Source organism: Rattus rattus, chromosome X (genome assembly GCF_011064425.1).
Source record: "Rattus rattus isolate New Zealand chromosome X, Rrattus_CSIRO_v1, whole genome shotgun sequence".
NCBI lineage: Eukaryota > Metazoa > Chordata > Mammalia > Rodentia > Muridae > Rattus > Rattus rattus.
The window spans coordinates 114,366,228-114,438,316 of NC_046172.1; the positions used below are offsets into that span (position 1 = coordinate 114,366,228).

General features: G+C 40.5%; 1 protein-coding gene across 1 annotated transcript; it reads left to right on the top strand.

The window, feature by feature from the left end:
• The first annotated feature begins 40,824 nt into the window (after positions 1-40,824).
• Positions 40,825-42,219, top strand: Ccdc160 (coiled-coil domain containing 160). Its single transcript, XM_032889994.1, has one exon. It carries the CDS (start codon positions 40,838-40,840, stop codon positions 41,807-41,809), a length of 972 nt encoding a protein of 323 aa, XP_032745885.1. The 5' UTR covers positions 40,825-40,837; the 3' UTR covers positions 41,810-42,219.
• Positions 42,220-72,089: the final 29,870 nt, after the last annotated feature.

A 72,089-nucleotide genomic window follows, 5' to 3' on the forward strand; every position in this document is an offset into this window, starting at 1 on the left:
TTGTCCTTCTGCCCAAGTAAATTGTAGATTCTCTGATGGTGGAGAGAACTTCAGCTCTGATTTGAAGAGATCCTTTTCAGCCTATTTTGGCACTTCTATTGTTGGCCTTTGGCTACAGTGAATATTTGAATTGAGGGACATGAGAAACATCAACTCTTCTCTACTTTGCAAGCTCTATTGCAACACTAAATGTTTACTCCAGAATGTTTACCCCAACATTAAATGTTTACCCCAGAACCATAAGCAAACTACTAGCTAACATTAGAAATTCTTTAACTCTGTCTAAGAATATGTAAGGAGATCAAGTAATGCCCTCCTAGTAAATAAAGTCAACTCTAGGGGATTTCTCTGCAAAGACTTAGCTAGATCACAGAAGAGGTCTTTGGAATGAGTTGGGGAAGAAAAGCTTAAAGGTTTGAACTGCCTTTTAGGGAGAGGTTTTTGCATCTCAAAGAGGGGGAGAGGCTGGGAATCTGTTTTTTCTACTGAGGCCCAGGAATTTGTTTTTTCCCTTCCCACTGACTACTCCAATATCCTTCCTCTCTAAAACCAGGCAGTGGGGACCTGGTGTGAGACTCTGGGCATCTCAGCTTGAGCCTGTAGTCTGTCACTAACTAGCTGAATGGCATTTAAGCAAATCACTTAGATTACCTCTGAGGTCTCTTCCCACCCCATAAATCATTGCTCTTTATCTCACTGCCCCTCTTTACTGTTCCCTCTGCCCCCACCTCTTCTCCCCCCAGCTTCCTTTTAACTGGCAATAATGATGGTAATGAATTAGTTACCTCTGCAGAGATAGCTTAGATGACCTGTTAAGGATTAACAGAGACTGGCTTTTTATCTGTGTGGGGAACTTTTTTTTTTTTTTTAAATTTCTGCGCATTTACTTTACTGGTTTTTTAAGGTATAGATAGCTCCTCATACATCGGAATGCTTATTTAAGTATTCAACAATCTTCATTAGACATAAGTAAAAGCACACTGCATTTGACCTCACAGCGTAAGGACCATCAGGAATTAATGTGGGAATAATCCACACCGACTTCTATACTGGAAAATAATTCACAAAAGCAAGCCTGGGTGCCCAAGTCCCAGGTTTCATATCAGCCAGCTTTCCTGAAAGTCAGCAGGAAGATTCGGTAAATCTCTTACACCTATGTCCAAAGGGGATTGCAGTTTTGCCACATGACAAAGTCACACGGAGAATAAACCAATGATCTCCCATTTTCTCTTTACATTCTTTCAGGGTCACTTCAAGTCCCAAGTCCCACAGGAAACCTTCCTTGTTTGATCTAGCACAAGATGGCCTGTGCTTTTTCTGAGTGATGGAAGCTTTTGTCTCTACTTGAATTGTGTTTTCTTGTATTGGGAAGAAGGTGAAGAGACGGCCATCCGGATGCTGCAGCTCAGCTGTGTCCAAAGCACACCCAATGCATGCATTACCTTGTTTGATGTTGAAAACTGAGAGGGGGAAGGGCAAGGTGTCACTCTTATTCATATTGGCTAAAAATCTGCGACTTGCAGAGGTTTAGTGAGTGACTGACGTATCCCTCTCTCCCTTGCTCACTCTTTTCCCACCGAGCAATCTCCAGGAAGCCATAATTGCTTCACATCCAAGAAGCCCATTCTTCCAAATGGTCACCAACAATGATTTTCAGGGCTGCTTTTCTCTGATGCCTTTGGTGATTCCATCACTTTCCCATTCATAGGCAAAATAACCACAGGAACTCACTCACTGAAACTCAACAGAGTTCCCAGCTGAGACTCCCTAAGCCAGCAAAAGTGGGGTTAGTAATCTGCAACATTGATGAGTGCTTACAGTTTTATTCAGGTTTTGCCCTGAATACTTTATATATGGATGTGATGTGACAGCCCTGCTACATAACTCACTATTAGTGCTGTCTTTCTGTTTCAGATGAAGAATGGAGCTGTAAGGGGAAAGATATGAACACCCTCGGCAGTAGTTCAGGGATCTTAACTCTCACCTTGAAGGAGATTCTGCAAAAGCTGATGACATTTAGGCTTAATAGTCAAAGTCCAGTGCTGCTATGAGTAATAAAATATGAGTTTCTTCACAGCTTTGGAGGAAAGCTCAGGGCCCAGGTATGTGACAGGAAGGGAACTAAAATAGGAATAGAGTCACGTGGTGCTTTCCCTTCCTGTGAGAGATTATCAGAAAAGAGTGTTTGAGGACAGGGACAATGAGTTTCTTTGAATTTTATTACAGTATTGTTCACTAGAAAGATAATGTATGTCATTTCGTTTTATTTTATTTTTTGAGACAGGGCCTCACTGTGTAGCTCTGGCTGGCCTAGAACTCACTATATAGACCAGGCTGACTTTGAACTCACACAAATCTGCTTGCCTGTGCATTTTGAGTGCTGGGATTAAAAGTGCGCACCATCAAGTCTCGACACATGAATTTCGGTGTTTCAAATGGCCTCTTGAAAGGTTAAAAATATGGGTCTGGAGAGATGGATCAGCAGTTAAGTGCACTGGTTGCTCTTATGGAGGATCCTAGTTCAGTTCCCAGTACCTACATGAAAGCTTTCAACTGTCTGTCACTGCAGTTCCAGAAGAACCAATTTGTCTGACTTCCTAAAGCACCAAGCACACAAGTAGTGCACAGACAAAACACCATACCCATTAGATAGATAGATAGATATAAAGGTAAATGGGTAAACAGACAGACAAATATGTGGATAGATAAAATTTTAAAAGTAAAAATAATCAGCTGGGAATGTAGCTCTGTGGTAGAACACGTGTCGGGTATGAATGCCCTGGATTAGAGCCCAAACATTATGATAGATAGATAGATAGATAGATAGATAGATAGATAGATAGATAGATAGAACAAGTGAATTAGTTCAATACAGTATTTTCTTTAACGCGATATGTTTAAGGTCTATAGGTAGTACCTTTAGGGGTATAATGAGCCTTCAGAATCTGCCATTTAATATTTAAATCATACCTCATTGCAGACTAAACACATTGCAAGTACTGGGCAGTGGAGGTGGCTAGCGAGCACCTTACTGGACAGGACTTCCTTCAACAGCTCCTCCTTCCCCTCTCTTTATTATCCAGCGACATCCACTTGATGGCTATTAGCTCTTACCGCTGCTTTCTCTGGGTTTGCAAATCATTAACCATCTCTGTTAATAAAGGGTTCATTCCATGTTCATGTCATAATAATAGCTAGTATTTATTGAATGTGTACGAAGTGTCATACACAATTCTAAGTCACACACATGCACACGTGTGCACACACACAGGCACACAAGGAGATCCTCAGAACACCTCTATGAGCTGTTTTCTCATTTTACAGTCGAGGAAACAGGTCATTTAACTGAGCAAAGAGCGTTGGTCTAGTTTCTGCTGTTATAATGAATTATCGGCAGCTGTGTAATTTATCAGAGAGAGAGGAGGGAGAGGGAGGAAAAGGGAGGAGAGCATAGTCCCTTGTTCTGAAGCCAAAGAACATGGTATTCCCTTATCTTTCTGCTCAGCCTCATAAAGCTTCAGATCTTGACAGAAAATGGAAGGGGCACATGTGTGAGAAAGACCCAGGGGAGGTGCCACATTCACTTTACCACAACCTTCTCTAGTAACTGCACCATTCCCAGGAGAGATAACTGAGTCTCAACAGAGCTAATCCATCCTCATGGAAAAGACATGAATCCATTCACTAGGCCACTTAAAAGCCTCACAGCCTCTCAAGGTCATTACTCTGGAGACTAGGTCTCCAACACATGAATTTCAGAGCCAAGCTATCTCAGAACTATAGCTCCAAAGCCATGGAGGACGATCATGCAGAAGAAACATAATTCTACCCCACAAACAAAACTGTCCCCTCTACCCATCTTGTGCTCTATTCCCACCTGGCTAGAAAGAACTGGCTAGCATTCTGTGACTTAATGACAAAGGTTCAAACTTGGCTTTGGCTACTTCAAGTCCTCCAGATCTGTGAGAAATTTAGCCACAACTGCTTTCCTTTTCTGTGGTGGTTGCCTGTAGCAACTACTACATGCCACAAAAATAGGCCTCGTGTATATCTGTCTATCTGTGCGGAGTTGTTTCTCCATATCTGTGAACTAGTAAGATCAACCAAACTACAAAGTGCAAACCCAGAAGGTTTGTAAAGAGCACGTTTAATCAAAACCTCAGCACAGCATGTTTAAGTGAATTCTTCGAGGTTATGCAGCTAAACTAGAACTTGGGTCATCAGACTTGAACTAACTCAATATTTAATCAACTTTCTGGAGATATGATCTCACTATGTAGCCGATACTGACCCAGAATTTGTGACCCTCTTACTAACTCAGCCTTTTGAGTGATAGGATCATAGATTCGTTCTGCCATGTTTGGCTCTGAACACTTACTTGTTTTGCTTTTTCTTTGTTTTGGATAGGATCTCTGTCTGTAGCTCAGGTTGCCCTATACTCACCGTGTAACCGAAATTATTCTTGAGCCTAAGCTGATTCTCCTGCCTCAGTCTTTGAAGTGCTGAGACTGCAGATGTGATCCCTGTTGCAGGATTCTTTTCATTTCATACTGCTTCCTACTTGAAATTTAGGAGATGCATTTGTGTATCATCTTGTACCCTACTAATTCTATTAGGTAGGGTTTTTTTCCCTTTTTTCCAGTGGTGGACCTATGGTCTTTAGGCAAGCCCTCTACTACTGAGCTGTAACAGCCCTTACTAATACACATTTTATGAGATGTTTATCTTCCAGCTGAAATGCCTCTCTAATGGTGTTAGCCTTATTTTCAAAATATACTTGTGATTTTCACAAATTGAAACTTGGAAAATTCAGAGTTTAAGAAAATTCCCGGGGTTGGGGATTTGGCTCAGTGGTAGAGCGCTTGCCTAGGAAGCGCAAGGTCCTGGGTTCGGTCCCCAGCCCCAAAAAAAGAAAAAAAAAGAATTAAAAAAAAAGAAAAGAAAAGAAAAGAAAATTCCCCCCTGCTTTAGCTTGTCATCCCTGATTGTCACATTTTGACATCTGAAGTTCTTTGATGGTTAATAAAAAACTTCTCTGCTGCCCTCATTTTGATCCCCAAATGAATAGGTAATATCAAAAGTTGGAATTCTTCAATTACTAGTACAAAAAGACCATATTTAGCCCCTTTTGTTTCACAAGTGGAGTCTATAGAATAATGCTAAAATGTACCAACTGAACAAAGAGTGCTTACCAACTCGGCCTTGAGCTGTAGAGCAGGTCTCGATTTGTGCCCAAGAAGACAGCAGTAACTTGTCATGAGGTTTCTTTCATCATCAAACTGCTTTCACCTCAACCCCAGATCTTTCTGTTTCAAAGTGGAGAGCTTGACTAGGATTTAAACATTGGAATTCTAACTTAAGCACAAAACACACTTAAACAACAAAACCCACTTAATTCCTCATTTAAAAAAAAAAACATGGCTTTTCTTTATTATGTTTCGAAGAGAAGATAGCTGTGAAACTCGAGCCTGGACACAACCTCACAGCACCCGGACTTTCTCAGAGTGCTCAGAAAATTGTTCTGATAACCATGACATGAGCTGCTCTAATGATTTTTTTGCCAGTCTACATGATTTATTCTAAGATGTCTCAAAGAAAATCAAAATAAATAAATCCCAAGTAGGAAGGGGATGGTTTCACCCAATGTGGAATTTTTCAAAAAGTTATAAACCAGTCTGAGTGAGGAAATGAGACTTACATAGTGACAGTCTAAATCTCAGGATCTGCTCCCAAAACTCTAAAAAGAAAACTCATGAATTTTTGCATTATTTAAAGACTCATAAAGAATACTTTATAGAGATCATGGGAAATTTATTTTGTCCTTGCTTCCCACGTTCTTAGTGCCCACCTAATGAACAATGTATGAAAGGGGGAAAGTTTGTAGATATTTGAGACTCCTTGTTTTTTGTTTGTTTGTTTGTTTATTTGTTGTATTTTTTGCTCTTTGATGTTTCTAGGTAGTCCATTATAAAGGCAGAGTTTCCGAATACGTGAATAATGACAGCAATAAGTAATACAGCGTGCTATGGAAAATGCTCTACTTTTAAAACCACAGGTTAGTTCCTGGAAGTCAGCCTGTCAGAGAAAGGATGTGGTCTATATCTACAACTTTAAATAGCTTGTAGAACAAAGGAAGAGAGAGATCTGTTGACTTCTGCCTCCAAGACCCTAGGAGCCTCGAGGGTTGAAATTGGAACAATACTTAAATTGTCCTGTCCGAAAGCCTGGCAAATACTGAATTCAACACATCTGAAAGGGCTTCATTAATGACTTTTGGGGAATCAGGTGAGCAAGGATTTGATGCCTTAGGACAATGACATGATAAAGAAACTAACTGGTGGGTTCAGAATCAATCCATATGCCTGCTTAGTTTAGGTTGTCCCACAGAGGTTATCGGCGTCACTTTGGAAATTCGCTCTTAGATCTATCTCATTTCTCCCTATTGTGAAATAAGTCACTGTAATTTACCTGTCTGGAATTTTTTCTGCAACTGGAGAGCTCTGCCGTCTAATAGGTGTCAGAGAATAAACTCATCTCTGGCTTAGGGGAAGCAGCTCTTTTGAAAATGCCTTGTGATCAGACTCTAGGTCACCACCAGGGTGTTGAGAAACACAAGTTAGTAGATGTTCGTTCGTTTTCCTTAGTGTTTTGGTGGTGGTGGTGGTGGTGGTGGTGGTGGTGGTGGTGGTGGTGGTGGTGGTGGTGGTGGTGGTTGATTTATCTTGGTCTTAGACATTTTGTGAGATTAAAAACTCATGGTTTAGAAGGCCATTCTCTTTATCTTTGCAGGTTTTTTTTTTTCATGAAAATTCCTGGATTGTCTGTGAAACGTGGCCTTTTTTAGATCATGGATCCTGGTGTTTCTCAGAGAGGCTTATTTTGCAGACAACAGTAGTCCTTCAGTACTCTGCATTTCACAAATTCCAGGGCCCAAGAAAAGTGTTAAGGAATCTGAAATTCTGGGTGTTAAAAAGTTCTCAAAAGGGACTCTTGATTGATAACCTACAGCATATTTCTTCAGGGTGATGTACCAACATGGGGAGGGGGGAACCTCAACTCAGTTAAAGAACTTGGAGGCTATGTTCCTACTAGGAGAGTTCATCCTTATCTGTGTGGTAACTGTGGCTTGCAGCATCCACATGGCTGCCTTTGTAAATATGGGACAAAGAAGGAAATGATCGTTCCCATCTGTCACAAACGGAGTGTTCTGCATGAGTGAAGTTCTACCACCCCAGACGGCATTTTGCCCTTTTGTAAACAATAAATGACATATAAGTCATGATAGATGGTATTTTAAATGATAATCCAATCTTTTAGGGAATGGAATAGCTATTTTTACATTTATTTATTTATTTATTTACTTACTAATAGCTTAAAACATGCTATTTCCTTGTTATAACACAATTAATGAAAGAGAACTGAGAGTAAGTCAGGGCCTCAATCTCCTTTGTCCCTCAAGACCAGCCTCCAAACTAGTCAGTGAAGGCAGAACATTGTCCTCCTGGCAGAAACATTTCCTAACCTCTACTGGGAAGTGATGCTTGAAAGATATTGATTGATTGGCTGGGGAGATGGCTTAGCAGTTAAGAGCACTGACTGCTCCTCCACAGGTCCTGAGTTCAATTCCCAGCAACCACTACCTCATAACCATCTATAATGGGATCTGATGCCTTCTTCAAGTGTATCTGAAGAGAGCAACAGTGTACTCACATACATAAAATAAGTAAGTCTATTTTAAAAAAATGAGTACTTATTGTTCTTGTAGAGGATCCAAGCTCAGTTCTCAGCACCCACGAGGTGACCCTATAACCTCATCTGTAACCCCAGCTCCTCCAGCACCAGGAGAGCTGTTGTGTTCTTCTGACCTCCTTGGGCACTAGGTGTATACATTGTACACTGACATACATGCAGGCAAAACACCCATTCAAACAAGATGAATTCAAGAAAAGTTTGAAAAACTAAAAATAAACCGTTAAAAGGAAACCAAGTCTATGGAACACATTGCTTTATGACAACCCATCAGAAAATGCTCATTACTGTTAAAGATTCCTGTCCAAAGAATCTTGGTTCTCGGAGATAATGAATATCTTCTCTCCTCAACCACAGTAGGAACATAAACTGTGCCTTTAGTTAAGAATTCTAAAGCTAGGCAGGATGGTCCAGGATTGTAATCTCAGCATTGGAGGCAGAGGCAGGAGTTCTAGGTCAGCCTGGGCTACAGTATAAATGATACCCTGTCTCAAGTAATTAGAAAAATGGAGACTGTGAATATAGATTGGTGGTAGAGTCAGTTGGCCTAGCATGGTGAGGCAGCTGTGTTGCAGTCTTCATACCACAAAATAAAATTCAGCATTTTTCTTGAACATTTTGTTACGGGTATTTATAGCCAATAGAAACCCTGTGACTTAATGCCATTTAGTTTTAAGTAAACAAAGAGGAACTGTTTGAAGCTGGTGGTCATTAAATGCATATAAAATTATCATGGCAATTATATCCAAAATATACAAAGAACTCAAAAAGTTAGACCGCAGGGAGACAAATAACCCTATTAAAAAATGGGGTTCAGAGCTAAACAAAGAATTCACAGCTGAGGAATGCTGAATGGCTGAGAAACACCTAAAGAAATGTTCAACATCTTTAGTCATCAGGAAATGCAAATCAAAACAACCCTGAGATTTCACCTCACACCAGTGAGAATGGCTAAGATCAAAAACTCAGGTGACAGCAAATGCTGGCGAGGATGCGGAGAAAGAGGAACACTCCTCCATTGTTGGTGGGATTGCAGACTGGTACAACCATTCTGGAAATCAGTCTGGAGGTTCCTCAGAAAATTGGACATTGAACTGCCTGAGGATCCAGCTATACCTCTCTTGGGCATATACCCAAAAGATGCCCCAACATATAAAAAAGACACGTGCTCCACTATGTTCATCGCAGCCTTATTTATAATAGCCAGAAGCTGGAAAGAACCCAGATGCCCTTCAACAGAGGAATGGATACAGAAAATGTGGTACATCTACACAATGGAATATTACTCAGCTATCAAAAAACAACGACTTTTATGAAATTAAGTAGGCAAATGGTTGGAACTGGAAAATATCATCCTGAGTGAGCTAACCCAATCACAGAAAGACATACATGGTATGCACTCACTGATAAGTGGCTATTAGCCCAAATGCTTGAATTACCCTAGATGCCTAGAACAAATGAAACTCAAGACGGATGATCAAAATCTGAATGCTTCACTCCTTCTTTAAAAGGGGAACAAGAATATCCTTGGCAGGGAATAAGGAGGCAAAGATTTAAACAGAGACAGAAGGAACACCCATTCAGAGCCTGCCCCACATGTGGCCCATACATATACAGCCACCCAATTAGACAAGATGGATGAAGCAAAGAAGTGCAGACCGACAGGAGCCGGATATAGATCGATCCTGAGAGACACAGCCAGAATACAGCAAATACAGAGGCGAATGCCAGCAGCAAACCACTGAACTGAGAATAAGACCCCCGTTGAAGGAATCAGAGAAAGAACTGGAAGAGCTTGAAGGGGCTTGAGACCCCATATGTACAACAATGCCAAGCAACCAGAGCTTCCAGGGAGTAAGCCACTACCTAAAGACTATACATGGACTGAACCTGGACTCTGACCTCATAGGTAGCAATGAATATCCTAGTAAGAGCACCAGTGGAAGGGGAAGCCCTGGGTCCTGCTAAGACTGAACCCCCAGTGAACTAGAGGGAGGGCGGCAATGGGGGAGGGTGGGGAGGCAACACCCATAAGGAAGGGGGGAGGAAGGGGATGTTTGCCCGAAACCGGAAAGGGAATAACACTCAAATGTATATAAGAAATACTCAAGTTAATAAAAAAAAATTATCATGGCAAATTGTTAAGAAAAGTTATATTGCTGGGAGATGATGCCCCCTTAATCCCAGCACTTAAGGAAACAGACAGGCAGATGTCTTGTGTGTTGGAGGCTAGCCTGGTCTACATAGTGAGTTCTAGGCCAGTCAGAACTACATGGTAAGATCAATCCCCTTACTAGGCTTAGTGATTAAGAATATTTGTTGCTCTTGCAAAGGATCCAAGTTCTCTCCCAGTACCCACATGGTGGCTCACAACCACCCATAATTCCTGTTCCAAGGAATCCAGTGCCCTCTTCTGGCCCCTGTGGACACCGGGCATACACACAGTATATGTACATATATGCAGACAGCATTCAAACACATAAAAATAAAGTAAATCTTTTAAAGTTATTTAAAATTTACATATCACATTAGAAAGATCCACTCCATGTGATAGATACTATATAAAAAAAACAGCAACAACGGTATTTGGACTTTTCACCTTTTATAAAATTAATAATTATTTCCTCTTAGGGGCTGGGGATTTAGCTCAGCGGTAGAGCGCTTACCTAGGAAGCGCAAGGCCCTGGGTTCGGTCTCCAGCTCCGAAAAAAAAGAACCAAAAAAAAAATAATAATTATTTCCTCTTAATATTCAAAGGATTATCAGTTATAAATAATCATGCTAACCAGCTTGGGTGTCTTAATGTTTTCCAGGCCTGTAGCCTCCTCACATGTAGTCATGGGCCCTTTATCTAAGGCATCAATAAAGTGGCTTTCTCAGGATTACTTGACTTGGACTTTTTTCATCTCCAACCTTCACTTTTGCCCTTCTTGTTATCTGGGATGTTATCCTCATCTGATAAGCTTTTCTAAAGCTTATCCATTCTTCAAGTCCCCCTGTAAAACACCACTTTTCATCCCTCCAACTGATGTGACCTCTCTCCTCCTCTAAATTTTAACTATACTATGATTAAGTATGCTTGCCTCCCTCACTGGACTGTGACTTCTTAGTTCAATGAGCACAGCATTCATCTACCCTGGGTCCTATGCTTGGTACAGAGCTAATGCTCCAGACATGAGTTTGGAGAGGAGGTGAGCCATCCATTTTCTAGCTATAAAGGTAAGATTTCAATGATCCCCATTTGTACTCACATGCAAGAGCAGAAGCATGGCCCATGTGCCTTCACGTTAAATTTCCACAGATACTTCACACGCATCCATTGAGTTGGCATGTATGGGCACTTTGGATTGTTACTACAGTTTAAGAGGATTTTGTCCTGTGATGTTACACCCATATGAGCTAGGAGAGAAAGAAATTGTTACACAGCTCCATGAAATCTAGTTCCAGTCAAATATAAATAGTATTAGCACTTAACAAGATAACATCTTTTCAGATATCAGATGGGCAAAGACTGAAAGAGCTTCAGAAGTTGCTGTCATGGTGGAAAACCTCAAGGTCTCATTTATTTCAAGCGGGAATGTAAAAATGGCAGGATTTATGTGAGGAGTGATTTATTAATTTGGTAATAGTTTTCAAAATATAAAACAGAGCGGAAATGTACACTTTGAGGGATTTCTTCTCCAGGGACACTCCTTTAAATCTGGACAAAAGGAGGCCAAGCCTCTCCTAAGGGAGCTGCAATAACAGTTAAATGTGACCTAGAGGATCTCCAAGAGACTTGACCAAAGCACCAGTTTGCATAAACACAAAGGTGAAAGGAGAGCCACGCAATGCCATCAGTGAAACTCGATGTGTGTGAAACTGGAGGACAAAAAATACAATTTCAACACCAAAAATTTTGCAAGGAACAAAAGGAGTCTAGATTAAGACATGTCAGCTACATATAGTGTGTTAACCTTGCCTGAAATATGATGTTTAACAAACTTATTGTTTAATAAATCTGAGTATAACAAATATGATTTAAGCAATAGTCCAGAAAGCAGAATGCTGGCAGGATATAACTGAGGTCAAGAAATCATTTTTGGTTTGGGAGTCTGTACATGTTTAGAGATAAGTTCTTCCTGTGTAGCCCTGGATGATTGTAAACTTAGAGACACACTTGTCTCTGCCTCCCTAGTGTTAGGATTAAAGACATGGACCATCAAGACTAGACTATGAAATCCTTTTTAAACTTTAAAGTATAGTAATGGTATATGGTGTGATTTCTTAAAATAAACTTATTTTTATCATTTTTATTTGTGTGTATGTGTGTATTACAGGTATGTTGGTGGGGAGTACGTATGTATGTGTGAGAGAATGCCCTTGAAAGCCAAAAACCGGTGTCAGGCCCCATGGACCTGGGCATAACGTCCCTTGTGAGCCACTGGACTTGTATGCTGGAAACTAAACTTGATACTTCTCGGAAGTCAATAAGAATTCTTAACTGCTGAGCTATCTCTCTAGCCTCGTGACTTTTTAAAAAGGGGTTCTTTTCTTTGGGGGGGTATACTATGAAAGATTTGTGGAAGAAGCTTGCCTCAGAATAATGAAGCAAAGGCAACGCAGCTATATGGAAGGAACAATCCTGCCTGTGAGGTAGCTGCTGGCTCCTAACATCAGGAGTCCGCGATACGTTCTTCACTTCTGTCTTCTACAACTCCCTGTAAAAGGGCAAAGAGGAAGTTGATAGTGTTTCTTGTAGTAAAAAAAAAAAGTAGAAATGATCTACCTATCTTAACTAGGAATTGGTACATACCTGTATCATAGAAACTATTGTTTTGTCAAAAACTGAAACTATAATGTACCTCTACATGTAATAAATGTGTACAAAAATATTAGCTCCTATCTATCCATTGCTGTTTAACAATCTCCATGGCATCACAAGAGAAAATGATGTAGGAGACATGAATAATATTCTCATTTATGTAAAGAAGGAAGTCTTATATACATATTCCTCTTTCCACAAGTTATTTTTTTTAAAGATTTATTTATTTATCTTGTATGTGACTACACTGTAGCTGTCTTCAGACACACCAGAAGAGGGCATTGGATCCCATTACAGATGGTTGTGAGCCACCATGTGGTTGCTGGGATTTGAACTCAGGATTTCTGGAAGAGCAGTCAGTGCTCTTAACCGCTGAGCCATCTCTCCAGCCCCACAAGTTATTTTTAATATTTATTTTTATTTTATGTATATCATTTTTGTTTGCATGTTACCACACCATGTGCATGTACGTAATGCCCTTATAGATCAGAAGAGAATGTTGTATCCCCTAGAACTGGAGTGACCCTCAGTTGTAAGTCACCCCATGTGTGCTGGGAATTAAACCTGGCTCTCCGCAAGAACAGGGATGCTGTTAAACACAGAGTCATCTCTCCAGCCCCTCTGTAAGCTATTTCTAAACATATTCTTAAGACATTGAGAATTAAACACGAGTGTTTGCTCCAGAAGAACCGAAGTATGTCTGTGGTAGGGAGTGAAGCCACTTTTTCAATATAGAAAGATGCTTTGGGAGCTTGGGACATAGCTTAATCAGAGAACCCTTGCTTACACCTCATGCGGTTCACCTGGGTTCAATCTCCAAAACCACCAAAATATTAATTTTTAGGTACTTTCAAGAAGCACAGGATACCTCCGTGGGTAAAGGCAGCACCAAATATGACCATTTGAATCCTATTCCTGGAAGTAACATGGTGGAAAGAAAGAACTATGTCCCTAAAGTTGTGACCTCTGCAAATGTACCCTGGTCTCTGCCCCTCAAGCAAATCCAAAGAAAAATTTAAATAATATGCTCTCTACCACACATAGTGGTGGCCCATTCCTTTAAACCCGACATACAGAAGGAAGAGGCTGGTGGATCTCTGTGAGTTTGAGGCCAGCCTGATTTACATAGTGAGTTCCAAGCTAGGTGGGGCTACATTATGAGACCCTGTCTCAAAAGAAATTACTTTCCATTTGATTAACACCTTAAAATAAAATATCCTAGCCAAGTAATGAACAACTGAACTTCTCGAATGAACCTCCCTTAATACTGAATATAGATTTTTTTCTTTTGCTGAATGGGAATTATTGGAGGCTTCAGACATTTTAAAATTATATGCAAATTGACAAGGATTAGTGACCTCACTCCTTTGGATCACACACAGAAGCATTTCTCTTTGCAGCTCCCCCAGGACTTATGTTTATAACTCTAAACACACATTTTCAAGATGATCTGAAACATCTAAGTCAAACCTCTCAATATCTTCTTTTTTAATGGATAGTATCATTTTTAGAGTAGGCCTTTTATGGTCTTAATTACGTTTTGCTGAGGATTATAGACACTGTAAAGGGAACTTGCAGTCTTCACAGTTCTCCCTACAGAAAGTGGTGGGATACCCGGGCCAGGAATCAGCTTCACAGTAGGATAGATACTGAAAGCCTACAAGTAGATCAGGAGGTGGTGACCATAGACTTTTATTTCATTTCTCACCACCACTGAGACACTCTGCTTTTGCTTTCGTATGACCTCCCTTCCAAAAGCACTCTGAGAGCATTCCATTGACTTTTCCTCCATGAGCACAGTTGCTAACAACAATACTGTCATGTAAGAAGAGAAGTCCTCCACATCCTTTCTGTTTAGGACGTAAAAAGATTAGGGGATTTTTTTTCAATGAATGTGTTCCACATGGACAACTCCATTCTTTCTGCAGCAGGAGCAATGCAGCGTGAGGAAAGCAGTATACCCCTGGTAAGAAGGCAAACTGCTTTCTTTCCACAGGAGATAATTGTTGGGGTTTTGTAATAGTTGTTAGAGATGGAGCAAATTGTGCAAAAGTTAGGTGGATGCAAGCCATTTTCCTGACTTGGGGACTTTACCACACAGTATGTTGTTTCTTCCTCTCAGGGATTCCGAGAGGGTTGCAGATTGGGAGCAGCTGTGTGGGGCAGAACGAAATGGTGGCGAGCCTCAGATTTCTGAGTTGACTAGATATGTGTGGTGATGCCTTTAGTAGGGATGAGGAAGGTTGTAGGAGCTGCAGATGAAGGGAAAAGTAAGAAAGAGTTGGTGTGTTGCATTTTTCACAGGATAATTGGGGGGTCAGCAGGTCTTGACAGGTCACGTGGTGCACAGCAGGTCATAAACTCTTAGCCAGAGAAAGAAACAAACCATCCTTTCTATCCCCCTGAAAACTTAATTCTCACCATATGTTTGACTGCCCACGGCACATTACAGATCATTGACCAATTTTTTTTCTTAAACGACAGAAAACTGAATTTCCAAAGTCCCGCTCTTTAGAGATTTAGCACTTATACTGGCAACACAAAAGTTTTGAATTGTTGTTTTGAAATACAAGTAACATGAAAGTGTATTTCATTTACTCTACTAGACAAGTTCTCCTCAAGTGGCACATGTGCACAGGCATAAACACTTTTCAGTTAACCTTACTTAACAAAGTGCTTCTTTAAAGAAGTCCAAATACTTAGTAAAACCTTTTCCAGCATCCATTCCCACTCACAATGAAATAATGCACCTTCTCATCTTCAGGAGGGTGTGATGGGACAAAGACGAATGTTCCCAGTGATGACATTGTGGCATTAATCCCTCCAATCTCGGCAGGGTACAGGTCCAAGCTGCTAATTACTACCCTGCCTTCTGAGCTTCCTGACTTTCAAAACCATTTCTAAAATGATTCTTTACAGATATGTGCATTGAAGAACAGCCAAGCTTAAGAATGTTCATGGCAGCAGTGAGATGCCCAACAACTGCAAACAGCTTAAACCTACGAGAGGAAGGTCCAGTTAACAAGTTAAAGGGAAGTAGAACATGTGGCTATTACAAAAAATAGGTTGTTTTCAGGCTCCATGCTTAGTGTCAAGCCAATAAAAAATTCTCTCAATCTGAGTGTTACATATAATTTGGGGATAATTTCATAAGAAACTATTAATGGTGGTAACTTTTAAGGCTAAGATTAATTGTACTACAGGTAAGAGATTGTTTTCTTCTTTTTGTTTGCACTGGATCCAACTGTTGGATTTTTTATAAATGCCTATGAAGAACAGTGAGATGGATATTGGGTAAAAGAGGTTACCACCAAGTCTGTTGACTAGAATTCAATCTCCAGACCCTAATATTAAAAGGAGAGAATTGACTCCTGATAGTTGTCCTCTGCTCCCCACATAAGCACTGTGCACATGCACGTGTACACAAACACACACACACACACACACACACAAACAGTGTAATACAAACATAGAAACAAAGGTGTCTATGAATCTAAAAGAAATAGAGATGTTAAGAAAGGTTTTTAACACTAAAAACAATTTTATAATCTTACAAATCTATGTCTCTCTTCAGATATATTTAAAAAGTGTCATTTCTTTTTAAACTATTTTGAAATTTAAAATAAACATTTCCACCAGTGAATCATTTAGTATGACAAAATGTTTTGCTTTCCAAACACACACTTTCCTCTTAGAGAGCTCTAAAGCTGTCTTCTCCTAAGAGATCCCTCCGGGAGTGAGGCTCTCCACAATGCTATTTTTATTTTTATTCTTCTTTGTATAATATTTTTCAAAAGCAACCTTGTTAATGTGTAATTGACATAAAATGAGCTCTAGGTGCTTAGTGATGGATCATTTGCTTTGCATATACAAGTCCTTGGGTTCAATTCAATTCCTAAGCTGTGTTCTTTTCTTTCTTCCTTCCTTCCTACCTTCCTTCCTTCTTTCCTTTCTTTCTTTTTCTTCCTTCCTTCCTTCCTTCCTTCTTCCTTCCTTCCTTTCTTCTTTTCTATTCTTTTTTTGAGACAGGTTTCTCTGTGTAGTCCTGGCTGTCCTAGAACTCTCTCAGGAGGCTAGGCTGGCCTCAAACCTAGAAATCTGTCTGCCCCTGCTTCCTGAGTGCTGGCATGCACCACCAACGCCAGCTCTAAAAATGTGTCATTTCAAATAAGCATGTCACAGTCTCGTATTTATAATACCCAAGATATGGAGCCAAGCTGGGTGTCCATGGACTTGTAAATGGAAAAAAAATGACATATTTACATGATGGAGTATTATTCAACTTCTAAAAGCAGAACCTGTCATTTGTGAGAACATGGGTGAAACAGTTTAGTTTAAAATTAAATGTGCATGTGCATATGTGTTTCTGTGTTATGTGCATCTGAGTCTAGTACCTATGGGTGCCAGGAGAGGATGTCAGTTCTTCTGGAGATGCAGTTACAGGTAGTTGTGAGCTGCCAACAGTGAGTGAACTAAACCCCTGTTCTTTTTTTTAAAAGATTTATTTATATATGTGGGTACACTGTTGCTGTCTTTAGACAAACCAGAAGAGGGCATTGGATTCCATTACAGATGGTGCAGGAAATTTGAACTCACAACCTCTGGAAGAGCAGTCAGTGTTCTTAACCTCTGAACCATCTCTCTAACTCCAAACTTGTGTGTTTTTTTTTTGTTGTTGTTGTTTTTGTTTTTTTTCTCTTTTTTCGGAGCTGGGGAACGAACACAGGGCCTTGCGCTTGCTAAGTGAACCTCTACCACTGAGCTAAGTCCCCCCAACCCCAAGCTTGTGTTCTTTTTTTTTTTTTTCTTTTCCTTTTTCTTTTTTTCGGAGCTGGGGACTGAACCCAGGGCCTTGCGTTTGCTAAGCAAGTGCTCTACCACTGAGCTAAATCCCCAACCCCCTCAAGCTTGTGTTCTTAATCACTGAACCATCTCTCCAGTCCCAAACTTCCTACACTCTTTTAAAAATATTTTTAAATGTTGTTCCTAAATTTTATTTTCTGTGTATGGGTGTTTTGCCTGAATGTATGTATGTGCACACTATGTGTTATTGTTGCCTGGGGAGGAGGTCACAATAAAAGGGGTCAGATCACCTGAAGCTGGAGTCACAGACAGTTGTGTGTTACCATGTAGGTAGCTGGTCCCTTGCAAGAGCAGTGGTTGCTCCAATCTCCTTCCTTTTTTCACGTGCTTGCCCACCCAGGTCAACCCTAGCCATTTGGGTCCTGCAGCCAGTTCCCTATCTTAGAGCTGCCTCTCTGAAAGCCACCCTCCCCAAGGCTAGACCTGAATCAAACCACTCACTACCACAGCATAGCATGCAAGGACAATCAGAAAACACTAAACGCCAGGGCCAGAAAGCCAGTTGAATGGGGTTTATTGTTTCAGATTGGGTTTGCCCCATCCCTTGAAGTTTTAGTTCCTGCGCTGGCATTGGCGGGGTCAGTAGCCTCCCGTTCTTCAAGGTACTTGGCCCTCAGAACCGCAGCCCTCTCCTCGTAGGGATTTTATCCTCTTCCCAACACCTGGCCCACATCCTCCCTGCAGCCTTGGCCACTTGCGCCCACAGTCCAGTTCGGTGTTGTTCTTTTATCTCGTCAAAATGGTCCTGGGAGAAGAGCAGGAACGAGGATGGGGGCTTCTTCGTGCATTCACATCCCTCCTTCTTCTTCTTCTCTCCCTTCTCGGGCGGTGTAGTTTCTCATTTCACGTTGGTACCGATCTTTGTCGCTGGCCCGGGCTTCATACTTCTTTTTTTTTCTTTGAGATGGTCTTCCATTTTCAGAACACTGTCTAGAAAATTCGGTAAGTCATACCGATGTTTGGCTGTTGCTCCTCATTTGATTTCTGAAGTCCATCATAAAATGGACATAAGGAGAGACGTTCACTTTCGGTCTTTCTTTGCTTCCTTTTCCCATGATTATAAAAGCACCAACTCCGATCCTGCTGATTTAGATAGCAGCGATTGGTCTTCACTACAGGAGCAATCTAGATAGTGTCCTCCATATGGTGAAATCTTCCCTCTGTGTGTGCCTCAGCCAGGGCCCAGCCTTTTCAGTGCTGGTGGGCATTGTTGGGTCAAAGAAGGGAAAATGTGACGTCATCCCTGAGCTGACCAATAGCAGCCAAGCTCAGTCATTTACTCTAGGCCTTTTTTTTTCTTTTTCCTTTTCTTTTTCTTTTTTTTTTTTGGAGCTGGGGACCGAACCCAGGGCCTTGCACTTGCTAGGCAAGTGCTCTACCGCTGAGCTAAATCCCCAACCCCTAGGCCTTTTTTTTTTAAAGATTCATTTAATATCTATATAAGTACACTGTAGCTGTCTTCAAACACACCAGAAGAGGGCATCAGATCTCATTACAGATGGCTGTGAGCCACCATGTGTTTGCTGGGAATTGAACTCAGGACCTCTGGAAGAGTAGTTAGTGCTCTTAACCACTGAGCCATCTCTCCAGGCTCCTCCCTAATGATTTTCTTTCTACTTATGTTACTCATTATTGAGACTCAGGATGTTTCAGTTTTACATATGTGGATTTATCTACTTTTCCTTATAACTGCCAGTGCTTCATGTAATCTTTATTAAATTAAATAGCCTTCATATGTGCATATTATATATTTTTACCACTTCTACTTTCCAATCCTTTCCTTAGTCCCCATGCTGTTCCTCAAATTCATGACCTTTCTTTAATTTTTGTTCTATATATGTACCTATAAAATAATATAAATAAAATATATGAATTATATAAATATATAAATAAAATTATATATATATATATATATATATATTCTGCCTTAGCTACTCTTCTGTTGGTACAAAGAATCATGATCAATGATATAAAATAAAATATCATTAAAATAAAGCATTTAATTAGGGTCCTGTTTAGAGTTTTTAAGGTTGAGCCTCTGACCATCATGGCAGGGATAGTGGCAGCAAGTAGGGAAGCAGGCATGGCACTAGAGCAGTAGCTGAGAGTTTACATCCTGAAGGAGGCAGAAAAGGAGGTCCTGATGTACCCTTTGAAACTTCAAAACCCACCCTTCAGCAAGGCTATGCAACCTAATCCTTCTCTACTACCTAGGAACTAAGCATTCGGATATAGAAGCCTATGTGGACTATTCTCATTCAAACCACTGTGTGCATGTGCGTGTGTGTGTGTTTGTGTATTTATGGTGTGTATGTGTATGTGTGTGTGTGTGTGTGTGTGTGTCTGTGTGTATGTCTGTGTCTGTATGTGTGTCTATGTGTATGTGTCTGTGTGTGAGAGAGTGTATATATATGTATATATGTATATATATGCATATATATGTAACATGATGAGTCTGTTTAGTTGCTTAAATGCATGTTACTATTATCTTTCCTTCATGGCTACATTATTTTATCTCCTTAAAAAAGCAAACAAGATGGGCTGGATTGATAGTTCAGTGGTTAAGAGCGCCGACTGCTCTTCCAGAGGTCTTGAGTTCAAATCCCAGCAACTACATGATGGCTCACAACCATCTGTAATGGGGTCTGATGCCCTCTTCTGGTGTTTTTGAGAACAGCTAGAGTGTACTCATATACACAAAATAAATAAAATCTTTTAAAAAAGAAAACAAGCAAGCCAACAACTAACAACAACAAAAACCCACCAGGCTCTTATTATTTATTCGCAGCTGTCCAGGAACCCACTATATGTAGACCAGGCTGGTTTCAAACTCACAGAGACCTACCTGCCTCTGCCTTCTGATTGCAGGAGTTCAAAGCGTGTGCCACCTTGCCGGCCTGGTTGTGTTATTTTCACTTTCCTCTTCACATCAACCCTGTTAATATGCCTATTGTTAATATGACTTGTTGATGTATATTAAGATATGATGATATCATTTGTAATTTTGATAAAATCGGATATAATCATTTCAAGACATGTATTTGCTTGTTAGCTAGCTACATGCCAAATCTAGTTATGATTTTTTGTTCTTTTTGTTTGTTGATTTGTTGTTTGTTACTAGATTTGGGGAGGGGATTCAAGACAGGGTTTCTCTTTGTAGCACAAGGTATTACTATTAACAATATCTTATTTCTGTTCTGGTCATCACAACCTAGAGTTGGTACTCAGTGGCGAAGTATTTGTCTAAGATGTTTGAGGATTCCTTGGCTTCTGTCCCCAGTTCCAGAACTGAACAGTGGGGACTGACTATCCACAGGCATGTACATCATCAGCAAGAAGTGTCCCTTTTGGAAACCCTGTCTTGGGCTGCAATAGCTTGTTAGTTTCTAAGAGACTAAATATGTGTACCATTGCTATGGTGAATAGGGCTTGGTTCTTGATAAAAATTTCATAGTTGAAAGCCTTTCCTTGCATCTCTCTCTATAGATACCACCTACTCTAAGTCACTCTTAGGCAATGGTATAGGATTATGGAAATACTACACATAATTAGACTGTGTCCTCACTTCACTATTACATGGGTCACAATTTACTGTTCTTTATCTGTCACTTCTTTACCGTTTGGTCACGTAAAGATCGACAAGGACAGAATTTTTATTTTTGCTTATTGTATCCTTGAGGCTCAAACATTTTCCAGCACACAGTAGCTCACAATTTAAATTCCGAAGAAGAATGATGGATAAAGCATGATCTAGCCTTAAGAACGTAAGTATTGTGTAGGATAGTGTACCTGTGGGAAAACGTTTTCAGGGTTCTAAATAACAAATGCCCAAACAAACATGAGAAAAAGAAACCCAGCCCTTGTCTTGAATCCTTGGTGAAAGTACTGGTTTCATCTATTAAATAAAAATGAGAAGAACAAATTTGAAGCTGCCGGGCTCTAAGCTCTACTGGTCTGTACATGCATATGTCTATTTAATTTTAGATTCATTTATTTTATTTTGTGTTTATGAATGCTTATCTTGCATACCTCATGCCAGCAGACTTCAGAAGACAGCCCTGGATGCCCTTTAACTGGAGTTGTGGATGGTCATAAGTGCCCTGTGGGTTCTGGGTCACATGCAAGATTAAAAAGTGCAGAGTCATCTCTTCAGCCCCCTGTACATATCTTATTCAACCTTAACCCTCATGAATGCTACTATCCTTTAAGCTAGCATGCTCCTTGCATCTTGCAACTATGAAACAGTTATATTGTTTTTATATTTTTCAACAGGTCATTTAAAGGGTGGGAAATCAATCATTTGGCATGTGTTTCTTGAAGTATTTTAGGTCAAACACTATGCAAATTCCTGGACAGGGAGTGGTACAATAACAGACAAGACCTCTGTATACCTATTCAAGATTAGCCTGGACTGGTTCTGAAATGCATGAACCCACAATGAATAATGATGAGCTGTCATGAATTTCTTAAGGAAAAGGACAAGAGATCATTGATGAAATAATCAGAGAAGACGTTTGATAAATCAACAGTCAAGGTGAGATACTAAGTGTGAGTCTGTGTCAAGTGTGATGGTTTGTATATCCTCAGCCCAGGTAGTGGCATTATTAGGTGTGGCCTTGTTGGAGTAGATGTGTCACTGTGGGTGTGAGCTTTTATACCCTCACTCTACCTGCCTGGGAGCCAGTCTTCCACTAGCAGCCTTCAGATGAAGATGTAGAACTCCCGTCTCCTCCGGGACCATGCCTGCCTGGATGCTGCCATGCTCCCACCTTGATAATAATGAACTGAACCTCTGAACCTGTAAGTCAGCCCCAATTAAGTGTTGTCCTTAAAAGAGTTGCCTTGGTCATGGTGTCTGTTCACAGCAGTAAAACACTAAGATAGTCAAGGTTTTGAAGTGAGAAAGAAATTGACATAACCTGAGAAACTGAATAAAGTCAACTTCTCTATATACATATATATACAGGAGGTTAAATATATATCCACTGACAGAAATTAAATCTACAGGGCCCTGTAGACAATGTTAAATAGCGTAGAATTTATCTAATGTTTAAGTGCAGCACCTTCGGGATTTTTACCTAAGAAAAATGACATGATTGTATTTTCCTTTTGAAAAGATTGATCACTTGATAGCTATGGGAATGTGGACTGGTTGAGGAAGAATGGCTAGAAAACACCCAAGTGGGAAACTGTTGAGGTGATGCAAAGGGTCTTAGTAGTTCCAGCTGCAGCCAGAAGCAGTGCAGAAATCAATGGATCCAGAGAAGCTTCCCCAAGGAATGAAGCATTGCATCACAAAGTGAATTGACTCCAAGGGGGAAATAAGCAGGTGTTAGAAGCTATGGGAGGTTGAATTAGATAGGAATGAAGAACAAGCCACATTGCTAGGGCAGCTTCATGATCATGTTTGACCTTAGGAAGAGGAATTTTAGTGAATTCAGAATCTGTGATGCAATGGACCAAGAAGTGAGTACAGGCTTTTCTGTTTCTTGCATGTCATTACTGCAGAACACAAGAGAAAGTACTGACGAACACATGAGAAAACAACACCTTGAAAGCCTGTAAGACAGGCAAGGTGAAGAATTAGCAGGGTTAATGCTAAGAGATGTAAGAGAAGAAATACTGGAATTACCAAAGCCACTCTTATCCACTTCACAATCTGAAGAATTCACTGCGTCCAGCTTTACAGAAAATCACCCCAATCATAGATTAAGGAAAAGGCTAGTGGATACATTAAAGGGAGCATAGGAGTACTTTGTCATTAAAATGGCACAGAAAGGAACGTGCCCTCAAAACATTACCCTCTAACTTGCTTTCCTACATGCTCCAAGAGAGATGGAAAAGAATATGAATTTACAGATGTTGAGCAGACAGAGATGGGGGGAAACAGTCTAGAAGTTGTAATCAAGAAGGTCCCGTTCATATTGTCTGAGTGACTGATGAAACCTCTAGTCAGAAATTTAAAGAGACCTTGGCCTGTTAATCTTCCCAGACACCTACTAGAAAGAGCAAACAGATCCTTTGAAAAGGAGTGCATCTTTGTCCTTGATCTCAAAGAATGTATTCAAATTATTTTATAAGGAAAAGTGAGCAGTTCACAAGTAAGAATCAGCAAAAATAACAAGCAAGTCACGTAAGTCTTATAATTATTAAACCAATATTATGAAGGCTATCCTTGGTGTATTTAAAGAAATAAACGTGTGCAGGAGAAAGGAAATTCTGAGCAACTGTATTTGCAAAAACATCTCATCAAACTCCTAAAAGTGTGTGTGTGTGTGTGTGTGTGTGTGTGTGTGTGTGTGTGTGCATTGTAAAATGAACTCAACATATTGAAGAATCAGCATCTAGTCAGCCACAACTAATTAAAGAACTGGGAAAGAGTTCAGAAGAAATTATACAGAAAGTAGAACAGAAAAGCAGAATAAAAAGAAGGAACAAAAATTATTTTCTAGGAAAACCTGCCGGAGTACAGTATGCTTCTAGAGGAAACTGTGTAACCCAGCTTAACTGATGTTGGGTAACATTGTTCTTTTCTCAAAAAAAAAAAAAAAAAAAAAAAAAAAAAAAAAAAAAAAAAAAGAAGGAAGAAAGCACATGTGAACGGATACTCAAAATGTATACAGTGATTGGCTAAGAACATGTCAGAATACACCTTTGGTTCCAGAAAGAATGGGGAAAGAGAATAACATAGACTCAATATTGTAAGAGTTATGCGTTTTTAGAAGGGTGGAGAGATTGGGGAGTACAGCAGCCAGGGGTGGGAAGATTCCTTCCAAAGAAGGGGTAAATAGTATTTTGCTAACTGATCCCTGATTTTCACAGCCACTGAGAAAGCTAAAGACTGTATCGTACATTTGATTAGCATTTGTTGTGTGTGGTGGGGTAAAGAATGCCTGTGTATGTGCATGTGGGCATCACAAGCATACTTGTAGAAGCCAGAGAACAGCCTTGGGTGTTGGTCCCCAGGGGGTGCCTTCCATTTTTAGTTTGAGACAAATCAAAAAGTTAGCTTAAATCCATTACAGACCTAAGTTCTCTGTCTCTACCTCCCTGTCTCCCTTCCAGAGATGAGTAGGTACACATCACAATGCATGAACTTGTATGTGAGTTTGAGGAATTAGAACTCAAGTCCTCATGGTTGTGAAGTTAGCCATCTTCCCAGTTCTGCAAATAATTGTTTTTATGGATTTGTGTTTATTGTTATTGTTACTGTTTTGTTGTTGCTTAGGGGGCGTAGGTTCATATGGGAGGTCAGAGAACAATTTATGGAACTGGTTCTTTCCTGCACCTTTTATGTGTGTTCCAAAGCTGCCCTCAGGCAGCCAGGCTTAACAAGAACCTTACAAAAAAAAAAAAAAACCAAGAACCTTTTACTCCTTCCCTTCTGCCACATTACCAGCAGCCCTACATCACACTGTTGAAAGAGCAAAGTCAGAGAGAAATGGAAAACAGGTTAGTGGTTACCAGGAACCAGGGGGACACAGGAAGAAAAGTGTCTGTAACTATAAAAAGGCAATGCTGGTAGTCCTTTGATTGAAGTGTGGACACAACTTCCATTAGGAAACTATCGAAATGTTGGGAGCCATTGGCATTCAGTTGCACCCAGTCATTTGGAAATAGACATTTTATTGAGGCAGACAAACAGAAAAGCTGACAGATCTCATGTGTACCTTTCCATGACTTGCCACAAAGTACATTCATTTGGATAATCAGTGCCCAGATTTAGCTTTAAAAATGGAACATTAACCAACCCCTCAGAGACCTGCCTGGTAAGCTTTCCCAGTCACTACCCTTCCAGCAAGATAACCATCATTCTGACTTCCAACACCATGGAAAGTTTTGCCTCCTGACAACTTCACAACTTCCATGTTATAGTCAAGACTGAGGTAAAATCAATTTGTCACACAAGACTACTAGCACTAATGGCTGGGACCCATTAAACACATTATTTCTACCAAGCACTGTTTTAAGTACTGTACATTAACTAATCTGTTCTCATGACCGCACCATGAAATAGATGCTATCATCGTATCTAATTTACCAATGAGGCACCCGGAATAAAAGGAAATTAAGCAATCTGCTCCAACACCTACTGGTATTTGAACTTAAGTGGCCACTGGAATTATTGTGAGGCAATACACAAACATGAGCACATTAAATCTTAGTAAAGTAATAGCCTAGTAAGAGCACCAGTGGAAGGGGAAGCCCTTGGTCCTGCCAAGACTGAACTCCCAGTGAATGTGATTGGTGGGGGGAGGGTGGTAATGGAGGGAGGATGGGGAGGGGAACACCCATATAGAAGGGGAGGGGTAGGGGTTAGGGGGATGTTGGCCTGGAAACCAGGAAAGGGACTAACAATTGAAATGTAAATAAGAAATACCCAATTTAATAAAGATGGAGGAAAAAATCTTAGTAAAGTATGGTACATCACAGTTTTAAAAATCACTTACTCTCTGTTATTAGACAATTGGAATGCTGGAACAAAAGACAAAAGGATATAGCGATGCTTTGCCATTAGAGACAGTATTTCACACTCACAAGAAGACTCTAGAGCAGTGGTTCTCAACTTGTGGCTGTGACCCTTTTGACAAACCTCCATCACCAAAAATATTTAAATTATGATTCACAACAGTAGCAAAATTCCAGTTATGAAGGAGCAACAAAATAGTTTGCATGGTTGGAGGTCACCACAACATGAAGAATTAAAGGGTCATAGCATTAGGAAGGTTGAGAACCACTGCTCTCTTGTGAGACTTGCCTGACTTCAAATGCTAGATTCACCACCGATTTGCCACCTGAATTTTGACAGGCTACTTAATCTCTGTGTTCCTGGACTTCCTTATCTACATTAACAATAGTATGCACATTACATGATTGTCATGAAAGGTAAATAAACCCCTCCGTTTATTCACTTAACCGTTCAGTCAACAAGTGCATTCAGTGCTTGCCAGTTTCATGGCCAGTGCTTGGTGCTTGGTATATAAGAGTGAATGAGAAAAGGTTTCTGCTTTCTAGAGTGGATAGTCCTACAGCCTTTGGGGTGACAGCAGTAGAGAGAATACAAAATGGCATAATAAGGGATGTGCATAAACGAAAGACCAGGTTAAAGAGTTTCCACTTGCAAGAATTTGAAAGTTACTAGCATTAAATGTAAGGGTCGGGATAAACATAAAGGAGACCCCTGGGTAAGGCGAGAAGGAGGAGCTAGGAGATATCTACATGTGAGCTGATGAAGAAGTAGGATAAGCAAATCTAGACTTTTAGGAGAGGAGGAAGGAGAAGGGGGAGGGGAGGGGAGGAGGAAGAGGGAAGAGAGAGAGAGAGAGAGAGAGAGAGAGAGAGAGAGAGAGAGAGAGACTATTGAAATGCCTGAAAAACTATTGAAAAGAGAATTGATACACCAATGAGAGAACCTCTTATTTAACATCTGAGCTCACTGAGAGCCTATAAATGGTGAACACCCATGGGTGGCTCCACACCTTGAATCCCAGCACTATAAGGCAGAGGCGTTTCGATCTCTCTGTTCAAAGCCAGCCTGGCCCACCGAAAGAAACCAGGACAGCCAGAGGCTACACAGAGAAGCCCCTGTCTTAAAAAAAAAAAAAAAAGCCAACCAAACAAACAAAGAAACAAAAAATAAATAGAAAAAGAATGCCCAGGTGGGGGGCTGAGATGGCTCAGAGTTAACAGATGGCTCTTCCAGAGGTCCTGAGTTCAATTCCTGGCAACCACATGGTGGGCTCACAAATCATCTGTACGGGATCTGGATTCTTCTGGCAGGCAGGGCAGAAAACTGTAGTTCAATAATAGATAAATGTTTAAAAAAAAAAGAATGCCTAGGTGTTTTTGCTTGTATATTATGGTTTGGATTTTGTTTTTTATTTTGATGTGTGTTTATTGTGATTTTTCTTTAAATTCTGTTTCTGTTTGTTTGTTTGTTTGCCTGTTTGTTTCTAAAGAGAGAAAGAAGTGGTGTAATTGGATAGTGAGGAGGATTGGGACTAGGTAAAACCAGGATGGATTATGTATGAGTTTTCGAAACAAACAAAGAAAAGGAGCCCTTCGAAACAAACAAAAGAAAAGGAGACAGCGAGTGCAGCAGAGAAAGACACTGACAAGACAAAGATACAAAGAGACTCAGCTCAAGAAAAGTTCATAAGAAAAGATAGGCCTGTCCTTGGTGGACAAAAGCATCAGGCCTCATCAGCTAGAACTAACAGCGGCATTTTGAGAGCTCTGAGTCTGAAGTCAACCAATGGGTCACACTGTGGAGTCACTTGTCTGTCCCTTGCTGCTGTAGTTATATACAGCATCTACAAGGGCATCCATCCAGCATGGTAATAAACACTCAATGGGTTTTGCAGTTATGAAGACTCCACCAGTGCGTATCTCAGTGCTGTGTTTGCTTCTTTAGTTCACACTTAACTGGGACACACACAACTAGAACAACCCATGGGATTAGGATCCCAGGGTGACATGGTAAACAGGGAGTGCTGGGAAGCCAGCAAAATGAAGACAGATTTGACATTGGGCACCTGTCCATCTTATCCAGGGTCAGAACTATTTCCCAAGAAAAAAAGCAAGATTTCCAAGTTCAACCCCACGATTTAACAAGGACTGGAGAAAAGCTGCTCCATCCCTCCTCTCTAAATTTAATCCATTTTTTCTTTTTCCTTTCTTTTCTCCTCCTCCTCCTCCTCCTCCTCCTCCTCCTCCTCCTCCTCCTCCTCCTTCCTCCTCCATCATGCTGCTTTTCTTCTTATTCTTAGTCAACATATTGAAAAGTATTCTTTTAGTCAGGCAATGAGGGCCTTTAAATTTAGCACTCAGGAGGCAGAGGCAGGTAGATTTCTGAGGTTGAGGCTAGCCTGACCTATAGATGGAGTCTCAGAACAGCTAGGAAACCTTCCCTGAGAAATCCTGTTTGAGGTGGGTAGAGAGTGGGTAGTTGGGGGGGTAGAAGTTGGATGGTGGGTGATGGTGGGAGTATGCTTTCACCAATTAGCTACTTTCAAAATAAAGACACTTTTATATATACATTTTTTCATTGTGGAGTAATCTTTTTTTCCTTTCTTCTTTCTTTTTTTTTTTTTATTTCTTTTTTTTTTTTGTTTCCTGGTATTTCTTCTTAGTAGTAGTGTTTGATTTTCATAGTTTTAAAAATACTGATATTTATCCCCCTTCTTATAGTGATATAGTTTTACTATATAATGATGCTTCAATACAGCTCTTCATGTGGTAGTGACCCAAAATGATACAATTATTTCATTGCTATTTCATAACTGTAATTTTGCTACTGTTTGGAATATTAATGTAAATATCTGATATGCAGGATATCTGATGTGCTACCCCAAGGAGTTGCAACCCACAGTTTGAGAACCACTGCTTTGAAACTTTTCTTTTGGTATGTCTTTGTCTTTTCTTTTTCTTCCAAGTCTCATGCTCTTTCTATAGGATTCTCTTCTGTCATCTTCATCATGGGAGACAGTTCTTACCTCTTATTTAGATTTTCTTATGTGGAACAAACTTATAATTCCAGCACTTGGGAAACAGATTTAGGGTGCTCTCTGTGTGTTTGTGGCCAGACTGGTGTACATGGTGAGGTCCAGGGTAATTAGGGCTACATAGTGAGACTTTGTCTGAAACCAACAAAAACAAACAGACAAACAAACAAAATCCCAAAAGAAATATGAAAGAACAAAGCCATTTGGCTCTTCAAAAGAATCACAACTCGGCCTAGTGAGATGGCTTAGAGGTTAAGCACAGTGGTTGGTTGCTCTTCCAAATGTCCTGAGTGCAATTCCCAGCAACCACAGGGTGGACAGTTCACAACCATCTATAAAGGGATCTGATGCCCTCTTCTGGCATGCATGTGTACATGCAGATAGAGCACTCATACTTTTTTTTTTTTAAGTTAAAAAAAAAAGTCATGGGGGCTGGAGAGATGGCTCAGCAGTTAAGAGCACCAACTGCTCTTCCAGAGGTCCTGAGTTCAATTCCCAGCAGCCACATGGTGGCTCACAACCATTTGTAAATGAGATTCACGCCCTCTTCTGGGTGTGTGTCTGAAGACAGCACCCAGTGTGCCTTTCACAAAAATAAATAAATTTAAAAAGTCACAACCCTTAACACTGAAATATGTGTACCTAATAAAGATTTCAAGAATTTATTGGTAGAAAAATGACCGTGGATGAAAAAGATCTACAAACAAGAAGATGCGTTCAACCCAAGACTTGGAGAGAAAAAGGTAACAACATAGAGGGAGGAATCCAACAAGATAGTTGAGAAAATCATCAATGTGGATTAAAAAGTCAATAATATAGAGGGGAAATTGGTTATAAAATTTAGATTTTTTTTAAAAGTAGAAATGTTGGAAATGAAATACTCAACAGTCAAAATCATTACTAATAGACCACACAATCAGAAGGAAAACCATCAGGAGTCACGAGCAAGGTTGCTGAAATAATATATTCAGATGCCAACAAGGTCAAAAGGGGTCAGCATAATGGCTCAGTGTTGAAGGTGTTTGAGGCTAAGCCTGGTGACCTGAGTTCAATACTTGGGACCTGAGTTCAATCCCTGGGACCTGCCTAGTGAAAGGCGAGACCTGACTCCTATAAGCTGTCCTCTGACCTCACAGGTATGACATGGCATGGACATACACACACAGATACATGTGAAAATTAATGAGTGTGAAGACGACATTGAAGAATTCTGAGATATAAGCATGAGACCAAAGAATCCATGAACTAGAAAAAGAAACTAAAAGAAACACTAACAACATAGAGAACTTACTCAATAAAATTATAGCAGAAAAATTCTTAAATGTAAAGAACGAGGCATTCAAATATGAGGAACCCATGTACAAAGGAAATATTAGAATCAAGCTACCAAAAATGCAAAGCAAAGAAATAGTAAAAGTCATAAAGAAAAAATGCCAACTCACTTATGAAGTAAACACACAATCAAAATGTTCGCTCATCAAAATGCCTAAAGTCTAGGACAATAAGACTAGTAGGAGTTCAGTAAATACTTGCTAAAGAAGGTTTCTGTGTCCAGAAAAACTCACTTCTAAAGTTGGTAAAGATACACTAGCACATCAAGGGAAGCTAGTCAAGGCAGTTCATGACTACCAAGCCAGCACTGCAAAAGATAAAAGAATTCTTACTATACACAGACTCAGAAAGATAGCTTCAATGAGGAAACAAGTCTCGTGAGAGTAATAGATGGACAGAGGAGAATCCAGAAGGAATCCATCATGCCCGACACAGTAAACCAGCAAAGTTTCCATACTAATAACTGAGAAAGAAAAAGATCAAATAATAATCAACGAGCCAGAAAAACAACAAAGAGTCACAAGAGTTTACAAATTTTTTTTTTTTTTTATTAACTTGAGTATTTTTATATACATTTTGAGTGTTATTCCTTTCCTGTTTCAGGGCAAACATCCCCCCCTCCCTTCCTTATGGGTGTTCCTCCCAACCTCCCCATTGACGCCCCCCCCCTAACAATCTAGTTCACTGGGGTTCAGTCTTGGCAGGGACCCCAGGGCTTCCCCTTCCACTGGTGATCTTACTAGATATTCATTGCTACCTATGAGGTCAGAGTCCAGGGTCAGTCCATGTATAGTCTTTTAGTAGTGGCTAGGTCCCTGGAAGCTCTGGTTGCTTGGCATTGTTGTACATATGGGGTCTCGAGCCCCTTCAAGCTCTTCCAGTTCTTTCTCTGATTCTTCAACGGGGGTCCCATTCTCAGTTCAGTGGTTTGCTGCTGGCATTCGCCTCTGTATTTGCTGTATTCTAGCTGTGTCTCTCAGGAGCGATCTACACTTCTGCACTCCTTATTTTATCCATCTTGTCTAATTGGGTGGCTGTATATATATGGGCCACATGTGGGCAGGCTCTGAATGGGTGTCCTCAGTCTCTGTTTTAATCTTTTGCCCTCTTCCTGCCAAGGGTATTCTTGTTCATATGAGCCCTGGTCTACCAACTGGTTTCCTTGTAAGAGGAGAGAAATTAGGGGGCTGGGGATTTAGCTCAGTGGTAGAGCGCTTACCTAGGAAGCACAAGGCCCTGGGTTCGGTCCCCAGCTCCAAAAAAAAAAAACCAAAAAAAAAAAAAAAAAAAGAGGAGAGAAATTAGGACACAAACATACTCAGAAAGGAGGCAGCCACATGAAGACAAAACAGATACACAGAGAGAACACAACGTGAACACAGGCAGAGATTGGAATGATGCATTCAGAGGTCAAAAAAGATCAAGGATTTGTTGATAACATCCAGGACCTAGGAGAAACAGAGTCTCCCTTGGAGCCTCTGAAAAGAAGCAGCCCTGTATGACCTTGGATTTAATCTTCTGTGCACTGAGAACAGTGAGAGAATAAGTTCCTATTGTTTTAAGCCTCACACTTGAAGATAGTTTGCTACAGCAACCCTGAGAAGTAGACTTAGTGAGCAAGTATAAAAGCAGTCCTTTGATTGCAATAGTCCAGTCAAGAAGTCAGGCATCAGAATAGGAGCGAACAGTGATGGAGAAAAAACAGTATGAAACGGATTCTCGATGCATCATGAAGGTACAGTTAACATACTATGCTGAGATATGAGGTGTGGGGTGTGACTAATAGTGTCTATTATTGTCATTACCTGTGTTAATGTTTAGAGACTTACATATATATAATTCATAAGTGTATGTATAATAATCTATAAGTGTACATATTTTCATTTGTCAGACTATCATGAGTTTGGGGCTGCTGAAACTAGAATTGTTTGATAGGGCCTGCTTTGCTATGTGATTAGAAAGTAAATCACTTTGTTTCTCTGAACCTTAGCATCCTACATGGTAAAATGAGAAGTGGGTTCCATTGCATGATTTGGAATTCAATTATTATCAAGCAAAGTACCTTGTCACCTCAGCACTGGGAATGGTTGTGGCGAATAGTAAACTAGTGGTGAACTTCCATATTTGTCCAAAATGGTTGTAGTATGGAAAAATGAAATTTTCTGTCCTCATAATTCTTGACTGTTTGCCATTTAAGACTTCTAGAACACGAAGGAGTGACATACCACATTTCAAACAGCAGACCAAGGTAATCTTCATTGCTTCTCCCATCCCGCCGCTCCTTGCCCACCTCTGGCCCACCAGGAATATAGTTGTAGGGTGGAATTACTTTAAAAGACTTGGAACTTCACCTGTAATAAAGGTTTGGCATGATTGGTCTTAAGAATCTGAGTCCTGGGGTTGGGGATTTAGCTCGGTGGTAGAGTGCTTGCCTAGCAAGCGCAAGGCCCTGGGTTCGGTCCCCAGCTCCGAAAAAAAAAAAAAGAATCTGAGTCCTGTTTTCCATCAGTGTAGTCATATTTAGATTTTAGGATAGTAATGGAATTATGGAGCAAGATAAAGAGAGCTGTGATTCTTTCCCATGGGGTTTACTGTGTCATGTGCTGTTCTACGGACTTGAAAACCGATTAACTCACTCTTCTCAGCACTCTTACAAATGAGATACAATTACTCCCGTTGCGCAAATGGGGAATCTAACACATAGAGCAATCAAGAAAGATTCCTCTATTTTATTAGTAATGAATGTCATAGCAAGCAGAAGTAAATGGAGCCCTTTGAAGACAAGGAAAACCAATGATTAAAAATGGGGCAATTTAGAAATTTAGTATCAAGAAGCTCATGAATCCCCATAGGCCAACTCTGTCAGGGTCTTTAATAAACCACATATTGACATGAGCCTTCTGCCTCTGTCTAACTCTTGTTGACTTTGGTTCTCTAAGGAGGAAAACGCAGCCTGAGAACTGGGCCTCAGGGCATCTGAATGCAGCCTCACCAGTTCCCAAACACCTGTTAGATCCGGTTCCCAAGGTTTGAATTTTAAAAATGTAGCCATATTGTTTCCAAGTCACTCACCTGTTAGGTCTTGTTAAGTCAGATTGTCACTTTTAAAGTGAACTTAAACCACCTTTCCCTAGAGACCCCAGAGTTGTCATTTCCCTTTCTTTCTCTTGGGTCCAAGTAAAGACCAATTTTCTAAAGAATCACCCATTACTAACTATATCTGGTACTCATAAAAATCCATCTTTCACAGCCTACACCCCTGGCCAGGTACAGACTAAAAATTTTACACTGTGCAACCGACTAATCAAAGCCTGAGGAGATCATTTATTTATTCCATGAAGTAACATGTTCTGGAATAAATAATATAATGAAAGATGTAGGCTTTGTCACGAAAGGAAACCCTGGGAAGTTGAGGGGGCAGCTTTAAAAGTTTAAAGAGGGGCTGGAGAGATGGCTCAGTGGTTAAGAGCACTGACTACTCTTCCAGAGGTCCTGAGTTCAATTCCCAGCAACCACAGGGTGGCTCACAACCATCTGTAATGGGATCTGATGCCCTCCTCTGGTGTGTCTGAAGTTAACTACAGTGTACTGATATATAATAAATAAATCTTTTTTAAAAAAAGTTTAAAGAGAAAATTTGGGCGACTGGGGATATGGAGTGATTTTTACCCAGAGAATAGTGTAACCTAGTTGTCCTCGACATTTTTACATTCAAGTCTGCTCAAAAACAACTTAGGCCAATCCTTGAGTGACAAATGGAGACAATGTGGATGGAGACAGGTCTCATCTCCCATACAGGCACAGCCAGGTCCTAACTCAAGATTCTTAGTACTTTGCCTAACATAGAACTTCTGGCCAAGTAAGCCATTGTGCTGACTTGCGAGGGTGTACATGGGGTAGAGATGGGAATATGATGCAACCCCCACATTATTAGCAACCCAGACTCCAACCTAGGAGGTCTTCCAAAACAAACCCTCCGTAACATCCTGTTACTAAATACCAAATCTAGGGAACAACCCTATGCAACTCCTCGTCATCTCTCCACAGTCAGTTGTCACATAGCCCTAAGAATCGCTTGGATCCATTCTAATAGTCCCACTGGTGGATGGATGGGTTTGACTAGCATTTTCTTGACCCTTCCTATTCTGACTCAGCGCCTTCTCCCTGCTTTCCTATTTCTTGCCTGGCAAAATCCACCACAGTGGTCGCCCTACCGGGCATGCTCAGTGCTCTGGTCCGGCCTTGACTCCCTGACTAGCAGTACCCAACGTGCAGCGCCCGGTCCCTTCAGTGCCCCGGTCCCTTTAAATCCATCCCCCTGGTTGCTAGGCAACAGTGCGGCCCGCGCTGGAGCTGCACTGCAGAGGCTCTGCCCCGGGCCAGCCTGGCCGGGTCGCGGTGGCCAGCACTGAACAAGGGGCTGCCGCCTGCCGGTAGTGACCGGCTTCGGGGAAGAGTGAACAGGGCTCTCTAGACCGCACCCGCGCTTCCAGGTATGTCTGTGGAAGGGACATCCGGCTTCCTTTGGCGCGCCCTCTTTACCCCTGACTCCGCCCCTGGTGAGAGAGGGCGGAAACCAAGGAAGTCCCAGCAGCAGGTTTTTTTTCTTCTTCTTCTTCTTCTTCTTCTTCTTTTTCTCTTAAGAGCCCCAGGCTGGAGCTAGCGAGTGTTTGGAAAGAAAAGAAACAGGGCGTGGGAAAGGGGTTGTGGACAGAGAAGTGGGGTCAAGCTTATCCATTCACCCACCAGCTACAGGATCGGGACTGGAGAGGTGAAAAGAGTCACCTGCAGTGGGGGTTCTAACAGCATCTCCTTCACAGCCACCTTCTTTTCCATAGAAGCAAGGATGGCAAGAGTTTTAGTTAACCATTCACAGAGAAAAATCCCCAAACTATGCATACAAAGATACAGCTTTATAGCAAGAATGTGACTCCCATAGTAATAAAGTCTAAGCCTTGGGAACTCAGGTGACTCTGTATCTTTTCTTCAAGAAGGAATAATTTCACACTAACAACAAAGAATTGGGGATCATAACCATATACAGTACCGAGTTTTCAATGGTACTTTGTTTCTCTCTCCATATTGGCCAAACAATAGAAAAGACATTCTGTCCAGGAAAGTGGGCACTTGACCCGTATGTTAGAACCCTGAAAGATGAGAGCAAAAAGCGGGACCACTTCTGTGTTGTGGTTTTACGAATTAACTGTACTCTAAGGAGGGAAGCCAGACCTAAGCTCCAGCTCTTTGCTAATGTGGCTCTTGGTAGGCATATTAGAATCAGCAAAATTCTGTCTCCACCACAGGTGGCTCGTCTGTTCAGTACATGTTAAGAGTAAAGAGATACTGTGTTGAATACAGTACCAGCATGATTCTTGCCCCAGTTGACATTTGTATTGCCTGAGAAAAGAGGACAGTAGCAGAACAGTTGGAAAAATGGATTGAAAACTTAGCAAGAGAAATGACTTCTGTCTGGGGCCACACTGCAGATAGACCCACGGACATTCCAAGTGTAGCATCTGTGACTTTAATGGACACTTCAGTGAATACCGTGGGTTTGGACATTCTTTAAATTATATTTCCTGCAGGGAGGTGGAGGGTGGACTTTTTTCTCCGGTCCAAGCTGGAGGAGATCAGTGACATCCAGTCTAAGACCTTGGACCTCAGGAAGGGTAAGTACACTTGTTCTGGCTGTTATCTCATCCTGGGAGTTTAGAAGCTCAGTCTTGCCCAACCTAAACCTTCAACTTTGTAACGGAATCATCAATCTTCCCTGTCAGCAGACTTTCAAGACGGCCTCATAAACATTCAAAGAGAAGCGCCCTGAAGACTTTCAGACTAGAAATAAACTTCAAGGAAACATTAAAGCCCTTTGCCCTAAAAATTTTCATCCAAGGAAAAGCTGGAGAGGACAATATAGATTTTTCCTTTTTCCTTTTAAAAACAAAAACCAAAAAAATAACCCATTAAAAATCGTTGCCAGAGACCAGTGTGACCATTATACTTGGCTCCGGGTCTCAGCGCTCACCTATGTTAACAGAGAAAAGGAATATGACAGACAGATATGAAGTGGAAAAAATGAATTTACTTAAAAGTTTTGGAAAGAAAATTCTCTGCTTTTCCCATAGCCAGAGTTACAGGTTCTAGCCCCAGCGGGAAATCTACATATGCAGATTTAGCAGCTGTGAGCCCCTGAGGTACTGGGATCAGAGTGCTTCAGGTGGTCCATTTGCTATCAACCACCTGTGAAGTAGGTTCATTACCACTGTTTTACTTTAAGAATCTGCCGCTTCCGGGAAGGCGAGTCTTGAGCAGTTCTGAAAAGTGAACACCAGCATAATTTGCCACAACCTGCACTTAATCCTTTCTCAAGATGTCCCCCTTCCGGCCTGCCCTCAGTCCTGTCTAGTAAGGCATGACGATCCACTTGGGCTGCACACAGGCTCACTTGGGCCTTCATTTTGTTATTGAGTGGTTTTTTCACAACTTAGTGAAGGAGAATGGGGAATGCAAAAGTTACCCTCAAGGAACCCAAGTCTGAATCTTGTGTCATCCCAGAAAGCAATGGGAATACGGGGAAAGTTGCAAGTCTTACTATTCTCTTATATTACTATTTTTTATACAAGTCTCACTCTGTATCCCAAGCTGTCCTTAACTCCCAATGTAGACAAGGCTGGCCTCAACCCCACAGAGACCTGCCTCCTTGGGTGCTGGGATTAAGGCATGCACTGCCATGCCTGGCTGAGTGAACTATTTTCTTTTCCTATTTTGGCTGAGCAGTTTCTTTTTTCCCGGGAGTCAGAAGAGTGGAAAGCATCCAAAGATACAGCGAGGGTGTTCTTTGGGATAAGGCGGGTAGGGGGATTTTGTTCTCCTCTGATGGTCCTTGGGCAATGACAGAACGTCAGGACTCGGTTTTAAGATCAATTTTACTTATGTGCATGGGTATTTTGCCTGCATGCACTGATAGGTGCAGCACATGCATGCCTGGTGTCATGGATTCCCTAGAACTGGAGTTACAGACAATTGTGAGCTGTCATGTGGGGCTGGGAAATGAACCCAGGACCTGGGCAACAGCAGCCTTAACTGCTGCGCCATCTCTTCAGCCCTGAAAGGGAGTGAAGGGAAGCTGAGTGGCTGAGTGACTGAGAGGAGTTGCTGAGCAGGGTCAGGGAGGAGCATTATCAAGAATCACTCCTCTTCACTTGGAAGAAGGACCTTTGTGAGGTGGAGAAAAGCTTGTGACATCCTCCCCAGAACTGCTTCCCAGTGACTGCCTACCTATGCTGGGAAAAGCAATTGCATTTACAGACGGAGATATACCAAGAGAGCTCTGAAAGTGTAAAACCAAATTCTAATGTAAATAGGATAACAGGAGGGGGGCGGCGAGGGACAGGATGGGGAACTATAGTGGGGTGGTGTCAGGAAATTTCCCAAAGCATATGATGTCAAATACAAATACTTTAGAAAACAAATAATTAAGTTTCCTGTGCACCTTAATGGAAGTTTCCTTCCTAGGGCCTGACCTTGCAAATGAGTGAGAGGTGGCTTTATTGATTTCTCCTCTTCCAATAAACAGAAGCATATAATTTTCTGAAGCTGTGTAATGATAGATAGACTTTCACCTAGTATTTTCAGTACAATGATATAACCAGAGAGCCTTTTAAAAATTATCACTCTTGGCTTAGTCTTCAATATTAATATTACGTTATTAATTTGCTCTTACTTTGTTTGGTCAGTGATTACAAAATTCTTTTGTAAAATTCTTGATACTCAAGTAACACTCCTGTTTCAGCCTCTCAAGTAGCCTTTTCTTCCTCCTTCCCGTCCTCCTCTTCATTTTGGTTCACTGAAGACATCTTTAACACAGATCTTAAGCACAGAGTTTAACAGAAAGAGAGACGCTTGGGGAACAAATCAGACATATCTCACAGATGTCATTAAGAGATGTCATTAAGTAGCCAAGTGTTTTAAAGAAAAAAATAATAAAGCATGAGGACAGCTATCCTTCACTGTATCAAACTGTCACCACAAAATAGTCACCAGAAGAAAAATGGTAATAATTCCAGGTGGGATACTAGTTAGAATTATCAGAAGTCCACTATGAATTCATGCCAGACAGAAATGTAGATAGTTATATAATATGGCAGTGCAGTCCCAAGGCCTTTCAGGGAATAATTTTTGTAGAAGAACTCTGTTATTTTTGTCCTGACTTTATTTTTTTCCTGTCCATGTTCTGACTGGCTTCTTTAAATTGCTCATTTCTCTTGGGTCTCCTTCAGATTCAATGCAGAGTTAAGTAGACACAAGAACAAATGTGCACTCTGCCCAGCTAAAAGGGCATGTTTATACTTTCAGTAATGGTTTCCCTTCTGCTGAGGCAAATTACCTTAGTGAAACTGATTGAGGAAAAATGGCTGCCAGGCCAACATGGAGGGGTGTCATTTTTTAAAACACATTCCTTGTCCTTGCTCCAAATCCTCATGCCCTGCCTGTTGTGTAGTAAAAGCAGAAGAAGGTGCTACTAACAGCGTTCAGCCCTACTTGGAGGTTTGCCACGCTCTAACTAAATGTGGGAACAAGTTCTTAAAGGCTGTCTTACCAATGAAAGAGAAAAGGGAGCATCTCGGAGACCCCTGACCCCGCCTGTGGGAGCCTGGAGAGAGGAATGCCAGGGAGCCTTTCAGACCTTTCTTTCTTTCCTCCCCTCCCCCATTCAGCTTTTCTCTCTCCTCTTGTGGCTCCTTAAAGGATAACCTAAGCTCTGCAGACAATGGAATCCCTTCTTTCTGTCTTGTGGAATGACTCCTAGCAGATGAAGAAAGGGGGTTTTCAGAACAAGCAATGACCTGGGAGACAGGGTCTCAGTTTTAGCACTAAAGGCTACGTGCGTGGCCTTGCTCAAGTTGCTCCATTTCTCGGAGCCTCCTCCAGGTTCTCAGATAAAGTACTGGATTTCTAGGATTCATTAAATTCGACAGCCTTAGAGACACTTAGGAAATTCTCCAAAAGTACAGGGAAGAAACATAGAGTAAAGATGAAAAAAAGTATGGGTGTGTATGCACCCAAGGAGCAACATTAAAATTGTTGATGAGGAGTTTTCTACGGTAACTTCGATCTGTACCCAGAAGTTTCTCTTAGATGTTTCACTTCTAGTGTCAAGGTATAAGGTGAGTGGCCTCCTTCAATCCCACCAATGTTTTCATCCAGAATTAGGTAAAGTCAGTCTGTCAATCATCTCTCTGTCCTTGTTATCATTACAAGCTTAAAATTTTTTTTTCTTAAGAGAATTCTCTGATAAAATTTGGTTTCTGAAGAGACGTGGCTCACAATTTCATGCCACTCTCTGCTCCTGCATCAGCTCCTTCCCCTGATGGTTGTTGTGGCTACCTTGACTCGCTTGTGTTCTGTTTCTAAAAGGGAGAGAAGCCAGGATTATGACTATCGTTTCTTCCCAGGACAGGCGTGACCTAGACTGTTCTGAACTGCGACTAAAATAATTTGTTTCAAAAGTCAGAAAAGACCATTTCTAGAGAAAAAAAACCATGATTGTGGCAAATGTGCACCATGGACTTCTTGTTTGAGTTTGTCATTAAGGTCTGGGAATGGAAACCAGGATTTCTTACACAGTAAATAAACACCCTGTCACTGAGGTACAATCCAGCCATGATTAGCTACTTTTTTTTTTTTGACTTGTTTGTTGTTTGAGGGGTGGAGGAGTGTCTCATGAAGGCCAGGCTGTTCTCAAACTCCATTGATAGTAGGCCAAGACTGTCCTTGAACTCCTGATCCTCCTGCCTCCACCTTTCCCTAGTGCTGGAACGCTGAAACGTGTGCTACACACCAACAGGAACTGCCCTGTAAAATTCCTATACTTAGAGTCTGAATAAGAAAAACACTTTTAATAGCATTAATATTTTCAACTGTTGACATGACATCTCACTATAAAATTGCTCTCAAAACAGAGACAGTGCCGTACACTTGGCAATCCTTCCTAAAGACGAAGCCTCGGACTGGAATAGCAGAAATTCCTGCAGAAGGGCATTTGGCAGAGTTAGTCATAAGGAAGTCTGCCTGGTACACTTTACCAGAAGTAGCTCACGTCGCATTAAGCCTTGAAGTTTCGGTCACTTTAAAGAATGAACAAACAGTACTTCTATCTGAGAAAACTAGAAAAAAGGTGTCAGACATATTCAAGGAAAGGCATTTTAACAATATTTGCCTTGCCATTCCAAAAGAACCTTTTTATTACTAAGAGCACTGTGTTTTCTGTGCATACAGTTGCCTTCTCATAGGACTGTCTGCAAAGAATAATATATGTGCTCACTTACTCATTCTATTTTGTGGGTTGGAAGAATTTTAGAGGTGCAGGTGTTTGTTGAATTTAGCTATGTTAGCCCTTTTCATATATAAACAAGGAACAGGAGGTCCAAGTTAGTTTGAACAGAGCTGACCCTCACACGTTTAGGCCGCTGCCGGGGGCAAATCAGCACTCTTGGTTCTTTCTACTACCCATGTACTATCCATGGAGATCATTTGCTTGGTTTTAAATTTTGTTTTTCAGGATACCAAACAGGTGCCCGAGAAAATGGATGCTAGAAGAAAGCAATGGAAAGACAATACGTTCACTCCTTTTGTAAATGAGCATGATTTTCAGGAAGACGCTGCGTCGCCTCAGTCTTTCTCTGAACAGCCAGCTGCAGACAAACCCAAGATGATGGAGAGAATTTCTAACTTTTCCATGAGGAACAATCAAGAAGGAAATAAATTTAAGAGGAAAGATTATTCTCCCCAGAGAGTAGAAAGAGAACAAGATCCAAATTTAAGAGAGAGAAGGATGAACATATCGAAGAATGAAGCAAATACCAATGTTGCCTCCTGGGACTTGCTTGATTCAGATGAAGCAACGAAGGAAAGTTCTTACAGAAGGGAGAGCGCCTCTGCGTGGAGTAAGAAGGAATTGCCGGCTGCCACGCAAGGCACCAGGAAGAAAGGGACCGAAGCGATGCCTCCAAAACTCCGCCTGCACCTTCTGAATGAAGAGCTGGGAGAACTTAGCCTGAAATGCCGGGAGATAGAACAGGACTTTGAAAATGCCGAAAAAGAATTTTTGAACTCTCGAAAAGAAGCCTCAATGAAAGCTGTCAATTTTCAAGAACCAGGGGTAGCTGCTTCCAAGAAAGACCGGGAACTGCAAGCTTTGAAAAACGACCTGTCTGAAAAAGCGACAAACGTAAAAAACTTAACTGAAGAGCTCCAGCAAGCCAAAGAAGTCATGTACAGGTTGACTCTGGAGAACAGGAACTTGAAAGACGATGTCAGGAAACTGAAGCATCAAACAGAGCTAAATACCGCGCTCCTCAGAGAAGAAATGAAATTGTTTTACGAGCTGGAGATGGAAAAGATCCGCTTGGAGCTGGGTGCCATCAAGAATGAGCTGAGAGTCGAGAAGACCCTGAGGGCGAAGAACAGCAGAGCTCTACAGTTGCTTGGAAGACACGTTGCTTCAATGGTAAGGCCATCAAATACTGCTGACCACTTTACTGGGAATGTTTTTTAAACTTAAAAAACAAAAGCCTTTCAATGGGAACGCTATTGAGCCAAATCAATGTTTATCGTACTATATCTCTATATATTTGTGTACTGCTAAAATGTATTTGAAAGCTTGTAATCTCTACTTCTGGTGAATCAGAACATCTACAATTTATGCAGATGTTGACATCAAAGCATTTGTTTCTCTTCCTGAAGTCATTGTGAGACTCTGAATGAAAGCTTCTAAAATCTCTTTTATACGGAATATACTTATATTTAAACAAAACAACAATAAAAACACCCGATCTGATTCACTAGATCATAGATGAATCTGAGTCAGCAGCCCTGTGTGATCTTGTTAGCCATGTCCTTGGCACATCAATGTTCTCCTATCTGTGGTAATCAATGTGAACAATAAAAATGTTGTTTACATGTATATGCCTTCGATTCTTGAAACAAACGAACAAACAAACAAACATTCACACATGCCTGTGAGTCTTTTAGCTGCTGGGTCAAACTCAATAGGGTAAAAATGTATCTGCTTTCTTTGGGGTCTAACCTTAATTAGGCACATGTAAACATCTCGGGAACACAATCTCTGCTGCTGATTTCCTCCTGCTCTCTCCTCAGACTTGGACACAGTTCCCAGAGATTACCAGATGATCTAGAGTCATTGTTCTGACCTTTGCTAGAAGCCAGGCCTCTGTCGACCACGGCTCTTGCCTTTTCTTACGTTGGCTAGCAAGGGGCGTTTTTTTTTTTACACAGTTCTTCTGAAGTTCAGCCAGGAGCTGTCTAAGCTCCGTCCTTGCCTTGCTTGCAGCACTGAGCTAGAACTGTTGTTCATTTGTGTTTGCCTCACAAAGGCACTCATTCCTTAACGACAGAAAGCTGAGCTGTCACATAGTGCTCTAACCACCAAGCTCAGTCACTTGATACAATTCTGTTTTTCTGTGTGTAGTGTTGGGAATCAAACCCAGGGTCTTATTTCTGCTAGGATAATGTTGAAATAGGGCCGCAATGTTTAGCCCTTGCTGATGGAAAACTCCAAATCCTCATATCTTATCCTTCCAATTGCTAGGATTACAAATGTTTGCCACCAAACCTGGACCTAATTCCATTTTGTTTTGTTTTTCACACAAGATCTCTCATATTCCTGGCTGGCTTTGATCTTAATATATAGCCTAGGATGGCCTTGAACTTCTGATTACCGTACCTTCATCTCTCATGGGCCGGGATAATAGGAATGCGGAGGACGGAATGCAGGCCTTGGTGCATGCTTGATAACCACGGACCAAAGGAGCCACGTCCTCAGTCTTCTGATTTCTGGTTTTTAAAAAGATGGTGTGTGTGTGTGTGTGTGTGTGTGCTTGTTTGTCTGTGTACCAACCGTGTGCCTGATGCCCGAGGACATCAGAAGAAGGCATTGGATCCCCAGGAACTGGAGTCATGGATGGTTGTGAGCCACCAAATGGGAGCTTGGAGTTGAACTCAGGTTCTCTGCATAAACAAACGAATTTTCCAGTCCCCACCTCTGTTTTTGATAAAGTCAGGAGGACGTCGGTTCATCAGTCATACATATCATGCTTGCAGCAAGTTCATTTTACTTTTCATGAGTATGTCTATGCACTTGAGGGAGTAGGAAAGAATGTAGTAGATAGAGGTCTAGAGAAGATAGCTACTTGGCTTAGCCCAGCTTTGGGGTCAGAAAAATGTATATCCAGGATGGTCCTGAAATATAAATTTCTGCTGAGACTACCTCAGATGCTGAGATTCAGAAAGGCTTGCCATATTTAAAGGCTCTGTGGAAAGCCTAGGTCCAGGGACTAACCAAGTAGACAATGAGTAATAACCCATTCATTACCTGTTCCATTACGGGTTCCATTACCGGTTCCATTACCTGTTCCAGAGAGCCAAGGAAAAAGAATCCAAGGTCACTGAGCTGATAGTTTAAAGCTAAAATGGAATCATCATTAAAATAAAAACAGGGCTGAAAAAGGCTAGGGGAAAGCTAGGAAATTAAATGTTCCTGTTCGTGTACAGGCAGAAATAACAGTTGATTTGTCATAAAAAAAAAAAATAAAAGTCCAGATAGGCACACATTTTCTGAACCCACCCATGTCTCTAATTACCTTGCTTCTTAGATTTTATGAGTCTCCCAAAGTTGAATAGAATAGTTTATCATAATAATTTCTGATTGATTGAAGGTGAACTATACAAGTATTTTTAAATGGGGATGGCACATTAGATTACTCATCCCTTTAATTTGTTAAGTGAAGAATTTTAAATCAGTACAAAGACCCACAAAGTACCACCAAGCCCTTAATTCTTCCCTCAAGAAGCCTGGGTGGTTACTATTATTGGAATGCCTTTCACCATAGGCTCCACTTTCTCTAAATTTTGCTGAGGCTTTATCATATGTGGTATGTATACATATGTGTGGGCATGCATGTGGAGGCCACAGGCCAACATCACTCTCCACCTTTTTCTCAGACTCTATTCCTAGTAATGTTGCAAACTTTAAGTTGTTTGGTTTGGTTTTGGAGATCGGGGTTCCCTGTGTAGCCTTGGCTGTTCTGGAACTCGCTCTGTAGACCAGGGCGGCCTCAAACCCACAGAGATCCACCTGCCTGTGCTTCCCAAGTGCTGGGATTAAAAGTGTGCACCACCATTCTCAGCTCTACTTCATTTGTTTTGAGACAGAGTCCCCCACTGAATGGGGTGCTCCTCAATTGACTAGTCTAAATGGCCACTGAGCTCTGGGTTCCTACTGTCAGCACATGCTTACAAGAATGCACTGTCATGGCCAGCTTTTGGTTGGGCACTTGGCTCCAAACTCAGACCACTGAGCCTTTGTTGCAGCTTCCATACTTCCTATCTGCTAATACAAAGCTTAAAAGCCATTCAACTTTCCTGAATTTAGGATACATCTTCCAATTAACAGTATGTCACAGTACACTTGTCAATACTTTTGAAATACTGTCATATTTCTCAATCGGTGTAGTTACAGAGATAGTGAAATATGAAATATGCTAGAAGTGGACATGGGAATCAAAGGATTTATGAATAAAACCGGTCTCTCTGACTTCAGAAACAAAGTGCTTAGAGCTGTAGTAGTGATGTTAGTGTAGAGTGCAGTTAGAATATAAGGAGGGTAGATGAGTTCCGGTCCTGAGGCTAGGAATGAGTTCATTAAAGAGGTGGCAATAAGGACTCACCCGTGGGGCACTTCTGAAAGAGAATATAGGAGGTTTATTTTGTCTCAAAGAGTACTCTGCCCAGCAGTGAATTAATAGGTCTTGCGTGTTGTGTACTGCTGAGTTTTTAAGTCCCATTTAAGCGCCTACCCTCGAAACCTACTGTGACTTCCAACTCCTGCTCCTTTTTGGCCAGATCAAAGTATGGTGTTCTTGGGATGTAAACCCTGGGCTCCAGATGAGAAAGGAAGAAAAATAACTATGCATATATGAGCAGACCTTTGGCAGCCACTCCTTTGTTTTGCAAACAATATGCTTAAGAAACATCAGTCATAGTATCAAGCAAACTTCACTGTGAACAGTCCATCTTCAAAGACAGGTCTAAAAGAGAAGCACCACATTTGTGCCGCTCTCCAAAGAAGCACCAGACTCTGAATGTGCAGGCATACATTAGTCAATTACTCCCTGTGTGAACATGGCAACTGGGGCTGCTCATCCTATAAGATAGGATCAATAGTCTTCCTGGGAGGATAAGCAGAGATCACAAAGAAACAGTACAAGTCCCCTTTGTTCTTAGCACTGTGATATTAACTGACAATGGAGAGCTGGCCAAGCATCTCTCTCCTTGGTATACTTATGTTTCCTCCAATTGTATTCTCTGGAGAGTATCATTCATTATGTGGGCATCAATAGTATATGTTTGCAAAGGTGGATCAAGTGACAGGGAGGATATTTTGAGTTTGTTACTACATGAAGCCTTAATCCAGAGTAATGACTCTGCTGGATGGCCTCTCTGACTTCAAGTTCTGCTGGAACTTTCTAGAGTCAGAACGTACCCAGCCCCTAGTGAAGGCTGTACAAGGTTAACTCCAGTCCTAGTAAGCAGAGTACCAGAAAGAGGAAGAAACCTCTGCTTTGGTTCTCCAGTATGAAAAACCCATCTGAGGGAATAAAATAGAAGCAAGAGAGGTGATTACAGTATTTTCTGTTTACCCTTGGAAATAGGAGCTTTGCAGCTGGGGACCTACTACTAGACTGCATTCAGACCAGAATAAATCATTGTCTTCTTATTTGCATGTAAAAGATACTAACACTTTAACTAGACATGTACTATGTACATGCACCCTCATTCCCGTACTGAATATCAATAGCATGTCTACTGCTTCGGAAGTCAAAACTACAGTTGAGGTGTTCTAAGTCTTCTCTGTCTGCCTCTTTCTGTCTCTATCTCTACACACACACACACACACACACACACACACACACACACACACCCCTCAAATTGTATTCAGTCTTTTGATTTTCACTATATTTTCCTGGGCTCATGTCACTTCCTGGGAGACTAGACGTGGTAGTTGATATTGTCATCTTGACAAGATCTAGAATCACCTAGCAGACAAATCTCTTGGCTTATCTGTGAGGGCAGTTCTAGATTAGATTAAGTGCTAAGAAATCTATTCTGAATGTGGGTGCCATCATTTCATCGGCTGGAGTCCTGGACTGAAGAAATGAGTGAAAGTGATCTTCACACTGGCGTTCATCTCTCTCTGCTTCCTGACTGTGGTTGTAATGTGATCTGCTTCCTGCTTCTGACACCATAATTTCTCTGCCATGATAAATTGTACCTACCCTTGATGGTAAGACAAACCCTTCCTCCCTCATGTTGCATTTTTGGATAACTAGTACATTGAGTTTACACCTGTTTCTCCCAATGTACTGTTATTGCTGAAACACTTCCTTTGCCTTTCAGAGCATGCCCATTGGCAGTAAACCAGGTACACAACAGTGGACAAACACTGAGGGAGTCTCTTTATATCACTAGGACCTTTGGCTGCATTTGAACAAATTGGTAGAGCCAATTACAAATTTTTATTATGCGTGCTATAGGATAGTGTCCCTGACTTGAAATGGCTGTTGTTCTTTAGAACTCTGAGCAGTCATGATTACCTGCAAAAGACCTGTTCATGATTGGGTCCATTAACTTTCCCTCGTGGAACAGAAGAGTTCATGAGGGCCCGATTTTCTCCAGGGATTTAAAAACATTAATACTTCCTAGGAGACAAAGACCTTTTCTTTAGTGATATAACCATCGAGAAGTTACCCCTGTTCTATAAGTAACCAACTGCTCACCTATGCTATTATAAGCGACCTCCATTAAAATCATTGGTTCACCAAGCTACACATGGGTGGGATAATTTCTTTCTTTCTGTTGTTGGTTTGCTACCTTGGTAAGTAGTTGTTTGTTTACGTTTTCTCACAAAAAGTTCACACACAACAGCGTGTCACACAATTCCATAGAGACAGACTTGTGTGGGATGCTCTTGCTGGTTATCGTTCAGATGAAGAAACTGGGCTTGGAGATGATGAATGACATAGTCAATATTACACAACTACTAAGTGGTGGATCTAGGATTCAAACCCAGCAGGCTGTCATATTCATTATATAGACATATAATTCCATGAGCCAATTTCAGTCGTCCTAAAGGTTCTCTTTCTCAAAGACAAACTGTTTTAATGCTGTAACCTGGACATAACTTGAGTTAGCCATCTCATAAATGGCTGAGATGAACAGTGTGTATGTGTGTATGGGGGTGGGGGCATGACTCACTAAGTCTACATGAAGCAGACAGCATTTTGTTCTATGATAATGAACTGTGATAACTGAAATATGAAGCCAAATTGACAGTTCTGTAAGTTTAGTTCCAGCATTGGAAGAAAACAAAACAAAACAAAACCCACAGCCAACCAGGTCTCTGGTGAGTTTTTATTGTAGTGTTAGGGGTCTCAATATTTTGCTATTCAAGATGATTCGTTATTTTTTTCATATGATATTTACTTTCTTCTCTTGGAATCTTTCCTTCTTAAGTGTTATCATTGAAAGCTAATTAGTTTTTGAGAAAAAAAATCAAAGCAAAACAATACCATGAAGATCCTTGCTGCTAAGAATGTGTTAATTAATTATATAAAGGATTTTACATATTTCCCCTCTTTCTCTCTTTGACTTCCTGGTTAGTTTTTCAGTTGCAAAAAAAAAAAAAAAAAAAAAAATATCTTCTTTCATCTTTTAACTTTTTATGATTTTATTTTATTTTCAGTTATGTGTGTGTCTGTGCATGGTTTGAGTATATGCATGTAAATTTTGGTACTCAAAGATGTAAGAAAACGGCATTGGAGCCCCTGGAACTGGACTTGCAGGCTATTGTGAATTAAGTGGCAGGGGTCCTGGAAAGAGAAGTGAGCTTATTTGCAGGAACAGCAAGCATGCAAAACCACTGTGTCGTCTCTGCCGCCTCTGAAGTGATTCTTGAAAACGATATCTCAGATCTTTTTATTAAAACAACTTCAATTACATCGCATGATGTTTTCTTTCAAATCTACAAATTTATTTGAGATTGTACGAAAGCAACATCTCTCCTTCATATATTGAAATAGATCAAAATCTGGAGAGTTGTTTTTGGCATTTATAAATGTGAGTTATGTCAACAGAGAGCCTGAAAGGCATTTCTGGTTCGGAGATAATCAACTTTTCAAAATATGTGATATGCTTTTATGTGATTGTAATGAGTACAAAACTATATCTACATGAAGCATAAGGACTCCCCTTTCCCTAATAAACATGAGTTATCTTAAAAACATTCCCTTGGGTTATATAATAAAATATGTTTAATAAATAAACCACTGGAGCTATAGAGATGGAACAGTAGTTAAAAATAATTGTTGCTCTTGCAAAGCACCCAGGTTCAGGTTCCCAGAACAGACATAGTGGTTCACAACCAGCCATAACTTCAGTTCCAGGGAGTCCAGTGCCTTTTTTGGCTTCCAAAGTCATGCATGGGGTGCACATATGTACATGCAGGCAAAGCACTCACACCAATATAAAATAAACTGCTGTAGGTAAATGGGCTCTAATTCATCTGCTTGAGCCACAGAGGTCGTAGACTATGAGAAGCATGACGTGTGTCATTCTGCCTAGTTGAGTCCATTGGTTGGAGACATTAAGATAGAGCTGTTCATTTAGGGGTCAACACTCATGAATGAAAAATGGAGGAAGCAAGATTGAACAAGAGAAATGGCGAATTCTGGAAACTTGTACATGAGGCTAACAGAGCCTCAGCTACCCCAGCAAGGACATAGGTAGAGATGGCTGGGCCTTTATGGTCCTGCATCACTCAGCCACAAGATGCAGGATGCTTCTGAAAGGATATGAGTTGGTACTGAGTGGCTTGCTCCAGATAAGGCAAAGAAGAAGGTGAATGAGGGTTCAATCTATCTGTGGATTTGTCACCCACCACTGCAGCTAGCCCTTGCTTGAAGTTCATGCTTGGTGAGCACTTATGCATTGCTCCTTCTGGATTCCTCAAGCCTCTCTCCCATGTGAGTGAGATTCCTGAGGAACTCGGGCCCCACTCTTACACTGATCTCAAAAATGCAATTAAAACTTTCCCTGCCTCTTCTATTTATTTTAGGACATGCTTGCCCATAGTCACTGCCCTCTGCCGGCTCTGTTAGCTAGCTTCCTAGCTGGCCTGACCCAAACTCTCATTGTGAAGGGAGTCAACCCACCTGATCATTATTCTCTTCTCATGCTGGGGCTGCTGCGATGATCCACTGATAATCATAACTGAGCCTAAGAGTGCCAAGTTAGGCTCAAGTATGACACACATTTTCTTATATTTCTCCCTCTTCCACTAGTAGAAAAGCAGCCACACATTCCTGATAACCAAGGGGAAGTACCCCTGCTCAGTCGGTGGCCCTTCTTTTGATCTGAGACTCAAGGAACTCAAGGTCCCTTGGCAGTGGCATCACTTATAACATAGGCAGGACTCTTGGTATAGGCCTGGAACAGACACATCTGCTTTGGAGACCAGGTCCTCTGGCTCTGTACAGTGTTGGGGAGTGTCTTAGGGTTTCCATTGCTGTAAACAGACAATGACCAAGGCAACTCTTTTTTCTTTTCTTTTTTTAAAAGATTTATTTATTATATATTAAGTACATTGTAGCTGTCTTCAGACACACCAGAGGAGGGCATCATATCTCATTACAGATGGTTGTGAGCCACCATGTGGTTGCTGGGATTTGAACTTAGGACCTCTGGAAGAGCAGTCAGTGCTCTTAACCACTGAGCCATCTCTCCAGCTCCCCAAGGCAACTTTTATAAGGACAATATTTAGTTGAGGCTGGCTTACAGGTTCAGTCTATTGTTATCATCATGGCAGGAGCATGGCAGCAGCCAGGCAGCCACTGTACTGGAGAAGGAGCTGAGAGTGCTACATCTTGATCTGAAGGCACCCAGAAAACTCTTCCACACTGGGCAGAGCTTGAGCACTAGGAGCCCCCAAAGCCCACACGCACAGTGACACACTTCCTCCAACAAGGCCACATCTATTCTAACAAGGCCACACCTCTTAATAGTGCCACTTTCCATGGGCCATGTATATTCAAGCCCCCAGAGGGAGATTTCTTTGCTAGCTCATAGCTAGGCTCATGGCTAAGGTTCCTATAATAACAGGGACAAATAAAAATATCAACAAGAGAAAGCATATAAACTTATTTAATATAAGGTTCATGTGGCCCAAGAGCTTTCTAAAGTGATGCCAAGAAACAAGGAAGCCCATATATTTTTATGCTTAAGTTGGAAGAAGTGTGAACGGTTGTGGGGAAATGCAATTGGAAGGCAAATGGGGATGACAGTAAATAAGTGGCTGAGGATGCAGAGTTATCTGTTTGTCTCTGTGTCCTTGTGGCTTCATAGATAAAAGCAGTCTCTTCCTGCATATCCAAGGTACCCCAGGAGTGAGGACTTGATGACCTCCTTGAGATGAAGTAGTGAAGGGAAGGTGACAGTGGCCACTGTCCATTTTTAGATTGCGCTTTGATACTGCTCTAACCTTCCCACAGTGTTAGGTCTCCCATCTTCTAACAGTCCATACCACAATCCCCAGGAGCAATAGGCATGAGCGGAAGGAAGGAGAGTGTTAGAACAGTAGTGCACTGTCATGAAGGTCTAGGCTATATAGTTTTGTAGTTTTCTCAAGCCATCTGTTCTTGCTCATCTTTAACCAGCTTCCTCTCATCTATTGGTGGGGTATTAATAGATCAACCCTATTTTGCTATCCAGTGGCTCTGAGAAAACTCAGCTCATGACAGTTCCACCTAAACATGACTTGCTGCAAAGCTCCCTACAGTTCTGGGCCTAGACATTGTAGTTTTCTTTTTTTGCCTGGTGTAAGGGATGAAGCAGAGCTCATACGAATGAAGTGTGTTGTCCCCGAAACCCAACGAAGCTCACCTTATGCTGTTATTTGTAGCAAAAGGTACAATGTGCAAAATTCTCACCATTTTTGAGGGAATGCCCCAGTTTGGCCCTGACCACTAGACTGCTAAAAATTGTATAAGTCTCCTAAGCCTCTAAATTTTCTTGGAATTTATCTCCCATACTCAAAGTACATACATATGTGCTCTAAAATGTAGCATGCTACCTCCCTTTTACTCACCTGGAGGGACATCAGAACATCATCAGTGTAATAGTTTAATATATTTTACAGCATATATCGACAGTAGTGGCTTCTTCAGATGAAGTAAGAAAATAGACTGGAGGACTAACCTTGAGGCAAAACTAAATACATGCTCTATTCTATTCCACAAAAGTGGCAACTTTCCTCTTTTCCCATGTATCACAGACTAGCCTCCAAGTCAGTATATAGCTGAGAAGGACATTGAACTCCTGATCTTCCTCAGGCTACCCAATGTATCCAAGTGCATAGTCACACCTAGTTTTATGTGATGCTGTGGATTGAACCTAGGGCTTTCTGCATGATAAACAAGAATATCTATCTATCTATCTATCTATCTATCTATCTATCATTATTCATTCATTCATCTATTTACTTTTTTTTTGAGACAAGGTCTACATTATATAGCCAAGCTGGCTGTGAATTCAGTATGTAGTCAGGTGGTTTTCAGATTGCACTGATATTCCTGCCTTGGCCTCCTGGGGGCTGGGATTATAGTCATGCACTATCACACAAGAATTGACTGATTGAGACATCGTCTCTTTATGTAGCCTAAGCTAACCCAGAACTTCTCAACCTCCTAAGATTTGAAGTTGTATGCAGTAGCCACCAAATCTAAATCAATGTCCACACAACATAGATGAACAACCATATTAATCTATTCTCACAATGATACAGCATCTAGTATAGTCTGTATTTACAGTTTTGCCTATTGGTCAATCTTATAGGAGTCTACAGTCACCATTCAGGATCTTTCTAGCTTTTGCAGACATAAGGCTTGGAAATTCCATGGAGATATGATGCCAATCACCACTCCTACATTTCTTGTGCCCTTAAAGATAACATGATGTGCACATACGCCCCGTGAAGGTGCTGATTTACTGTCTTGGCCAGGGGCAGTAGTGCTTAATAACAGAGACTTCTCCACTGCACAGATATTAACCTGCTACCAAATCACAATGTTCTTATGACAACCATCTACACGCATTCACACACTTGGCATTAATGAACACTTATGAATATATATATCTCCAATGGGCCCCTAAATTATTCATGTATTCGCTTCATTCAGTGAAATGTTACCCAAATAAATGGCCAGAAGCATATTTGCAGAAGAAAAAAAGGAGATGCCTTTCTCTTAGGAACCTAATCTCATTTTCTGCTGAGCTCTGATCTGCAAAGTGGCTCAGATCCAGAAAATATATAAAAGGTCATAATTGTTTACTGAAGTGTCTGTACTGGGCTTTCCAGATGTTTTCTGCTGTTACAAGCTAATAATCCAATAAATTAAGCCCCAAGGGATAGCATGTTGTTTTAACCATCATTTCCAGAATTCTCTGGAGTAGGGCTCACTTTGACATCTCCATAAACTTAACTTTATTATCATTGTAAGCTCATGGTCCCTGGATCATAAGTACATTACCTCCCTTCTGATTTGGATGCTATTACAAATTTAAAAGTAAGTTAGATTTAACAGATTAGGCAATCCTTTCATTTGAAATGTTGCTACCTGAGAATTCTCCATCTGTTAGGGTTGTGCAGACCCAGTCAGACAAGATTGGTTTCTTTGAAGAGAGCACGTTTATCTAGAGAGTGTACTCATGTACCCTCTTAATAACCTGGGGAAAATACAAGTGAGCATATCTTGCAAAACCCTGAAATGGAATACAGAGCTGCCTTCATTCTCTTTCATGTTATTTCTTCCCAATAGTTCTGGACTTAAAAAGCCAACTTCAGTCCAGTGTGAAGAAGCCTTTTCCTTAAGTCCTTGCTTCAAAGAGTTCTCCCTGAAGGCTGGGATTTAAGTACTTTCTCCTTTCTTTCTTACAAACCACACATTCACTGCCTGTCAGAGTACTCATATTAACTAATATTTGTGGAATGATTGAGCCCATGTATGGTTTTGAGGCAAGGTCTCATTCTGTGGCCCAAGCTGACCTTGAACTCACAGTGATCCTCTTGCTTCAATGTCGTGAGTGCTGGAATTATAGACATATGCCACCATGTCTGGCTTTGAATTAAATCACTTTAATAAAAGTACTTTAAAATTTTTATTTATTTTTATTTTATGTGTATATTTTTTGATTGTTTATTTTTTAATTTATGTGTATGTTTTTGTTTATTTTATTTATGTTTATATTTATATTTTTATTTTATGTATATGATTTTGTGTGTGTGTGTGTGTACTGCATGTGTGCCTGTGAAGGCCAGAAGGGGGCGCCAGATCTCCTATAATTGGACTCCTATAGAGCTGTGAGCCACCATATGGATGCTGGGAAGTGAACCAAAGTCCTCTAAAAGAACAGCAAGTACTCTTTACTGCTGAGTCAATTCTCCAGCCCCAAATGAATGAAGTAGCTTTAAAGACAAAAAGGACCTTTCTTGCTAAATTAAAGATACATTTGTCCATGCTATATTGACTGTGCTAGTTCTGAGGAATATTGAGCTATTTTAATTTTCCCTCTAGGTTTCCCCTAAGCTTGGAAATTTTCTATAGAAATTGGTTTGTTTTCTCTTTTTGTATCAGTATTTCCAGTTTTATGTATGCTACTGGATATGTATGTATACATATATACATAATATCTACAATATAATCATATATTGGTGAATTATTCTATTTAAATCTTCTGTGCAAAGTCATTGTCAATCAATATGTCCATTAAAGGCATAGACTTTAGATAACCACAATAAACTTAAAAGGTTTCAGTCTTAGACCCGTTTTCCTCAAAAATGGATAACTGGCGACATCCTAGTTTGCAAATAAAAACAGCATTTGCTAAAAAAAAAAAAAATCACAACTCAACTTGAGAATAAGAATCTCTATAGAATAGGACCCCTGGGGAGTAATTAGAGGAAGTATTGAAAGAGTTGAAGGAGTTTGCAACCCCATATGAACAACAATGCCAACCAACCAGAGCTTCCAGGGACTAAACCACTACACAAAGACTATACATGGACTGACCCATGGCTCCAGCTGCATATGTAGCAGAGAATGGCCTTGTTGGGGCACCAGTGGAAGGGGAAGCCCTTGGTCCTGCCAAGGTTGGACCCCCAGTGCAGGGGAATATGGGGGCAGTAAGGGGGATGTAAAGGTGGAATGCCTGTATGGGGGAGTGGTAGGGGAGGGGATAGGGGGCTTATGGGCAGGAAACCGGGAAGGGGAATAACCTTTGAAATGTAAATAAAGAAATATATAATAAAATTTGAAAAAAGAATCTCTATATTACATTTTGAGTGTAAAATAGTTCACAGTTTAGTGGCTTCTGAAACTCTCACTGTTTACATAACAGTACAGAACAATGTGACCTTTTAGAAACTGGTTTTGCTTTATTATGGAAAATTTCAAACATGCACAGGAACTAGAAAGAATGATATAATGGCCTTCCATATTCATTTCATTCAACTTCAATAATTACTGACACATAACTTAACTAGCCTCATCTATAGCCTGTCCAGTCTTCCAAACCTCACCCCTTGTCTACCACACACAACTCCCAATTAACTTTAAAGGAAACCCAAGGCAGCATTTCACAGAACCTATAGATACTTCTTTTGAGGGGCTGGAGAGATGGCTCAGCAGTTAAGAGCACTGACTGCTCCTCCCCAGGACCCAGGTCTGCTCTTTAGCATCCACATGGAGCTCACTAACCTTCATAGTTCCATTCCTTGGGGATCCAATGCTTTCTTCTGGATTCAGACCACGCAGGTAAAAGATTCCCTCACACAAAATAATAGAAATGCTTTTTGTTTCTAGAATATGTTTTAAAGGAAGTGTTTGTCTCATCTTATTTCCCATTTTATCAGTGTGTATAATAGTCAGTCTTCTCCTGATGGATGATTAAAAATAAAAGACAATGTTCTGAGCCAGAAGGTGTCCTTGAAAGAGCTTTTCAACTTAAGCTGAGCACAGTGGTACACACCTGTAGCCCCAGGCACTCAGGGGTTTGAGGAAGGAGAATCATTTTAAGCTAGCCTGGCCAACATAGTGAGACTCTATCTCAAAAGAAAAGCAGTTTAGGAGTTTGGGATACGACTCATTCAATAAAGCTCTGGCTGGACCAGCATAAACACCTGAGTTTGGAACACCAACACCTATGTAAAAAGTAGGTATCATGCAATCCCAGCACTGGGAGACAGGAAGATCCTTGTAACTCATTAACCAAATGGCTTAGACAAATTGGTGAGCTCTAGGCTCAATGATAGAACATTTTTCAAACAATAAATTGGAAGTACTTTGAATCTGAATCCTGTCAAACATCCTCAAGCACCCTATATGTAATTGAATAGACACCTGACATGAAACTCTAGCATACTAGAAACACACACACACACACACACACACACACACACACACACACACACACACACACATACATCACATCACATATTTATTGTCTCACAGTGCTAGGCTTAGCTAGGACATCTGTTCCATGGTCTTGTAGAGAGTTGCAAGTTTTCATAGTGTGATCAGGACAATTCAGTGTCTGTGGTCTCCTAGATGGGAGACCTCAGTTCCTTATTGACTGCAACCAGAAGTCACTTTGCTTTCCTGGTCACACAGTCCCCCATAACATGGCTGCTTGCTTCATCAAATCACACAGAGAAAGCAGTAGAGAAAGTCAGCTTTCAAGATGAGAGAAAGTGATATTCCCACCATCCCTGCTACATTCTGTTTGAGTGAGTCAGAGGTCACACATCCTCATGAGCAGAGGAAATGCACAAGATGTCAGTGTCGGAAGTCTAGAATCATTATAAAATAAAACCCAAAAGTTAAACCTTCACATGTAGGGAGCTTGAACATGGCTAACAATACTAGGGCATTTCACTCAGAAGCTCAGAAGCAGAGCTCTATGATGATCAAGTATGGCCAGAGGTAAACTGGATACAAGTTTTCACCCTAGTTAGTTTTATTGTCAGTTCACACATCTGGAAGCAGGGGAACTTTACTGAGAAACTGCCACAATCAAATTGGCCTGTGGATACATCAGTTGGATTAGTCTTAATCATTAATTGATGTAGAAAGGTTCACCCCACTGTGGGCAGTGCCATTCCTAGGCAGGTGGGCTTTATAAGAAAATGTCTTAGATACTTTTTTATTACTCTGAAGAGACACCATAACCAAGGCAACTTATAAAAGAAAGTATTTAATTGGGGAGCTGGCTTACAGTTTCAGAGGGTGAGTCCGTAATCATCACGGCAGGCAATACACAGGCAGACATGGCACTGGAGCAGTAGCTAGGAGCTCATATCTACAGCGTGGCAGAGAGAGAAACTAGGTCTGGTGTGGGCTTTAGAAAGCTCAAAGCCCACCTGCAGTGATACACACCTTCCAACAAGGCCACACCTACTAATCCTTCTAAAAATAGTTCTAGAAACTAGGAACAAAGTATTTAAAGATACAAGCCAATGGAGGACATTTTCATTCAAAACTGCCACCAAAAGCATGTTGAACATAAGTCAGAGAGCAAACTAGGGAGTAGCATCCCTCTATGGTCTCTGTTTCTCCTCCTCCCTTGAGTTCCCTCCTTAGCTTCTCTTGATAATGGACTATAACTTGTAAGTTAAATAAACTCTTTTTTTTTTGCACAGGCTGCTTTTAGTTACAGTGTTTATCATGGAAACAGAAAACGAAATAGAACAGGTCTGTTGATCTACTTCTACTGGCCCAGTCAGCTGGACTGAATGGTATTTTCCTTAAAATGTCCTCACAAATACTTGAAGTTTTTGCTGTGGGAATATAGGTTTCTCTCCTACTAGTGCTGAGTACTTTTGTCTCCTGAAGTTGTATGCTCTACCTTCTATAAGTAAGCCAAAACCAACCTCAAATTTTTTTAAAAGGTTTTTTAAAATTTATTTATTTATTATGTATACAGCATTCTATCTGCATGGACACCTGCAGTCCAGAAGAGGGCATCAGCTCTCATTATAGATGGTTGTGAGCCACCATGTTGTTGCTGGGAATTGAACTCAGAACCTCTGGAAGAGCAGACAGTGCTCTTAACCTCTGGGCCATCTCTCCAGCCCTGGACCTCAAATTTAATAACAGTTTTGAAAATCATTGAAAGTCCATAAATTGCAATGGCTCAATTTCTTTCTTTCTGACTTTATCATAGATTTGATGGAAGTTACACTTCAAACTTTGACCTTTGATCTTTTCCTAGGCTGTTGATGGATATCTTATCACACTCCCTCATGATGCTTGACAGTGACGGCAAACTACAGCTCAGTCAACCATGTAACTCTGAGAGGAGCTAGGACATGCTGAGTCTACACTGTACTGTGCTGCTAGGTGATGTCTTCTGGCTATGCTTTCAGCATCCCTTCATATCCACAAAAGGTCCATCTGAATTTCCTGTTGTACATGGCCATTCTCAGTACATGTACAACCACTGCTTTTCCTTTTCATGCAGCATGCACTAAATTCCAGGAGATACTCAACACTTACCGAGAACCCAGAGCTTGTGCTAGAAAATATCGAGCAACTTTTGGCTTCTATAAGTGTTCTGAACAGGCTTAAAAACATGCTACACTAATCTATGTTATCTGGTATGTTAAATGCATTAAATGAATATTTAAATTTTTATTAGTTTTTAGAATTATGTATATATGTGTGGTATGTATATGAATGCAGGTGCCTACAGAGGCCAGAAAAGGGCGTCAAGATCTCCTGGAGCTGGAGTTACCAGTTGTTGTGAGCTGTCCCATGTAGTTGCTAGGAACCAAACTTGTGTTCTCTGGGAAAGGAACAAATATTCTTCACCACTAAACTGTCTGTCCAACCCTTTATGCATACTTTGTTTTTTTACCATTCACCCCTTTTTTTAATTGGACATTTTATGTATTTACATTTCAAATGTTATCCCTTTCCCCCCCCTCCCCTGTTTCTATGAAGATACTACTACCCCACCCACTCCCACCTCAACACCCTAGCATCCCCCTACACTGGGTCATGGAGTCTTCACAGGACCAAGGGCTTCTCCTCCCACTGATGCTAGACAAGGGCATCCTCTGCTACATATGCAGCTGGAGCCACGGGTCCCTCCATAAAGTGTGATTTTAACATGATATTTTCTACTTATGACTGGTTAAAGAGAAACCAACACTGTTGTATGTTGGGAAGCATCAATCAGGTAGTCCCACCTGCTTGTGGAACATCTGTGGCCCAGGATAACTTTGAATCCAACAGAAAATCCTAAGTTTATTTCAACCAGGATCAGTTTGTTTGATGATTTTGGTTTTGTTTTTTTGTAACTAGATTCTGTGATTATTTTAGGATAAACTTTACAGATGACAAAAACAGCATTTCAATGTCAAAAAATGAGACACACCTGGATTGATTAGGTATGACTATGAAAAGGGTGATTTAATAAAAATTAGAAATCTTTAAAAGATTTAAACAGTTCTGACAACATGCCTTAATCATAGAGTACTTACCCATCATATTCAAGGTCCTGGGTTCAGTTCCCAGCACTGAAACAAAATAAATACTCTAGTTGTTATCAAATTGGGGATAACAGCTTGTACCCCAAGCCAGGTTTAACTATCTGTCCTCAAAAAGTCAATTAAAAGAACCAAATTAAAAGTGGATCTATTCTCTCCTGAGAGACACAGCCAGAATACAGCAAATACAGAGGCGAATGCCAGCAGCAAACCACTGAACTGAGAATAGGACCCCCGTTGAAGGAATCAGAGAAAGAACTGGAAGAGCTTGAAGGGGCTCGAGACCCCTTATGAACAACAATGCCAAGCAACTAGAGCTTCCAGGGACTAAGCCACTACCTAAAGACTATACATGGACTGACCCTGGACTCTGACCTCATAGGTAGCAATGAATATCCTAGTAAGATCACCAGTGGAAGGAAGCCCTGGGTCCTGCAAAGACTGAACCCCCAGTGAACTGGATTGTGGGGGGGAGGGCGGAAAGGGGGGGAGGGGGGGGAGGGGAACACCCATAAAGAAGGGGAGGGGGAGGGATTAGGGGGATGTTTGCCCAGAAACCGGGAAAGGGAATAACATTCGAAATGTAAATAAGAAATACTCAAGTTAATAAAAAACAAAAAAAGTGGGATCTATTGAATGTGAAGTTAATGCGGCTCCATTAAGAATAAGGACAAAGAGATCAAATGAACCCTTCAAGTCCATTTTGGGGTACTAAGGTCTGATTAAAGTTCAAATAGAGGGCCAAAGATCTACATATCTGATCATTCCCAGTCAAGGTGTGGTCCCACCCACAAAAGATCCAGTATCCTCTGGACATCATCAGCCCTATAGGAGAGGCGGTCTGATAAGTTGTTAGAACCCTGTGAAATCTCATTCTAGGAGACAAGCTCCCACTAAAGTTAAGGCCCTTGCCTTATTCCACCCAGAATGAGATTCCTTGGGGAAAATTACCATTTTTTTTTTGAGATCCACCATTTGAATAGTCTGATGGCCATAATGAGAGATCTAGATGTCTCTTTAGAATATCTTCATCTCTCTCAAGTTTACCTTATGTTGACTTACCTGACTGGAGGAACAGAAGATCAGGATGTAAACTGAACATACCCCACTCCAGCTTACATGCTGGAGTAGATCAAGTATTTGCCCAATTAACTGTGGTTGTGCATGTTTCAAAATCCTCAGGGTTAAAAATAGATACCAGAGAGGCTGTGACTCTAGTTATCCTTAGTTCTTGTTATCTAGTTATCTGCAGGAAAGTACTAGATGTTACACTTCCCAGGAAGATGCAACAATTATTCAGATCATTTGCAACCCTCCATTCTTACTAGATCTGTGCGAATTGGCTTTTTTTCCCTTTTTAGTAACAGTTTTATTGAGACATTAATCACATGTTAGGCAACTCAGCTGCTTAATATTTATAATTCAGTTATTTTCAGTGTATTGACAGGCTCAAGCATCCATCACCAGTTTCAGTTTTTAGAACATTTAATTACCCCAACAGGAAATTCCATACCCAATTTGGGCAAACACTGATGTTTTCTTTCTGCATTGACTTGGGTGGCGCGTTCATGTAAATGTAGGCCCACGGTATGTGGGCCATTCGCTTATCTTCTTCCATGGAGAATTGTATTTTCAAAGTTCATCCATGTTTTAGCATTTGGTTTTATGCCCAAACAGTGTTTGTAGTGTAAGAGACAGTAGTTTGCAGTTTGGGGTAGCATTTTACAGCGTCTATCTGTTAGCTCAGCTGAATGATATTGTTATAAACATGCATGTGTATGTTTTTTGCATGTAAACATTTTCACATCTTTAAGAATAAAACAATCATGTACAAAATGGGTGTTTAACCCATTTCAGGCATTAAGTGTGTCTAAAAAAGCGAATGTCAATTCTTAATTCTCAGAATGTAAATTGTCTACTTGAATTATTCATCATGTGCTTTAATGCTGTGCCTGCATCCCAGTTACTAATATAGCCTGGGTGATAATTCAGGCCCGCTCAGAGGACAAAACAAATTATTATTAGCCCTCTCAAGAACAAAAACTAGCCACACCTAATCATAAATGTACATACATTTTGGATAAAGTAGCAACTAACTGAATACTGTTTTTTTTTTATGTGTGTGGGTGTTTTGTTGCATATATGTCTATGCAACATGCACACGCCTAGTGACCATGGGGACTGGAAGAGGAAACTGAGTACCCTGGAAATGGAGTTACAAATTGCCGTGTGCCACCATGTGAGTGCTGGGAATTGAAGCCTGGTTCCCTACTGAGCCGTCTCTCCAGGAACATAACAATACACTGCTGAGCTTCCTCACTGACCTCTTTTTGTTTAAATTGATCAGACATCTTCACTTGGGCTCAATCTGAAAAGTGTTGAAACTCCACTGATATGAAAACAAGTTTGGTCTCTAACATGTTTTTAAAATTTACTTCCACGAATCCCACCTCACTTGCCTTCACATTTCCCTGTGCTGCCTTAGTAACCTTCCTATGGTGCCTCCTCAGAGATGGGCTGCTACTTTTCTTTTTTATGCTTAATTTTTTATTAGTTATAAATATCTGAGCTCAGGTCTTCATGTTTGCTGAGCATCAAGCATTCTACCTTCTTCTTTTTTATTATTAGATATATTTCTTACATTTCAAACGTTATTCCCTTTCCTGGTTTCCTGTCCATAAGCCCTCCTCCCCCTCCCCCATATGGATATTTCCCCATCCATCCCCCTTACTGCCCCAACACCATATTCCCCTATACTGGGGGTTGAACCTTGGCAGGACCTAGGCTTCCTTCCACTGGTGCCCCAACAAGGCTATTCTAATGCCACATATGCAGCCGGAGCCTGGGTCCATGCATAGCCTTCGGTGGTGGTTAGTCCCTGAAGCCTGGGTTGGTTGGCATTGTTGTTCTTATGGGGGTTGTAAGTCTTCAACTCTTTCAATCCATTCTCTAATCTAAAGGGTCCTATTCTCAGTTCTTGTGTTTTGTTGCTAACATTGACCTCTGTATTGGACATGCTCGGATGTGTCTCTCAGAAGAGATCTATATCTGGTCCCTTTCAGCATGCATTTTCTAGCTTTCATTAATCTTATGTGTTTTGTGCTGTATATATATGGGCCACCTGTGGAGAAGGGCTCCTGAATGGCTATTCCTTCAGTCGCTGCTCTAAAACAAATCTTTGCTTCCATATCCCTCCTATGGACAATTTTCCCCTTTAAGAAGGAGTGGGAGCATCCATTTCATTGGTCATCCTTCTGAGCTCCTGTGGTCTGTGATTGCATCTTTGCAATTGAGCTTTGGGCTAATATCCACTTATAGGTGAGTGCATACCAAGTATGTTTTTCTGTACTTGGGTTACCTCACTCAGGATGATATTTTCTAGTTCATTCCATTTGCCTATGAATTTCATGAAGTCATTGTTTTTGATAGCTGAGTAGTACTCCATTGTGTATATATTCCACATTTTTTGAATCCATTCTTCAGTTAAAGGGCATCTGGGATGTATCCAGCTTCTGGCTATTATAAATAAGCCTGCTATGAACACAGTGGAACATATGTTTTTGTTATATGTTGGAGCATCTTTTGGATATATGCCCAAGAGGGTATAGCTGGGTCCTCAGGTAGTCGAATGTCCAATTTTCTGAGGAACCTGATTTCCATCGAGTTACTCTTAAGCAGTAATATAGGAAGGGAGAGAGCTGGATAAGGTTACAACTGAAATCTTCTATTCTTCCCCTACCCATCCATACCCCTAATAGAGCACGGACGTCTGTCTTTACCCTGACTGCAAACTCTGTTTCTCACAATCACACCACCTCACGAGGAGAGAAGGAAGGGAAAGGCAGAGAAGAAAAGGGTATTTGGGGATAGCTTGACATGATGGGGACATCTTGAGATGACACCTGCCCTGGCTCCCCATCACTTAGCCTCACTTTCTCAATAAGGCTGTTTTGGTTACATCTGCCTCCTGTCACAGAGAGGAATCGATCTTGGGGAAGTCTGTTATCTCACTAGAATTTCATTACAGGCTTTTCTTAATGTATGTCTACACAAGAGAGCGCGAACTTCTTTAGACAGCTAGAGTGCACTTGGAAAGTTTTTGGTACATTGTTCAGACTACATACAAAATGCAGAGGATGGCAGTGATACCATTAGTCATTGGGGTTAATCCAGGTCATCTGGGTCTTTAGTAATTAGAATCTACCTCATAAAATAAGACTTGCCAGTCTGCATTTGTGATGAGCAAAGCAGTTTTGTAAACATGGCAGATAACTGGTCAACCTTGTATTTTCCTTTGCTTTAGTGTTATAGTTTGAAGAACACTATTTTAAAAACTGAATCCTAACAAACTGAATCTTAAAACTCTATTACTTTTTTAAGATCTTAAATCCTAGTAGAGAGATTGCTACATGGTTAAAACACTTGTTTCTGCAGAGGACTCAGGTTTCATTCCTGCTACCCACTTATATGCTAATAACCATCTGTAATTCCAGTCCTAAATGACCTGATACTCACTTCTGACTTCCTCCAACACCAGGCATGTGCAGACGTACATGTAGGCTAAACCCCATATACATAAAATTAAAAATAATAAATCAATCCTTAAAACAAAGGGAGAAAAGAATTTGTTACCCCTTTAAAAATTTAGTTGAAATTTGAAAAATACGATATATTTAGTCAAGGGCCCCACCACGAGGTCTGAATAGTCTTGTAAATTCACCATACCCAGGTGTAATAAATTTTTAATATTTAGACAAAAAAATGGTTCCTTCCAGACACATGTAACTATGTGTCTGAGACTGCAAAGACTCTTTATAATTTACAATGAGCAAGGTCATGTCACTACCATCTTCCATTGACCATTACTGAATTTGAAAGGTTAAGTACTTGCTTTATTTTTCCTGATTATATAACATACACATATTCATTATGATCAAAATCTATAAAATAGAAGGTGCCCTTTTCATCACCAATTCCATTGGTAGGAATGTAATTTTGCACATGGACTGCATTACCCATGATGTATGTGGATGTTTACTGTGGTATACTTTATGACAACAAAGCCCTAGAAATAACAGCGATGTCTATCAGGAGAGGGAAGAGTTTAATTACAGTATCTCCAGGCTGTGGAATGTAATTAGCAGGTTTAAAAGTACCATTAATGCAAATGAGCCGATCTAGAATGATTTCCATGTATTTCTTTATGATTAAATTGCATCTTTATCTCAACCAGACACAGTTCTTCCTTTGGAAAAGCTGAGTCTTGATTGCTTTTAGTAAAATACATTGTCTTAACTCAGAACTAAGGAGATAATTTGCACTAGGAAAATCTGCACAGTAAGTGTAATGCCTGTTTTTGACTGGAAGACATTTCCCTTTCTTTTATATACATTTCCACATCTACACCTTCTCCCTTTCTTTTTTTGAACAAATAGTCTATTTTAGCTTTTTTTTTAAACAAAAGGGAGAATTTATTACTATTTTAGTTTTTAGTCAACTAACATAAATTTATGGTTAAGCTATAAAACAGTACAGGTTTTTTGTTTTTGTTTTGTTTTGTTCCTGGCTGTCCTGGAACTCACTGTAGACCAGACTGGCCTCAAACTCAGAGGTCCACTTGCTTCTGCCTCCTGAATGCTGGGATTAAAAGTTTGCACCACCTCCACCTGGCTTCTTAGTCCAGTTTTTTAAATAAAATGCAACATCCTCTATCTGACTCCTCTTCATTCTTAAACACACTTTACAGAATTAACTGGATTTTATAAATTATTTTTAAGGATTTATTTATTGAACGCAAGTACACGGTTGCTGTCTGAAAACAAACCAGAAGGAATTGGATCCCATTACAGGTGGTTGTGAGCCAAAATGTTGTTGCTGGGAATTGAACTCAGGACCTATGGAAGAGCAATCATTGTCTTAACCACTGAGCCATCTCTCTAGCAAGTTTTTTAAAATTATTGCAGTTTTTTAAATGTTTTTTTAAATCTTAATGAAATTATAGCCAACCATGCCAGCATTCTAGAGGCTGAGCAGAAGGATCTCTTTTTGTTTTTTAACATTTATTTATTTATTATGTATACACCATACAGCTTTCTGCCTGCATGTATGCACCTGCAGGCCAGAAGAGGGCACCAGACCTGATTATAGATGGTTGTAAGTCACCATGTGGTTGCTGGGAATTGAACTCAGGACCTCTGGAAGAGCAGACAGTGCTCTTAACCACTGAGCCATCTCTCCAGTCCCCAGTTTTGTTTTTTTAAGGTAGGAGCTCACTCTGCACATCAAGCTAGCCTTGAATGTCTGTAGAGATCTGCCTGCCTCTGCCTCTTTATCACCCTATAAGCTCTTTTATTTGAAAGGCCATAAGGCTTAAAACACTCAAATATGATAAATGGTTTTAAATGGTTTTAATAATTTTTTAAAAGATTTATTTTATTTATATGAGTACACTGTAGCTGTCTTCAGACACACCAGAAGAGGTCATCAGATTCCATTGCAGATGGTGTGAGCCACCATGCGGTTGCCAGGAATTGAACTCAGGACCTCTGGAAAAGCAGTCAGTGCTCTTAACCATTGAACCATCACTCCAGCCCCCGGTTTTAATAATTTAACAGTACGCAAATAAACATTCAAATTTCATTATACTTTCTGTATACAGGTTAAAAAAAACAAACACTTGATAGAAGGAATTTAGCAAACTGTTCCCACCAGTTGGCTTCTGAAATACATAGAATATAGATCTTTCTATGAATGTGGTTAAGAACCCCCACAAAGATCATTTTATTCAGTGTAAAAAGAAATTACAGAAGACACTAGGATAGAGAAATAACTCCCATATTACAAAGTTAGCAGAATCAATATTGTAAAAATGACTATTTGCCAAAAGCAATTGTGAGAATCAGTAGAATTCACACCAAAATTCTGCAGATAGATAAAAAACAGAGCCCTCAAATTTTTATAGAATGACAAAAGTCAGAAAATAGGCAAATGGATACTTGTCAAACAGGCTAAGCAGCATTACTCAGAAACCATAAAGCAGGAAGTGTTACATCACCTGGTTTAATATTTCAAAGATATCAGAACCAATCCTACTTCAGTTGATGGAAAAACAAAAACCCAAGTATAATATTATTTTATTATATGAAATATGTAATTTTGAAGGCAAGAAAAATCACATTTTATATTAAATTATAAAGAAGTTATGATGACAACTAACATTGAACTACATTTTTCTTTTTTTAAAATGTGCCTTTTACTTTATTTACTGAACAGGAGACCCATTATGTCCTTAACTCTTTTTACGGTGTATGTATATGTGATTGCAGACCAGAAGACAAAGTTGTATAACCTTTGATGGCCATCGATTAGGAACTTGCTATTTGCCTTTCATCTAGTCGCTCTGAAATGCCACTCTATTCTTTGAGTGTATAAGTGTAAATATTTTACATACTCCATATGAGAGAAATCATACAGTATTGAATTTATGTGACTGGCTTATTTCATTTAGAGTAATTTATTGAAGATTAATCTGTGTCTCAATTTAAAGAATACCTCACTCTATGAATTTGTCATACTTTATCAATTCTTATACCATGGGAGGTGTGTTTACTTCCCAGTTAAATTATTGTAGTGAACATGGAATACTCTCTCTCTCTCTCTCTCTCTCTCTCTCTCTCTCTGAAATCCTGGTTTTTGATCCCCAGATTATAAAAAAAATTACCTGCTTTACTTTTTTTTAATTTTTTATACTACAACTCTGTTGAATTCCAAAACCAGAGTTTTCAAATGCCAGTCTCTATATTTGAACTAGTAACTTTTTTTTTTTTTTTGGCTGTTTGGTGATTTGGTTTGGTTTTGTCTCTGCCTCTTGAAGGCATTAACTACCATGTCCCCACTTTACTACTCTTTGCTTGCTTGCTTGCTTGTTTATTTTTGATCCAGGGTCCCTCTATGTAGTCTTTACTAGGATGACTAGGGTGGAAGGTGGTCTGGGAGTCACCAAAATCTGGCTTCTTCTGCCTCCCAAGTGTTAAGAGTAAAAGCATGATCCACCATACCTAGAAAACTTCATCACTCTTACATTCTTCTGCTCATGACCCAGTACTCCTCCAATACAAGCACTCATTCAAAAACACAACCTGTGCCGAATATTCAGTCTCCCGAGTGATTCCCAACATATCCTCTCCCCATAGAAACAATTTTCCTGTCATTTCTATTGTTTAAATCAATGAATGTATTCGTATGATTAAAAATAAGTATACAAGATGACACACGTTAGCAAGTCTCACCCTCTTGTTTCTTTCACCCCTTTTTCTGCTCTCCATGTATTTATGTAAATTTATTTTCTTCTTTACTTCTCCCACAAAAGTAGACCACACTAAACAGTGTCCCGTACATTCCTATAAAAGTGTTTTTTTATTTAGAGTTACTTCTCCACAATGGATTGCCTTAAGATAAAACTATGCCTAAACTCTGGACTCAGACTACCCTTGAGGACTTTTCCCTCTCAACCCCTATATGCATGCAATTTAAAATATTGGTAAAATTTGTATGCTCTTCTCTCCCCAAATATTTTTATTTATACTTCAGTGTTTATTTATGTATTTGAGATAGGATGTAATATATCTCAGTGTGGCCTTAAACTAGTTATATAGTCAATGATGACCTTGAACTTTTGATCTTCCTACTTCCACATCCTGAGTGCTGGGATGGCAGTTTCTGTGATGCTATGCATGGAGCCCAGGGCTTTTTGCATACCCAGCCAGCATGCTATTAACTGAACCACGACCCTAGTCAAGTTTATTTTATTGTTTTACACTTTTAAATGATATATAAAATATTTAAATTACATGTATTAATGGAGTACCATGTGATTTTGCAATATATGTATACAGCATACATAGTATAATGCTCAACACATTTAGCACATATGTTTCCCCAAGCATTTACCATATCTTTGTGTTGAAAACATTAGAAATCTTTAGGTTTTGAAAATATGCAATGCATTATTGTATATAGTCTCCCCGCTGTTTAACAGCACACCAGAATTTCTTGCTCCCATCTAACTGTAAATTTATTCCTGTTGACCTATCATGTTCGATCTATCCCTTCCTTCTAATTACCCCAGCCTCTTCTATTACTCTACCCTCAATTTCTAGAGATCACTTATCTTTTTGTATCTAGCTTTATATTTATAAAAAGATTTATATTTATTTTATTTATGAGTACACTGTAGCTGTCTTCAGACGTGCCAGAAGAGGGCATCAGATCCCATTACAGATGGTTGTGAGCCACCATGTGGTTGCTGGGATTTGAACTCAGGGCCTCTGGAAGAACAGTCAGTGCTCTTAACCACTGAGTCATCTCTCCAACCCCCGAGGCTTTATCTTTATAAATCCTCAATTTCTCAAGGCTTCTGTGTATTTCCTGTCCCACTATTCACAGGTCTGGCATGATTACACTTTGACAGTCTTTGAGGGTAAGATTTTCATATTAGGAATTGATTATGACAGTAATTTCTTGTGAAAGAAATTCATTTATTCATTCATTAATTAGGTTGTTTACATATTTTTTGTTTATAGTTTCAGATAGGGCCCCTTCCAATATTTCTAGCTCTCCTGGTAGGTGGTCTGTAGAAAATGGTGACCTGGCACTCAGAGTTCAACCTGCCTTAGCCCAGTAAGTACTGTGATTAAAGTATGTACCACCATTGGCTGGCTGCTACGAATTAATTAGAAGACTACCTACATTTCTTCATATGATTTACTCTCTTAAAATGTGATAAAAAGAAGGCCCAGCACAGCGGTTCATGCTTTAACACTAACATGAGGGGATGAAGAGGATCAATTTTGTCTTCATAGACACCCTGAACTACTACATAGTCACATGGAGGGAACAAGGGCTATTTAGTAGAATATTCGGATAGAGAGGATCGTTCAAGGCTTTAAGCCTGTGCTCAATTAAACTATTATAGACACAGACACACACACACACACACACACACACATCACTTGCAGAAAAATTTACGTCTCTTTAAAATGTCTTCTGTTGAGACTGGCAAGTTGTCTCAGGGACTAAAGGAGCAGACAAATTCCCCTCATGACTTGATTCACATCCCTGGGACTCACAGGATCTCAGAGGTGGCTCAGAGCCTAAGAGCACGCACTACCACTTCAGAGGACCATGGATTATTCTTACACCCCACATGCCCTCATACTGACTCCTCTTCAAAAGTACAACGCCACAGGAAGAGGCATGTATTCTGGCTCCAAGGATCACGAAAAATTATAACATACATACATGCATGGAAACATAAAAAAATCCAGGTAAAACACTCATACGTGGAACATGAATAAAACCAATCATGAGGCAAAATGGAAGGGCAAGGGCAGGGGCCTGAGCTGGGGAGACAAACTGCTACCCAGGAATCAATTTTAAAAGTGGGTTGACATCCACACAGAAAAGTAGCAACTTGAGTAGAGGACTTTAACAATACACTGAGAAGACATGTGTCCTAAAAGGTGGAATTGGCTCTAAGTCACAGGAGAAAACCTGCCTAGTAGCAAAGAAAACAGCAGCAGCAGCAGCAGTAACAACAACAACAACAACAAAGCCACAATAACAACAACAACCTTTCCACCCATTCCTCGTCTTTTGAAGGACTTTTTTTAAATAGCTTATTGCTTCTGGAGAGTTGGCTCAGCCCTTATGAGCACAGTCAGCTCCTCAGGTAGTCTAGACTTCCAGACTGGTCAGAGTGGGGTAGCTGACTTGTTTATGCTTCTCAGTACAGCTTCCTTTAGTAGTGTAGCACAGTCCTGGACAGAACTCTCCATCGATCACAGACTTCCTTCTCAGGTTTTTCTCTTTCTCTTTTAACTTGTTTTTTTTTTTTGGTCTTTGTTTTATTTTGTGTTTGTCAGTTCCTTGCAAGCTTTAATGTGTTCTTAGTTAAATCTGGACCTGTTGAGAAACATTGCATTTCTACTACCTTCCTCTGACATGAACAGATGTGGAGCTGCAGGCCTGCATGGCTCACTGGGGAAGAGCACTGGCTGCTCTTGCAGAAGATCCTGAGTTCAATTCCCAGAACCCACCCTGGATCACACAGCCACCTGCAATTCCTACTGCAGGGGATCTGAAGTAATCTTTTGACCTCTAGAGGATTTAGACTCAGACAACAGACACCTTCTTTAGGGGAAAACACTCATAGAGTAGAAATAATGAAAAGTATACATTTTTATAACCTACCAGGTAGAACTTGACATCAAATGATTACACACATTATCAGGGGCTGACTTCAATATATTGATGTAGATCAACATTTCTGATATTTTTGTAATTTTATATTTTTTTTCTTTCTTCCTGTTTTATTTCCCCCTCATTCAAATGACTGCAGCAGGAGAGGAAGCAGGTTCTACCAATATAGCCTCTGCTTCAGTTCCTCTCCATGGTACAGTGATTCAGGTCCTGTCCTGTGACTTCCCAAGGTGATGCAGTTTAGACAGAGTTGTAAACACAAGCAAAGCATTTCCTCCTCTAGTAGTTTTGGCCTTGGTATTTATCGCATTGAAACCAAGACAGGACTTAATTCTCCACACTAATGCTATCTGCCTACACAACATATTATTACAAAAAGATTTTGTTCAGAACAGTGAGTGACTGATGAACTTCACTAAATTTCTTTGTTGTCCCTGTAATTAAAAATACATTTTTGATTTTAATAATATGTTTTCATATTAAATTAAATGGCAGAGAGGCAGAGGCAGACAGAGGCAGAGGAGCATGGAAAATTCAAGCCAAAAATAAGATGTATAATTGAGGCTTTTAAAAAGATTTATTTGTCTGTTATATATAAGTACACTGTAGCTGTCTTCCAGACTCACAGAAGGGGGCATCGGATCCCATTGTTGATGGTTGTGAAACCACCATGTGGTTGCTGAGAATGAACTCAGGACCTCTGGAAGAACAGTCAGTCTCCAACCACATTGAGCCACTCTACAGCCCTAGCTTATGTCTCTTAACAGACTCTAGTTTCATCCATGTTGTGCTAAATGACAGGATTCCATCATTTTCATGGCCAAATAATTTATATATATATATATATATATATATATATATTTCAGTTAATAGCAATTCTATTACTTCTTTATTTCTTTATTTCTTTTTGAGACATGGCATTGCTATGTAGCTCTGGGTGTCCTGATGTCCTGAAACTTATTCTTGTAGACCAGGTTAGCCTTGAACTCACAGAGAATGCCCTGCCTCTGCTCCATTTCCTGACTAATGTGGACAGGGCTGCAAGAACCATGGGATGTAGATGATTTCCTCTTAATTGATTGCTTTTATTCTCTTTGGCTACATTCCCAGGAATGAAATTGCTGGATCATATGGTGGTTCTATTTTTGATTTTTTAGCAACCTCCATACTGTTTTCCATAATGGCTGCACTAATTTACTTCCCAACCCACGGTGTCTAAGGGTTCCCTTTACTTGCTGCCTTACTTACATGGAAAATTTTCTCTCCTTTTTCTTTACAGTAATCATTTTTGAAGTAATGAAGTGATGTCTTATTGTAGCTACTGTGTCTATCGTATAGATATTGCCAAGAAAAACTATACCTAGTCTATTAATCTAGTCTGTATATCTATAAAATAAAAATGTATTTTATAACATGGGAAAAATAATTTTCAAACTGAATGCCCAAAAAGATCCTTGTATTTGAAACATATAGAGGATATTACCAGCCAGCAAGATGGCTCAGCTAGCAAAGACACTCACCAAAACTGATGACCTGGGGAGTATTCCCTGGGACCCACATGGTAGAAGGAAAGAACTGATTCCTGAGTTGTGGCCTCCCAACACACACACACACACACACACACACACCACACACACGCGCACACACATAGACATACACTTGAACACACCTGCACACACACACATGCTCACATGCAAGAACACACACACACACAGAGAGACAGAGAGACAGACAGACAGACAGACAGACAGAGACACAAATAAATAAGTGTACCTATTTTAATAGAAAAGAAATGAGAGCAAGAGCAAGAATGAGAGCACTGGATAAAGGATCAGACTTAGGAAAAAGATATGGTGCTGAGAGGGGACTCAGCAGTTAAACACTTGCTGCCCTTTCAGGG

Bases quoted from the DNA above. Each gene is read 5' to 3' on its own strand.
- Ccdc160 (XM_032889994.1), top strand. From the start codon at position 40,838: ATGGATGCTAGAAGAAAGCAATGGAAAGACAATACGTTCACTCCTTTT.